The following is a 72,089-nucleotide window of genomic DNA, read 5'->3' as shown; positions in this document are numbered from 1 at the left end:
TCACCCTTTGGTGAGTATTCACATAAGACACAAATATCTTCACTTCTTTGGCCCATTCAGAGAGGGCTATCCACATACCTCTTCCCCATTACCTCCTTGTCTCCAATTTTCCAATCATGTTCCAACCAAACCATTGGCCACAGCCCATGAATCAGTATACAATCGCAATCTGGCCATTTATCCTTCCAAGAAAAGTGAACAACCAGGTGCACTGTTCAAAGTTCTGTGCATTGGAAGGATTTCCCTTCACCACTGCCCTTCAGAGAGGTCCCAGAAAAGGGCTGTAATGCTGCCGCTGTCCACTTTCGAGTGGTGCCTGCAGACCACACAGAATCATCTGTAAACCAGGCATGAGTTTTCTCTTCCTCAGTCAACTGATCATAAGGAACTCCCTGTGAGGCCATAGGTGCAGACTGGGAGATGGAAGGTAATGTGACAGGAGTGGAGACCATGGGCATTTGGGCCACTTCCTCATGCAACTAACTTGTGTCTTCAGGTCCTGCTCGGGCCCAATCTTGTATATGCCACTTCCATTTACTAATGGAGTGCTGCTGTGCACATCCAACTTTATGGCTCTGTGGATCAGACAACACCTAGAACATGATGGGCAGCTCAGGCTGCATGGTGACTTGGTGGCCTATGGTTAAGCATTCAGTCTCTACTAAGGCCCAATAATAAGCCAAAAACTGTTTCTCAAAAGTAGAGTAGTTATCTGCAGAGGATAGCAAGGCTTTGCTCCAGAATCCTAAGGGTCTGTGCTGTGATTCACCAGTAGGGGCCTGCCAAAGACTTTAAACAGTACTGATACTTCAAGCACCATTGGATCAGCCGGATCATATGGCCCAAGTGGCAGAGTCGCTTGAGTGGCAGACTGAACCTGTTGCACAGGCTTCTCTTGGTCTAGGCCCCACTCAAAACTAGCAGTTTTTCAAGTCACTTGATAAATAGGCCAGAGTAGCACACCCAAATGAGGGATATGCTGCCTCCAAAATCCAAAGAGGCCCACTAGGCATTGTGCCTCCTTTTTAGTTGTGGGAGGGGCCAGATGCAATAACATAGCCTTCACTTCAGAAGGAATATCTCAACATGCCCCACACCACTGAACACTTAGAAATTTCACTGAGGTCAAAGGCGTCTGACTTTTTGTTGGATCAATTTCCCACCCTCTAACACACAAATGTTTTACCACTAAGTCCAAAGTGACTGACACGTCTTCCTTACTAGGTCCCATCAGTATAATGTCATCAATGTAATGGACCTGTGTGACATCTTGTGGATGGGAAAGGCGATCAAGGTCCTTGTAGACTAAATTATGACATAGGGCCGGAGAGTTGATACAGCCCTGAGGTGGAACACTAAACATGTATTGCTGGCCTTCCTAGTGGAAGGCAAACTGCTTCTGGTAGTCCTTCGAAACAGGTATGGAGAAAAAGGCATTAGATAGATCAACAGCTGCATACCACGTACCAGGAGATGTATTAATTTGCTCAAGCAATGAAACCACATCTGGAACAGCAGCTGCAATTGGAGTCACTACCTAGTTAAGTTTTCAGTAATCCACTGTCTTTCTCCAAGATCCATCTGTTTTTTGCACAGGCCAGATAGGTGAGTTGAATGAGAATGTGGTGGGAATCACTGTCCCTGCATCCTTCAAGTCCTTGATGGTGGCAGTAATCTCTGCAATCCCTCCAGGAACACGGTATTGCTTTTGGTTTAGTACTTTCCTAGGTACAAGCAGTTCTAATGGCTTCCACTTGGCTTTTCCTACCATAATAGCCCTTACTCCACTTGTCAGGGATCCAGTATGGGGGTTCTGCCAGCTGCTGAATATATCTATTCCAATTATGCGTTCTGGAACTGGAAGAATCACTACAGGATAGGTTCAGAGACCCACTGGACTTACTGTTTGATGGACATGAGCTAAGACTCCATTAATAACCTGACCTCCATATACCCCCACTCTGACTGATGGGCCACCGTGATGTTTTGGGGTCTCCTGGAATTAGTGTCAGTTCAGAGCCAGTATCCATTAATCCCCAAAAAGTCTGATTATTTCCTTTTCCCCAATGAACAGTCACTCTTGTAAAAGGCCACAGATGCCTTTGGGGAAAGCTAAAAGATTAACAGTATAAAATTTTGGCAATGCAGTGAAGTCCTTCCTCAAGTGGACCCGGCCTCCCCTTCATTCAAGGGGTTATGGGTCTTTAAACTTGCTCTAGTCTGGGAATTGACTGAGGGGTTATGACTGTCTAATCTGGCAATTTGAGTTAGAGTGCTCTTCACTTGACCAAGAATTCTTCTACTTGTACAGATCAAGTAAATATCTGGTAGATTTCCTATCTGTTTCACTCCTAGGAACACAGTCTTAGTTATCTAGTGCTGCTCCAGCAAAAATACCACAAGTAGATGCCTTCAACAAAGAGAAATTTATTCTCTCACAGTCTAGGAGGCTAGAAGTCCGAATTCAGGGTGCCAACTACAGAGGAACGCTTTCTCTCTGTCATTTCTGGAGGAAGGTCCTTGTCATCAATCTTTCCCTCGTCTAGGAGCTTCTCAGTGCAGGAACCCCAGGTCCAAAGGATGCACTCTGTTCCTGGCGCTGATTTCTTGATGGTATGAGGTCCCCCTGTCTCTCTGCTCACTTCTCTCTTTTATATCTCAAAAGAGATTCACTCAAGATATTAACATAATCCTGTAGATTGAGTCCTGCCTCATTAGCATAACTGTCACTAATCTTGCCTCATTAACATCATAGAGGTAGGATTTACAACACATAGCAAAATTGTATCAGATCACAAAATGATGGAAAGTCACACGATACTGGGAATCATGGCCTAGCCAAGTTGACACATATTTGTGGGGGACACAAGTCAATCCATGAGAGACACCATGACTAAGTAGCCAATACCATAAGTCCATAAGAGTCAGACTATTCTGATTACTGTTTTGACTTTGCTGTCCATTACATAACCATGTCCACCTTGTTTTTGTTGATTGGGTGCCACCACTTGTCCCCTGCCACAACAGGGTCCAATCAATCCCATTGTATTTAGGTGTCTTAATTCAGTTAGGGCAGTTCTAACTGTCAAATCTGACTTACATGAAATAGCAATCACAGCTGTCTTCAAGGATGCTGGAGCTCCTTTCACAAATTTGTGCCTCACAGTTGTGGTAAAAGGTGCGTCCTCTGGGCATTCCATGTGTACGTCTGTGGGTCTAACCTGATAAATCCACTCAATATGCCAGTTTCCTTAAGCCTTTGGATACGTTCTATAGTATACCAAGGCAGGTCTGGCAGTTCAACTTGATTTAGTGTAGGCCATCGCATAATCCATGCTTCAGCGACCCAACCAAAAAAACTATTAAGTCCTTTCCTAACCTCTTGACCGGAAACATTGAATGAAGAATCTGTGCTTTGTGGGCGCATATCAATAAACTCAGACTGATCCATCATTATGTTCCCTGCATCATTATCCCACACCCTTAATAAACATTCCCACACATATTCCCCAGGTTTCGGTTTGTACATATTAGAAAAGTCAAGCAGTTCTTTTGGAATGTAGTGTACCTCCTCCTGAGTCACACTTTGTACTTCACCTTTTGGGACTCACTGGGACTTAAGTCTAGTTATAGGTCTAGAAGCCAAAATGGGTGGTTGAGATGGGTTTTGAGAACATTCAGCATTGTCTTGTAAGGCATCTGCCTCAGGTGATGTACCAGGAAATGACTCAAACAGAGGCTCTTCATACACAGCTAGGTTAATCTCATCATACTGAGGGGGAGAGGCTAATGGTTTTACTGGGGAGAGTGGCTTAGCAGACAAAGATGGAATAATTTCTTCAGATGGCAGTGAGAGGGCTGGTTCTTTTGGCAGGAGTGATTCAATGGATCTTAGGGGCTAGTGTCCCCAGCTCCCTGATTATCTACTCATATTTTCCCATCCCAAGTTTCAGATCCCAGTTCTTCCTAATTAATGTTCTCACTTTAACTTCAGACACCACTAGAGGTTGGGAATTCAGCTGGTGTTATAATTTCGGCTACTTTTACGGTAAGACTCTGGGTTTGGTTTTCAGCAATATCAGCTCTGTTACTATAAGAAATAAGGCTTTCAAGGCACAAATGGAAACTCTGAGGTCTTTTATGCAGTGTTTGAGCTTTGACTCTGAAGCCCTGAATTTGCCGCTTTCTTTCACCACTTTGTCTAGTGAAAGTAAGGCCACCCAAGCAGCTTCCTTATACTTCTCATTATGACAGAATTGTAGCACGGTATCAAACGTGCAATCATCCAGAACCTCACCTCTCACCAATACCTAATCTATTGGTGGTGATATTTTGCATATTTCTATTGCCACCTCATGTCATGGTTTAGCAGTGCCCTCTTTACTACTGGAAGCAAAGTCATCAACATTTAAGACTAACCAGACTTGAGAACCAATTTAGAAAACTTATCCTTACAATTTTGTTTCTCTACAACCACTCCTGGTACCAAATGTCTTAGGCTGGGTTCTCCAGAGAAGCAAAACCAGTGAAGTGTGTATATGTATATGGAGAGAGAGAGAGAAACATATATATCAAGGAAATTGCTCATATGACTGTAGAGGCTAGCAAGTCCCAAATACATCGGTCAAGCTGGAGGCTTCTCCTGACACACAGCTGCAGGGCTGGTGAACCCAAGATCCAGACTGTGGAGGCTGATGAATCTCAAGATTGGCAGGCAAGCTGCTAGCTCAAGTCCCAAGAACCAGAGGTCAGATGAACAGGAGCCAGCTGCAAGATCCAGAGCGAGCAAAGCCAGCAAGCCTTGCCAGAAAGTCCACCTATACTAGATGCAGGTCACACCCCTAAGGAAACTCCTTTCAATGGATTGGCTACTCACAGCAGATCCCATCACAGACATGATCACATTATATCAGAGCTCATCATGGAAGTATTTACATCATTATACAACTGCTAAACTACATCATAACTGCCAAACCACTAAGAAATATTGTGCAGCCAAGACAACACAAAACCTTAACCATCACACCACCTACCACCCATTCCCACCAGCCCCCAAGTCCACCTCACTGTCACCTGCCAGCTACTGCTGTGCCACACCTTTTTTCCTCTTCTCTTTCTGCCTCCCACCTAGCCCCGCAGGCCACCCCCTCTCTCGCCAGCCCCTGCCACACCACCACGGCTAGGGCATCCCTCGTGCTCAAGCCTGCCACCGCACTGGGTCCACATTTCCCCTTCCGTCCTGCCACTCTACCAGCTGCTGGACAGTGAGAAGCAAGCCCATACCACTCCCCATCCAACACCCCCACCCATCTGGCAAGGGGCTGTGAATACTCCCACACAGCTGGACCAACATTAGGAGGCAGACAGTGCCCACCAGTCCACCCTTAGCCACCTCGCTAAACCAGTGAACACTGAAGTAGGCTTGACCTTCCTGCTGCAGCCCTGCCAACCTGGACAGGTGCCCCACATAGGATTAACCCCAAAAGAAAGTCACCAATACATATCATAATCATGCTTTCCAAAACCAAACCTATCTGCCCTGACATATGAAAAACAAAGCAAAAAAGGACCAAAAAATGAACATACAATCAATAAATAAAGAAAACAATACCTTAATGTCTCAGAGACAGCAGACAATATCAACATATATAAAAAATCAGGGCAAGATGGCTCCTACAAGTAACCAAAACAAAAAATCAGATAAGCTTCTGGTAGAAGAAAAAGCAGTGGAACTACCCGATATGGAATTCAAAAGACTATTATTTAGGGGTATGCAAGAAATTATAAAAGAGGTCAAGGAAAACACAGATAAAACCAAGGAAAAAATAGACAAAATCATGAAAAACATAGACAAAACCAAGAAAAACTAGACAAAGTAATGAAAAACACAGATAAAACCAATGGAGACATGGCCAAAATCAAGGAAAGCAATAGAAGAATTTAGGAAAATAATACAAGAACAAAATTTAAAAATAAATAAACAACTGGAAATTATACAAAAACGGTTTATAAATCCAAAAGATAAACAGCAGAAATGGACAACTCAATAGGAGATTTTAGGAGCAAATTTGAAGCAATGGAAGATAGTATCATCAAGACTGAAGACAAATCCATGGATATCACTTTGAGGAAAAAATCAGAGAAAAGAATGAAGAAAACCTAAGAATGATGTGGGACACAATCAAGAGCAAAAATTTGCATGTGATCAGAGTTCCAGAACAGGGGAAGAAAATGGAAATCACAGAGAAGATTGTTGAAGATTTGCTGGCAGAAAACTGTCCAAATATCATGAAAAGACAAAAAGCTGACCATCCAAGAAGCTCAACGAACCCCACATAGGATAAACTGCAAAAGAAAGTCACCAAGACATATCATAATCATGCTTTCCAAAACCAAACATAAAGAAAGAATCCTGTGAGCAGCTCAAGAAAAACGCAAAATCACATACAAAGGGTAAACAATAAGACTAAACTCTGATTATTCATCAGGAACTATGCAAGCAAGAAGGCAATGGGATGACACATGACACATAAAACCTTGAAAGAAAAAAACTGCCATCAAAGAATAATACATGCTGCAAAACTCTCTCAAATATGATGGCAAAATTAGGACATTTCCAGGTAAATAGAAATTAAGGGACTTTGTAACAACCAAACCAAACTTATGAGAAATACTAAAGGGAGTCCTTCAGTTAGAGAATCAACAACATCAGACAACAACCCGAGTCTAGGACACAGGACAGCATCAGCCAGCTACCAACCTAGTTAAAGAGCTCTCAATAATAAAGCTAAAAGACGTAAAACAAGGAAACAGAGATGTCAATCTTTAAATGACAACGGGAAAACAACAAAAAGGGGAATAAACAGTGTAGGTATAGAACTTTCAAATGAAGAGGAAGTCAAGGTGACATCAAGTAATAAAAGACTGGCTCAAACTTAGGAAGATAAGGGAAAATTTCAAGGTAACCACAAAGAAAGTTAACAAACTTACTCATCAAAATAAAAAAGTAGAAAAACATAAAGACTCAGTAAACACAGAATCTATAATAACAAAAGAAAATCTACAAACAAAAGGAACTCGGCACAGGAAAGTAAGAGGAACAAAGAAAATGTCAGCACCACCAAAAAAAAAAAAAAAAAAGCACAACAATATGACAGCAATAAACTCATACCTATCAATAATCACACTGAATGTAATGGCTTAAATGCACCCATAAAGTGACAGAGAATGGCAGAATGGGTAAAACAGCACAACCGATCAAAATGCTGTCTGTAAGAAACATACACTAGACATGAAGACATAAATATATTAAATATCAAAGGATGAAAAAAATATATCAAGCAAACAGTAACCAAAAAAGAACAGGAGTGGCAATACTAATCTCAGACAAAATAGACTTTAAGACACAATCAACCATAAAAGACAAGGAAGAACATTACATAATGATTAAAGGGACAATCCACCAAGAAGACATAACCCTGATAAATATTTATGCACCCACTGACAGGGCTCCAAAACACATTTAAAAACAACAACAACAACAACAACAACTCTAAAAGCACTGAAAAGAGAAATAGTTCCACAATAATAGTAGGAGATTTCAACACACCATTCTCGGTAAACTCAACAAAGATACAGAAGACCTAAAGGCCAAAATCAACCAACTTGACTTCACAGACATATATAGAACACACCACCCAACAGCAGAAAAGTATACATTTTTTTCCCAACACACATGAAACATTCTCCAGAATGGATCACATTTTAGGTCACAAAGCAAACCTCAATAAAATCCAAAACATCAGAATAATACAAAGCATTCTCTCCGATCACAACGCCCTAACAGTAGAAATTAATAACAGGAAAAGAAAGGAAAAAAAAAATCAAATACATGGAAACTGAATAACGCCTTGCTTAAAAACAACTGGGTAATAGAAGAAATCAAAGAGGGAATAAAAAATTCCCGGAATCAAATGAGAATGAAAACCCATCATACCAAAACCTTTGGGACACAGCAAAAGCCATGCTCAGAGGGCAATTTATAGCAATAAACGCACACATCAAAAAAGATTGGGCCAAGATCAAACTGTTAGCACTACAACTCGAACAAATAGAAAGAGAGCAGCAAAAGAGGCCCAGCAGAAGAAAGGAAATAATAAATATTAGAAAAGAAATAAATGAAACAGAGAACAGAAAAACAATAGAAAGGATCAACGACACCAAAAGTTGGTTCTTTGAAAAGATCAACAAAATCGACAAACCATTGGCCCAACTGACAAAAGAAAGACAAGAGAGAAAGCAAATAACCCAAATAAGAAATGAGATGGGGGACATTACAACAGACCCAAGTGAAATAAAAAAGGATCATAACAGAATACTATGAAAAATTTACTCCAACAAATTTGAGAACCTAGAGGAAATGGACAAATTTCTAGAAACATACTACCTACCTAAACTAACACAAACTGAGATAGAAAATCTGAACAGACCCATAACAAGAGAAGAGACTGAAGAGGTAATAAAAAAAAAACTTCCAACAACAACAACAAAACAAAAAGCCCTGGCCCAGACAGCCTCACTGGAGAATTCTACCAAACACTGAGAAAAAAGCTCACATCAGAACTTCTCAAACTATTTCAGAGCATAGAAAATGAAAGAATACTCCCATATTCACTCTATGAAGCCGGCATAACCCTGATACCAAAGTCAGGCAAAGACACCATTTATGATAAACCTCTCATCAAACTAGGAAGAGTAAAACATCCTCAATATGATAAAGGGCATCTTTGAAGAAACAACAACCGCTAACATCATACTTAATGGTGAAAGAATGAATGCTTTCTGTCGGAGATTGGTAACAAGGCAAGGATGTCACTTTCACCACCTCTAGTCAGTGCAATAAGGCAAGGAAAAAAAATTAAAGGCATCCACATTGGCTAGGAAGAGTAAAACTGCCTTTATTCACAGATAGCATGACTGTATGTAGAAAATGGCAAAGAATCCATTAAAAAAACTGAAATGAATAAACGAGTTTCATAAGCTCAGAGGATACAAGATCAATATACAAAATTCAACTGTATTTCTATATACTAGCAGCCAACAATCTAAAAAAATTAAGAAAACAATTCCATTTTCAATAGTATCAAAAAGCCTCCTTTGCCATGAGACCAGAACTGGATGGTGCCCGGCTACCATTACTGAACATTGTGACCAAAGATTCTATAGAAGAATCCTGATCAAAAGGAGCAAAATACAGAATTTCATATTTTAATGGACTCCAGACTTTCTGGAGCCATGGAGGCTGGATTAACCCCCAAAACTATTGCCCTAAGATAATATTTAAACTTTAAAAATATCTCCTGAAATCTTCTTTAAACCACATAGTTTAGCTTAACTAGTAAAGTCTACCTTGAGCATTATGCTCTTTTCAGATCCAAATGGAATCAAATTGACAACAGCAACTCAAAAGATTAGATAGAAACCTTAGAGGGCAATGAGTTCCTGTTAATGGTGGAGGAACAACTCAGAAAAGTGGGGTAAGAATGGTTGCACAACTCAAAGAATGTAATCAATGTCACTGAATTGTCCATGTAGAAACTGCTGAATTGGTGTGTGTTTTGTTGTGTCTATTCTCAACAACAAAAACAAAATAAATTAAAAACTTTTAAATGCAATTTTAAAAACTAAAAAAGAAAAGAAAGATTAGATAGGAAACTTAGAGGGCAGTGATTTTATGTTAATGGGGGAGGAGCAACTCAGAAGAGTAAGAATCGTTGCACAATTTGAAGAATGCAGAAATAAATTTAATGAAAGAAGTGTGAGTCTTACACACTGAAAACTATAAAACATTGGTGACAGAAATTAAAGATCTGAATAAATGGAGAGATATGCTATGTCCATTGATTTGAAGACTCAGTATTGTCAAGATGGCAGTTCTCCCCAAACTGATCTATAAATTTAACACTGTATCTATATCTATCAAAAACCTGCAGACTTTTTTGTAGAAATTGAAAGGCTTATCTTAAAATTTATATGGAAATTCAAAGGTCCTACAATAGTCACATGGGGAACCTACATGTAGACCAAGAGGCAGTCGTTCTAATAGACTCCATCGTTCAAAATTAGAAAAGGTCAGGGCTGTATCCTTTCACCATACTTACTCAATCTGTATGCTGAGCAAATAATCAGAGAAGCTGGACTATATGAAGAAGAATGTGGCATCAGGATTGGAGGAAGACACATTAATAATGTAATCAATGTTACTGAATTGTATATACAGAAATCTGAATTGGTGTATGTTTTTGCTGTGTATGTTCTCAACACAACAACAAATCAATTATTTTTTAAGTTAAAAAAATAGTATTAAAAAGAATAAATTAAGTGCCCTGGAATTCCCATTCTTGGCAACGTTATCCATAATTTGTTATGATCCACACAGTTGAATACCTTTGCATAGTCAATAAAACATACATAAACATCTTTCTGGTATTCTCTGATTTTGGCCAAGATCCATCTGACATGAGCAGTGATATCCCTTGTTCAATGTCCTCTTCTGAATCCAACTTGAATTTCTGGCAGTTCCTTGTTGATGTACTGCTGCAACTGCTTTTGAATGATCTTCAGCAAAATTTTACCTATGTGTCATATTAATGATATTGTTCAATAATTTCCACATTCTGTTGGATTACCTTTTTTTGTAATGGGCAGAAATATGGCTCTCTTCCAGTCAGCTGGCCAGGTAGCTGTCTTCCAAATTTCTTGGCATAGATAAGTGAGCACCTCCAGTGCTGCATCGGTTTGTTGAAACATCTCAATTGGTATTCAGTCAATTCCTGGAGACTTGTTTTTTGCCAGTGCCTTCAGTACAGCTTGGACTTCTTCCTTCAGTACCATCAGTTCTTGATCATATGCTATCTCCTGAAATGGCTGAACGTCAACCAATTCTTTTTGGTACAGTGACTCTTGTATTCCTTCCATCTTCTTTTGATGCTTCCTATGTCGTTCAGTATTTTCCCCATAGAATCCTTCAATATTGCAACTTGAGGCTTGAATTTTTTTTTCAGTTCTTTCAGCTTGAGAAATGATGAGTGTGTTCCCTTTTGGTTTTCTAACTCCAGGTCTTTGCACATTTCATTATAATACTTCACTTTGTCGTCTTGAGCTGCCCTTTGAAATATTCTGTTCAGCTCTTTTACTTCATCACGTCTTCCATTTGCTGTAGCTATTCTACATTCAAGAGCATGTTTCGGAGTCTCTTCTGACATCCATTTTGGTCTTGTCTTTCTTTCCTGTCTTTTTAATGACCCTTTGCTTTCTTTACTTATGATGTCCTTGAACAACTCATCTGGTCTTTGGTCATTAGTGTTCAATGCATCAAATCTGTTCTTGAGATGGCCTCTAAATTTAGGTGAGATATACTCAGTGTTGTACTTTGGCTCTCGTGGACTTGAAAGCCCAGAAATAAACCCACATATCTATGGTCAAGTGAATTTTTTAAAAGGGTGCTAAGTCCATTTGATGGAAAAAGAAGAGTCTCTTCAATAAATGGTGCTGGGAAAATTGGATTTCCACATGCAGAAAAAATGTAATAGGATACATGCCTCACACTATACACAAATCAAATTCAAAATGGATTAAAGGCCTAAAATTCATAGAAGAAAATACAGAGGCAATGCTGTCGCACCTAGCTTTTAACAATGAATTCTCTAATAACAAAAGCACAAACAACAAAAGACAAAATAAATAAATGGAACCTCAAAGAAATAAAAAACTTTTATTAATCAAAAGACTTTATAAAAAAATGGAAGACAAGCTACCAACTTTAAGAATTTCTTCAGAAACCATATATCTGATAAGAATCTAATAACCAAAATATATATAAAACATCGCCAACTTAACAAAAAGACAAATAACCCAATCACAAAATGGGCAAAGAACTTGAACAAACATTTCACCAAAGAGGCCATTCAAATGACCACCAAATACATGAAAAGATGCTCAATGTCATTAGCCATCAGAGAGATGTAAATCAAAACTACAATGAGATACTATTTCATTCCCACTAGAATGGCTATGATAAAAATAAAAATTAAAAAAAAGCAGAAAATAACAAATGTTGGTGAGGCTATGGGGACATTGGAACCCATATCCATTGCTCGTGGGAATGCAAAACAGTACAGCCATTGTGGTAAACAGTGCAGTGGTTTCTCAAAAAAACTAAATATAGAACTACCATATGACCCAGCAATTCCACTCCTAGCTAAAAGACTTGAAAGCAGAGACTCAAACAAATACTTGTACACCAGTATTCGTTGCAGTACTATTCACAGTAGTCAAAAGGTGGAAACAACCTAAATGCCCATCAACAGATGAATGGATAAACAAAATTTGGTACATACATACAATAAAATACTACTCAGCCAGTAAGAGAAATGAAGTCTTGATACAAGCCACAACGAAGAATGAGCTTGAAGACATTACGCTGATTGAAATAAGTCAATCACAAAAGAACAAATATTGTATGACCTCACTTATTTAAAAAAGACAAGAACAGGCAAATGTATACAGACCAAAATTTCTTAGTGGTTACAAGGGGCAGGAGGGAGAGGTAAAGGGAGGGTTATTGCTTATACAGTACTGAGTTTTGATTTACAGCAATGGAAAAATTACACTCATTAATGATAGGGTTGCACAGCCAATTAATGTAACTATTGTCAATAAGTTGTACACCTGCAAAAAGTTGAATTGGCAAGAGTTGTGTGATAGATGTATTTACAACAACAAAAAATAATAGTAATAAAATGTAGCTGCTGAGGCTGCTTATGTACAAACACTTTGTGAGATTTGGGTCCTTGGTTTGGAGGTTTAGGGTCATGGTTTCATGGGATATCCCAGTTAATTGGCCTAATATGGTGTTTAGTGCTTCTGTTCTACCTCCTAGTTCACTGCATAGTACCTGGGGTCCTAAAAGCTTGCAAGCAACCATCCAAGGTACAACAATTGGTCTCCATTAGCCTGGAGCAACAGAAGAAAGAGTCAGGAATAGGAGGAGGAAATGGAATGTATGGCTAATTGCCTCCATGAATAACTGCCGCCTTTGCCATGAGTCCAGAAGAACTGGATGGTGCCCGGCTATCATTACTGAACATTTTGATCAAAGATTCTATAGAAGAATCCTTATCAAAAGGGGGAAAATGAAGAATAGAATTTCAAATTCTCATGGAATCTAGACTTTCTGAATCCATGGAGGCGGGATGAACCCCTAAAACTGTTGCCCTGAGATAATCTTTAAACCTTAAACCAAAGTCTTCTTAAAATCAAGCAATAGTTTAGCTTAACTAGTAAAGAATGTCTGCCTTGAGCATTGTACTCTTTTAAGATCTATCTATATGGGATAAAATTGACAACAGTAAATCAAAAGATTACATAGGAAACTTAGAGGGCAGTGAGTTTATGTTAATTGGGACAGAAATACGTGGAAAAGGAGAATGAGGAAGGTTACACAACTCAAAGAAGGTAATCAATGTCACTGAACTGTACGTGTAGAAATTGTTGAATTGGTGTACGTTCTGCTGCATATATTCTCAACAACAAAAAAATGAAATAAATTATGTTTTTAAAAAAGAGTCCTAAGGCCCAGCCCACTTACCTCAATTGGAGACATCTTTAAATGGCTATCCCAGCTTCAGAGCTCCCCATTAGATTGGCTGAGGTCATCATTGCAACTGTATCACCATTGAACTTCTTCTGCCCTATTCTGCTGCTTTTTCTCCCTCACAGGTGTTGTTCCCTGTGAGCACTCTCCAATAAACCTCTGCATGCAAATCTCAGACTCAAGAGTCTGTTTTCTGAGGAACTCAAGTTGCAAAATATGGAGGAAACTGCCCCCCTGTTTGTAACTTCTTAATTTTCCAATCTGTTGCATCTCTGCATAGGCCAAGCTTGAAAAAAAAAAAGTATACTAAATAAAGGACATATTCTATATGTCCTACACAAGGCAAAGATAACATTTTACTAGAAATATTTAATAGCTTCCTCCCATTCTGTTTTCAGGCCCTTTCTATTGAGTTGCACCCTGAAGTGCAAACATTAACTGTGAGGCTTTTTTGTCTGGAGATATTAAACACATGTGCTTATGTACACTGAGGATTTTACATGAACTTTCAACAAGAGACTTGTGAGTTTTCAAAATGAAAGTTTTTCTAAAAGCGTGAAATGTGATTTATAAAAATCATTAAACAATCACCATAATACTTAGTAAAAATGTAACAAATCAACTGTTGCACAAACCTGATGTATACTGGTAGAAGTGTGAAAGTGGTAAACATAAAGGAGCAGGCAAATAACCAGTATAGGTCCTACTTGCAATGTTTGAAATGACTGAAGGAGTAAACCACATATAGTGTTGTTTACAGTGTGTAGGATTTTAATTCTGTATGATACTAAAAATATACAAGTATTGTGCTGAGTATTTTGGCATCTAATCTCTCTAAATTTCTTGTATACCGTTTCTGACATGGGAATAGATTTGAAGAATACTTACAACTCAATACTGCATGATTTCAGAAAGGTCAATTGATGGTTAAAGCATATTTAAAATGCTGAACACCAAGAATCTTCTGCTATGTGTCCAAGTTGGTAGTAACCCAAACACAGAGGCTGCAATTCTGTCAAGCTTGTGGCTTTTCAATATTCCTATGGAAGCTTCATAAGACTTACCATTCACAAAGTCTTCCTGGGAAACTCTGGTGGTGTAGTGGTTAACAGCTCTGGCTGCTAACAATGAGGTTAGCAGTTCAAATCCACCAGTGGCTCCTTGGGAACCTTATGGGGCAGTTCTACCCTGTCCTATAGGCTCACTATGAGTCAGAATCAACTGATGGCTGAGTTTTTTTTTTTTTAAGTCCACCTGTTGGCTAATATGTACGATAAAGTAGCTTCTGTATCAAGTTCCACTTCTAAGGCAATAGCATCAGGTAGCCAAGTTTTATTGAATGCAAAAGTTGTTTCTATGACCACTGGAGTCTATGAAGCACAGTCGCATTTTAGAACAGTATTTCTCCAAATAAAAAAGTTGCTTGCTGTTAAAAGCTCCATGCTGCTTTTGTCTTATAAATTGTACTGCATTTTCATTTTTCATTCCACCTGCAATTAATGCCAAGGCAACAAGCACTGGAGTACTCCCAAGACCCACAACACAGTGAACAGCAATACAACAACCAGCTTCTTCACGAAATTTAATGTTTACGAAACTTAACCAGTCATCAACAATCTGGCTGGACTGTGAGGAGCCATCATCAAAACGCCAATCCAGAACCTGGATGCCTTTTTTCTCCATAAGAGCAGTGTCATAAATTGCTTCACACACTTTTACTGTTGTGCTAACTCCATACTTCTAAAGTTCCTCTATAACTTTAAGGTTGCATTGGTTGGATTGTGTGTAATAAGAACTCTCATGTTCCTGTACGCAACTTCTACAGGGGGAGGGCGGTTCATTGGAGCCATATTAATTTAGTTAAAAAACACTCAATAGGCTTATGAAAGAATTTAAAATTTAAATACAGAAATGATGAAAAACACTGAACGCTACCCTAATATTCTCCACTTGAAATTCTCAGTGCTTTGAATATTAAGTTGAGAGTAATAGAAAATGGAATTAAAAAGCAGCAATTCTTCAATTCAGTAACAATGAGTCAATACAAAGTGCACCGAGGATTACCCCGTCCAGGTTAGAACTCTTGTAAAATGTTGTGATGATTTCAGTTCAATACTGTGTCCCGGTTAACCGCTCTTATGGGGGTTTCCTGGTGGAGTAGTAATGAATTTCCACAGTTCACTTGCCTTCATAAAGGTCGTGCTGTGCCTGACAGTAATTTCCGCGGCCCTTCAGGAACTCCATAAATGTGTGACCAGGAACACCTCAGAAAGGAGTATGTTTGCTCATTAAAGATTGTGGTTTAATCATACAGCCGCGGCGGGGACACAGGTGGCGGTGCTGGCAGCAGCTGCAGAGCAGGGGGCGGTAGGGTCGTCGCGGGGCGGGTCACCAAGCGCCACAGCGCAGGAAGGGCTCAGAAGAAACCGCTCCTAGCAAAGTCAATGCGCACTCGCCAAAGTGCCTGTGCTACGCAAGCCCTCTCTTTTATAACCAGCTTGAAGTCGGCCATCCCACCACCCCTCCGCCTCCCACACCCTGCTTCACCAATCGCGGCTGGAGGCGAGCCAATAGCCAACGAGCGATGGTGGGAGCCCCGCCCCCCATTCACGTCACCACGCGGCGCAGCGGGGCCGGTGTGAAAAAAATCCTCGGAGAAATGATGGCGCCAGAGAGCGTATCATAGGCTTCTCACCCAGAGAGCGTATCATCGGCTTCTCACCAGGAAGGAAGGGGGCTGAGGAGGGACATGGGGTGCACGAAGCCTGGAAAAGGCTGAAGAGGATTATGGGGTTGGCAGGGCAGGGAAGGAAGCAGAAGAAGATTCCCATCCAGTGATTCTGACTGGCATAGCTTTTTCCATCTGCATCTGTGTCCTCCTGTTTTAGTTATGTCCTTTGAGAACAACGTAGGGCAAGTTTTTTTTTTCAATCCAGTCTGTTTTAACTGAAGAATTTAGTCCATTTTCGTCTACTGTACTTATTGTTTTATTTAAATATAATGTTGTCGTCTTATTTTGTGCTGTTTGACCATATTTCTGTATTTCCTTTTTATGTTGATTTCTTTTGGATTAATGCCCCCCACCCCCCACCCCCATATTTTCTCTCTCCTGTTTTGGAAGTTGTTATTGTGGTTAACACGCCTTAGCACTTAACTATTAGGTTAGGCACTGTTCTAAATCTAAATGGGTTTAAATAAACTCATTTAATACAGCTCTGTGAATTAGAAACGAGTACTGTTCTTTGGAGCCCCTGGATGATGGAAAAAATTGTTAAGAGCTCAACTACAATCCGAAAGGTTGGCTGTTTGAACCCACCCAGAAAAAGACCTGGCGATCTGCTTCTGGAAGGTCACAGCCTTGAAACCCCTGTGGAGTGCAGTTCTACTCTGAAACAGATAGGGTCACCATGAGATGGAATCGGCAGCAACTGGTTTGTCTTTTAACTCCTTTTTTCCTGAAAAAGTGAGGCACAGAAAGGCTAAATAATTTACCCAAGGTCACCCAACTAGTAGAAAGCAGGACTGAAATCTGAATCCAGGAATTCTGGCTCTGGAGTCTACTTCTCTACAATACATGATTATACACCCTATTACTATTCTTTTGGTTGTTAAATAACTTAGAAAAACATCGAGCGTTACTAAAAATCTTTATCCACCTCTTGAAGAAAACAAGGAACTCAGCATGCTTTAACTACTATTATTTATGTAACTATTAAATAACTCTGAATTCTTTTAGCCTCACAAATTGATGTTTAAATTTACTCAACATATTATTGATTTCTTTGCTCACTATTCCTTCTTGCATCTCCACACTTCCTTCAGAGATTTTCCATTACCCAAAAGCAGAAACATCTCTTGGCATGTCCTTTAGTTCTAGTATATGATCAGCTTTGATAAATGTTTTATGTATGCTTGAAACTATGCATGCTGTCACTGTTGAATGCATTTCCCTTATTATTGGTGTATTATCTAATGCTACTATAACAGAAATATCACAAGTGGGTGGCTTTAACAAATTTATTTTCTTACAGTGTAGGAAGCTAGAAATCTGAATTCAGAGTGCTGGCTCTAGGGGAAGGCTTTCTCTGTTGGCTTGGAGGAAGTTCCTTGTTTCTTAGAGCTTTTGCTCCTGGTTGATCTTCATATGGCTTGGCATCTCTCTTCCCCCATCTCTGCTCTTTAGCTTGCTTGTTTAATCTCTTTTATATCTCAAAAGGGAGCCCTGGTGGCACAGTGGTGAAGAACTCAGCTGCTAACCAAAAAGTCAGCAGTTTGAATCTATCAGCCAGAAACCATCCTAGAGTCCCTATTAGTCAGAATAGACTAGACGACAACAGGTTTTTTTTTTAATATCTCAAAAGAAATTGACTCAAGATACATCCTAATCCTGCCTCATTAACATAACACAACCCATTCACAAACGGGATTATAACCACAGGCAGAGGTTAGGATTTACAACACATATTTTGGGGAAACACAATTCAATCCATAACAATTGGTAAACTGGATTTTTGTTTTTGTTTTCAATAAGCTTTTTTACTTATTTTATTTTGCCTTCATTCCTAACAATTTTGCTGGTTATACAATTCAACATTGACATTTATTTCCTCTCACCCTTTGGAGATATTATTTCTTGTCTTCAGGTTTCCTCTCTCTTTCAGAAATTTCTAAAATGTCTAGGCTTTGTTTTCTGTGCATGGTCCTTAATAATAAATTCCTATTCCTTCCTCCTCCTTTTCCTGCCTTCCTTACTCTTCCTTCATTGCTCTTCTTCCTTCCTTCCTTTCTTCTTTAATAATTCACTCCATTAGATGGGGCCAAGCAAAGTAGTTGTCTGTGCAGGAGATGGGGAAAGGAAGACAGCATAATAGGATATTGGAGACTGAAGAGGCTTAGAAGGGGTGGTAGCAGCAGCCTGGGGCAGGCTGTCAGAACTCAAGCAGAGTGGAGAGGGCACGAGGGGACAGCAGTGATGATCAGAGATTATGTAAAGGTTTATCCAGTAATACCACTGAAGATAATGGAAGTCAGTTTTCTTGCAGTCAAAAACAGGAGCAGGGACAGATTATCTAATATGCAAGGTATGCACAGGCTTTTGTTTACTTACTAATCTGTACTGCACATTAAATGTGAAATAGTGCACTTCAGATTAGTAAGCACAATTAAGGCTGTGCATACCTTACTGTAAGCTGATGCATACTGTGCTTACTGGTTAATCTACTCTGGATAGGAGTTACAAATATAGAAAGGGAAAAAATTAGAATAAACTGTAGGATTTAGGATTAGAATTGGTGGTATCAGTATGAACTTAATATATAGTGTTATGGATTGAATTGTATCCCCAAAAAATGTGTGTCAACTAGGTCATGATTCTCAGTATTGTGTGATTGTGTACCATTTTGTCATCTGATGTGATTTTCCTCTATGTTGTAAATCCTACCTCTATGATGTTAATGAGGCAGGATTAGAGGCAGTTATGTTAATAAGGCAGGACTCAATCTACAAGATTAGGTTGTATCTTGAGTCAATCTCTTGAGATATAAGAGACTTGAACAGAGAGACATGGGGACCTCATACCATCAAGAAATGAGCCAGGAGCAGAGCATGTCCTTTGGACTCGGGGTCCCTGCACTGAGAAGCTCCTAGACCAGAGGAAGATTGATGACAAGGACCTTCCCCTAGAGCTGACAGAGAGAGAAAGCCTTCCCCAGGAGGTGGCACCCTGGATTTGGACTTCTAGTCTCCTAAACTGAGAGAGAATAAACTTCTGTTTTGTAATCCATCAATTTATAGTATTTCTGTTATAGCCACGCTAGATGACTAAGACATATAGTTATATAAATATAGATGCAAATATGTATGTGTGTCTGAGAGAGACCACTAGCTCCATCTACAGAGAGCAGAGGGAGGGCCTGAAACAATGACACCCCAATAGTAATGAGCACACAAAGAGCCCAGATCATGGTTGCCTAATACCATTCTCTATTAAAAGGAACCAAGGCTCCTAGAAGAAATGGATGATTCCAAGGCTGGGGCAGGGAAAGCACAAGAGCAGCCTGGAAATCTTGTTATGTCAGAAAGTAAGGAGGTGTTCAAAGAATGATTGGAATATGTCAAAAGGGCATAGAACACAGAACAGAGGTGGCTAAGGAGACATGACAACTAAACGTAATGTGGTATCCTGAACAGAATTCGGAAATTATCAAACAATATCACTAACATCACACTCAAGCAAAATTTTGCTGAAGATCATTCAAAAACGGCTCCAGCAGTATACGGGAAACTGCCGGAAATTCAAGCTGGATTCAGAAGAGGACATGGAACCAGAGATATCATTGCTGATGTCAGATGGATCTCGGCTGAAAGCAGAGAATACCAAAAAGATGTTTACCTATGTTTTATTGACTATGCAAAGGAATTCGACTGTGTGGATCATAGCAAATTATGGATAATATTGCAAAGAATGGGAATTCCAGAACACTTCATTGTGCTCATGAGGAACCTGTACATAGGTCAAAAGGCAGTCATTCAAAAAGAACAAGGGGATACTGCATGGTTTAAAATCAGTAAAGGTGTGTGTCATGGTTGTATCCTTTTGTATGCTGAGCAAATAATCTGAGAAGCTGGACTATATGAACAACAGGGCAGCAGGACTGGAGGAAACAACCTGCAATATGCAGATGACACAACCTTCCCTACTGAAAGCAAAGAGGACTTGAAGCACTTACTGATTGTCTTAGTCATCTGGTGCTGCTATAACAGAAATACTGCAAGTGGATGGCTTTAACAAAGAAAAATTTATTTCTTCACAGTAAAGTAGGCTAGAAGTCCAAATCCAGGGTGTCAGCTCCAGGGAAAGGCTTTCTCCCTCTGTTGGCCTTCTCATCAATGTTCCCCTGGACTAGGAGCTTCTCTGCCCAGGAACTGCAGGCCCAAAGGATGCGCTCTGCTCCTGGCACTGCTTTCTTGGTGGTATGAGGTTCCCCTTCTCTGCTTGCTTCCCTTTCCTTTTATCTCTTGTAAGGTAAAAGGTGGTGCAGGCCACACCCTAGGGAAACTCCCTTTACATTGGATCAAGGATGTGACCTGGGAAAGGGTGGTGTTACAATCCCACCCTAATCCTCTTTAACATAAAATTACAATCATAAAATGGAGGCTAACCACAAATTCTGGGAATCATGGCCCTGCCAAATTGATACACACATTTTTGGGGGGACATAATTCAAACCATGACAGTGATGAAGATCAAAGACTACAGCCTTCAGTACGGACTATATCTCAACATAAAGAAAACATCCTCACAACTGGACCAGTAAGCAACATCATAATAAATGGAGAAAAGACTGAAGTTGTCAAGGATATCATTCTACTTGGATCCACAATCAACACCCATGGAAGCAGCAATCAAGAAATCGAACTACACGTTGCCTTTGGACAAATCTGCTGCAAAAGACCTCTTTAAAGTATTAAAAAGCAAAGATGTCACTCTGAGGACTAAAGTGCCCCTGACCCAAGCCATGGTATTTTCAATCGCCTCATATGCATGTGAAAGTTGGACAATGAATAAGGAAGACCAAAGAAGAATTGATGCCTTTGAATTATGGTGTTGGCAAAGAATACTGAATATACCATGGACTGCCAGAAGAACAAATAAATCTCTCTTGGAAGAAGTACAGCCAGAATGCTCCTTAGAAGTGAGGATGGCGAGACTTCATCTTATATATTTTAGATATGTTATCAGGAGGGACCAGTCCCTGGAGAAGGACATCTTGCTTGGTAAAGTAGAGGGTCAGTGAAAAAGAGGAAGACCCTCAACAAGATGGCACAGGACCGGGCAGTGTTTTGTTCTGCTGTACACAGGGTCACTATGAGTCGGAACTGACTCATCAGCACCTAACATCATCCTGGATGAGATCTTGGAGCAGAAAAAACGACATTAGGGGAAAACTAGTGCAATCTGAATAAAATGTGGAGTTTGGTTAATAGTAAAGTACCAATGTTGTGCGAAGTCCTTAGTTGTGACAAATGTATCATAGTAATGTAAGATGTTTACAATAGAGAAGACTGGGTTAGGAGTATACAGAAACTCTGCACTTCATTTGCTGTTTTTGTGTAAATTTAACACTATTCTAAGATTAAAAGTTTATTTAAAACAAAACAAAAGTAAGGACATAGAAGCCAGCTTGAAGGGCTCCCACTGGCCAAACCTAAAACAATTTCTGTATCAAAATAATGATACGAGTGTATTATAACTCGTGAATAGAAAGCATACTGATATATATATAAATGAATAAATGGGAAAAAACACTTAGCAGGAATGGTGGAATTAGAAACATCTCTATTTGACAACCATCATCACTATTCATTTGGTGAAAAACATCAAATGACACTAAAATTAGTGGGTGAAAGTTAATAAGGATGGGATACTTATTAACTTTCAAAGTACCTCCCTCAAAAATCTTATTAATTACAAAGGAAAAAACACACTAGCTTTACAGTGGAGAAACCAGCCAGACATCACCTTACTCAAATGATCAAAGTCAACATGACCAGTAATGGGACAAACTGAATCAGGTACCGCCTGATAAGATGGGCTGTAAAGAACATAGCATCACAGATGTGATGTTCCTGCAAAAAAATACATTACTAGAATTTGATCATGAGGAAATACCAGACATATCCAAATTGATTTGTAATCTTCAAAAGTGTCAGTCATGAAAGTAAAGACTAAGGAACTGTTCCAGGTTGAAAGAGATTAAAGAGATATGACAACTAAATATTCCTGGATTGGATCCTTTTCCTAAAAAGGACATTACTGGAACAACTGGAAAAATTTGAATGGAATCTGTGGATTATATGGTAGTAATGAGTCAATGTTAATTTCTGATTTTGACTTTGTATTGTGGTTTTATGGAGCCCTGGTGTCACAGTGGTTAAGCATTCGGCTACTAACCAAAAGGCTGGCAGTTTGAAACCACCAGCCACTCCTTGGAAACCCTACGAGGCAGTTCTACTCTGTCCTATAGGGTTGCTATGAGTTGGTATCAACTCGAAGGCACACAACAACTACTTTATATCAGCAACTAGTATTTTACCAAACAACTGGGCACCATAGGCTACCAAGTTGACACATAAGATTAACCATCACAACTCTGTAGAAGGAATACATTTTCTAATACATCACAGAACCCATGCCCTCACATATAACTGAAACAAAAGGTTTTACAAACATATACCTCCCTTATTCATTTGAACTGCACTCTGATATTTTCTATTTTGTTATAAAATTCTACTTAGACTGAACAAAATTGATTTAACAATCTGCTAATCTTCTGTTCCTAACCTATGGTCCTGGAGGTCTAGGAATGCTCTAACTGTATTCACAATGTTGTATATGAATATGCATATTTTTCTAGGAAAAGGCTCCATGTTCTTCATTAGATTTTCAAAAGCATATATGACTGTCCAAAACATTAAAAACCACTGAAATAATAGGGAGTCCTCTGATATATTAGGCTGGTCTGGCAGTGCCATAATTCTGGGAATGACCAAACTTGATGTTCCTGTTGTTACCTGTCATCGAGCAGGTTCCAACTCATAGCGAGTCTATGTACAACAGAATGAAACACTGCCTGGTCCTGCGCCATCTTCACAATCATTGCTATGTTTGAGCCCATTGTTACAGCCACTGTGTCAATCCAACTTCTTCAGGTCTTCCTCTTTTTTGCTGACCCTTTACTTTACCAAGCATGATGTCCTTCTCCAGGAACTGGTGTCTCCTGATAACATGTCCAAAGAAGTGTCACCATCCTCGCATCCAAGGAGGACTCTGGCTGTACTTCTTCCAAGACAGACTTGTTCATTCTTCTGGCAGTCCATGGTATATTCAATATTCTTTGCCAACATCATAATTCAAAGGTATCAATTCTTCTTTGGTCTTCCTTATTATCCAGTTTTGCTGCATATGACGCGAGTGAAAATACCATGGCTTGGGTCAGGCACATCTTAATCCTCAAAGTGGCATTTTTGCTTTTCAACACTTTAAAGAGGTCTTTTGCAGCAGATTTGCCCAATGCAATACATTATTTGATTTCTTGACTGCTGCTTCCATGAGCGTTGATTGTGGATCCAAGTAAAATGAAATCCTTGAAAACATCGATCTGTTCTCCATTTATCATGATGTTGCTTACTGGTCCAGTTGTGAGGATTTCTGTTTTCTTTATGTTGAGGTGTAATCCATACACCATGTAGTCTTTCTTTTATTTTCATCAGTTAAGTGTTTCAAGTCCTCTTCACTGTCAGCAAGCAAGGTTGTGTCATCTGCATATCACAGGCTGCTAATGAGTCTTCCTCCAATCCTGATGCCCTGTTCTTTTCCAAATAGTCCAGCTTCTCAGATTATTTGCTCAACATAGAAATTTAATAAGTATGGTGAAAGGATACAACCCTGACGCACACCTTTCCTGACTTTAAATCATGTAGTATCCCCTTGTTCTGTTCAAACGACTGCCTCTTGGTCTATGTACAAGTTCTGCATGAGCACAATTAAGTGTTCTGGAATTCCCAGTCTTCGCAATAAACTTGATGATAGTAATTCAAATTGATTTAGGAGAAGACATTCTAGTTGAGTCTGGGCTAATAATAGGGTTGGATTAACAGAAGGTTAACAGCTAACAGTCAAGATCAGTGAGGAAGATACCAATTATAAAGATTTGCTTAAAAAATTTGTTAGAAATCAGCTGTTTTAACAAAGAATTATAATAAAATTTGATTCTTAAAATGGGGAGTGAAAAAATATATTAGGTTTCATCTATCTAACCAGCTAACCACGCCTCCATCTTAGTCTTGATAGAGTAAAGCACAAGGTCTTGACATCTGTGGCCATGACCCCTGTCACTCTTCACCTGGCTATCTCCCATTTACCCTTAAAAGTTCAGCTTGGGCCTCATTTCCTCCAAAAGCCTTCCTCCCTCCATGCCAGGCTAAACTCACTACAAGGACTCTCCCTCGCTCTTCTGTAACATCCAATGCACAGTGCTATTAGATATTTATCTTGTTATAATGAGATTTTCTTGTCACATCCCATCTTTCCATTAGACTATAAGCTCCCTGAAGGTAGGCTGAACTACTGAGGTCTTAATCCAGATCACCAAAAATTAACATAATGCCTGGTACGCAGTAAGAGTGTCAGTACCGCTACTGATAGAGTAAATTATGTCAAATTCCTTCAGTAAAAAACTTCAATGAAGTTAAATCTGTTCACTGGACACATCAAAATTATCTAAAGTCCTTTTTCTTTAAAAACGCAGTCTATACTTCAAAAAAATATTAGTACTTTACTATTATAGGAACTTGTTATATATTAGAGGTAGAAAAATACTCCAAGAATGCAACAGTGTGGACCTCAGGCAGGTTAGGAGTCCTGGTGAATGGCTATTGTTTTAAATATTGGTTGATGATGATTGGACCCGCATAGAGTGATCTTTTGAAGGAACTGAAGGCGGTGGTAGTGTAGGAAGGTTGGGGGAAAGGTTCCAGAAAATTCCAGTAGTTTCTTCTATAAAAAAAGTATCATTAATAAAATTCACCCAATATCAATTTGAGTGCATATATTCCCCTTTTCAAGGATCAACACATTCCTATTTTATACTTTTGGTACAAAATAAAGCATATTTTTGAATACCAAAAATTTTGGTAGGGTAAAAAAAAAGTTTAAATATTCATAAATGCCTCCCCCATATATGCTTTTATTTTTTAAAGGAGAGATATGGCAGACAGAAAGAAAATAGTCTGAGACTTTCTTCCAGCTTTTATGTTTCAAAAGTTGAGGTTTCACTCTACTTTGGTAATTTTTTTTCAACCTGACGTGGTAGGACAGGGCAGGGAGAGGAAAGATAAAAGGATGAAGATAAATGAAAGGTTTTGGTTGAGAAAAGACATACCTTAACTGAAAATCAGTCCTTTAACAAGAAGGTAGCAACAGCACATACTTAAGAATGAATGCAAATGAGACAATGAGAGAAGAAGGTGGCACCTGCCAAGCCAGCCAGATACCCCTCAGCATATACACTTGAATAAACATGGGATCAGGCTGTAGGAATGTCTGGACAACAGAATGAATGAATGAGAGGTCACCAAGGGAATGATATCCGCTGGGGCCCCAACAACACCCAGGTGTGTCATCAACTGGAAAGCTCAAGACATTCTGTTCTGACCACTTGAGGCAAATAGCCTAACCTACCTCAATGATGTCACAGATACAGCCTTCTAGAAAAGTCTGGGGTTGGGGAGGGGTGGTAAAACCATTACGAATTGTCATGCACACTCAGGCACTTAGAAAATATTTACTTAGACAGTATTCCTTATAGGTGAAAAAAGATAAGGTTTCTTATACAAAGTCACAGAAGGAGTGGCAGGGCTGGGCCAGCATCACCTCAGCCTGGGACCCCAGCATCCAGAAGCCAGAATGAAACCAGGTCCATTACCAGCTCCTATGGCAGCAGGGTTCTAGCCCTCAGTACCATTCAGACACCTTCACTGCCATCTGAGACAAGTATGGGGAATTAATGAGGGTGGGAGGAAAGCAGGAGGGGAGAACCTGCCTGCATGAATTCAATAAGGGGTTAAAACACAATCTACTCCTGAAAGCTCCAAACCTAGATAATCTTTTTTTTTCCCCTCTGAGCTACAAAAATGCTGTTTCACAATCATCTCAAATATCTAAAAGATAAAAACTTTCCCCAGGATACCCAGGTCCAAACTGTGAGTTTTACACAAACAACCGAGAGCCATACAGGTGCTTGTTCAGGGGCCACAGGTTGCTCTGGCCCACATTGGAGGTGCGCCTCTGGCACTGCTTGCAGCGCCGATAATTCTCACATTGGTCCAGGAGGAACAGCTTGTCGGAAGCCCTGAGGAGAAGAGAGGGAAAGCAGCCATCAGCAGGTGTTCCCTGAGTCGTTGCTGAGGGACCAGCTTTGAAGCAGTGTAGTGGGAAAAATACAAAAGAAAAGTAAGATTTGCTCCCTGCCCTTGAAAAGCTTACAATCCACCTGTGGTTTCTTACCTGTGGTCTCTCCCCCTCCATGCCACTACCTGCAACTCACCTCAACCTGGCATCCCTTGCTTGCAAACCCCTGCTATCTCCCTGATCTTCAGTAAATAAAGGACCCCGATGGGGGTGTCTTCCCAACAGTCTCACCCCAGCCCACCTTCCCAGCCACACTGACCCAAACCTACAGAAAACAGATAATTTGCCCAAGGTCACACAACCATGAATGGTAGCTCCAAATATTGTGTTTGCTGCTTTGCCATATGGCTGCACGTCTATACCTTTCTGACACAGTGGCTGAGAGCAAGCTGATGATTAACAGTCAACATCCCAGGAGAGAGATGAAAGTAGACTTGCAATAAAAATCCAGAATGCCAGGGGCCTCTAGAAAGTTAAGGGCAAGGGAGGGAGTAGAGACAGAGAAGGAGGAGGAGAACAAAAGCTTCTCACAGCAGAGATGAGGGGACAGCAGTGACTGATTTTCCACTTCGACAATTTTGCTACATTATGCTGGACCATCCCTAGCATGCTCCCTACCCCATCGAACTTTCTATATGGGTAGAATTTTGGAAAAAGGAATTCAAAGGCAGCCTTAAAAGGGAAATGAACAAACAACCTTGAAAGACCTACCTGGCTTGCCTTGGTAATGGGAGGGAGTATCACGTGCTAACTGCATACATGTGAGTCTTATTTTTACTCGTTTTGTTTTCTTTTAATACCAACCAATTCCTTCTTCCTATCTGCTGCCTGAGGAGCCCTGGTGGTGCTATGGTTAAGTGCTCTGCTACTAACCAAAAGGTCGTGGTTCAAACCCACCAACCACTCCATGGAAGAAAAGGTGTGACAGTCTGCTTCCGTAAAAATTACAGCCTTGGAAACCCTATGGGGCAGTTCTACTCTGTCCTACAGGGTCGCTATGAGTTGAAATCGATCCGATGGCAGTGGGTGCCTGCTGCCTGCTTGAGTCCCTGTCCAGCAACTCGGCCTCAGTCCTCAGGTAATAGATCTGATCTGCAATATTCCTGGAGCAGCCTTGTTAGCCTGCCACTCAAGATCATTTCCTGTGTCCTCTCTGTCCTTTAACACCATGTTGTCCAAGCATTCTTCCTAAACCCAGCTAAATGCTCCTGGTATTAATCTCACTGCCTTTTACTCATTTTCCCAGAACATTGAGAAAATGGCTTGGAACTTCCAACCCCACCTTTCCCTTCCCCTTCTCTAAGCCAAACAACTCACTTCTTTAAAATCTATTTTCCACATCTTCCCTCGTCCTTTCATTGTCACAATATATGGGTTCTACACTTGGAAAGACAGGTGAGAAATGCCTTAAAGAAAATCTAAAAAGAAAAGGAGAGTTACAGATCAAGATCCATTATTCCAAATATTATGCATGATAAAAATTAGTTGATAATTGGCAATTTAAAATATTCTGGCACATTCAGGTTTTAACAACAGTTGATCGTATAGACTTGACTATTTCATCAAATATTTAACATTCTATATCATGGCTTACATTTGTATAATATTTTAATTTTTTTCAAGTGTAACACTCTCTCAACTCTTTACTTGATCCCTAAAATCCCTGTTAGCTAGTCAGGCAACTATTTACTATCTCCATTTACAAATAAGAAAAAAAGACAAAAATACGAGCTGTCTCTCCAACACATTGCCACTGAGTCAATTCCAACTCATTGCAACCCTACAGGACAGAGTAGAGATGCCCCATAGAGTTTCCAAGGTTGTAATCTTTACAGAGGTAGACTGTCACATCTTTCTCCTGCAGACCAGCTGGTAGATTCAAACTGCTGACCTATCAGATTAGCAGCCAAGTGCCTAACCACTGTACCACCAGGGCTTCTCTGCCTCTCCAAAGGTAGTGTTAATTATCAGAGTCAAGACTAGAACCCAGATTTCCTGACTCTAAATTGTAAATACATAGCTGGAAAGAGGGTGCAGGGATGTAATAATAAATTTCAGAAAGATGCTCTTGGTTGGTTCCATAATGGGCATCTCACTTGCCCAATTTTCAGTCTTACAACCCCTTGACTCAGCTCTTAAATGGCCATTCTATAAACCTTGAAAGTGTTCAGATGGAAAACTCACTCTCACTACTTCCAGCTATTTCCGAAGAGAAACCCCACCCTCATCCCTCCCACCTCCCACCCTCTACACTCCCACTCACCACCTCCCCGCCCCACCCAAAAAGAAAATAAAGCTACTCTGAGCAGAGGCCAAGACTAAGACAGCATAGGCAAATATATAGCATACAACACAGCACTCTCCAATCCCATGTCCACAACAGACATTTCTAATCAATCACAGCAATATTTCCAACTGAACCCGGACTTGGTTTCTCCATAAAGTTCTCTAGGTAGCCACAACTAATCAACTGGAGTTGCCATGTGAAATGAAACCTATCTACCATCCCAGGATTAGAATGAAGTAAACAACGAGCAGAGGAGATTTTCTTTGCAAACAAAGAACTTCTGGATCCAGTCAGATATTACCTCTCAAAAGCCCTCTCCTCCAGGTCCCGCTGCCTCTTCATTGCAACACTCCTTTCCCAGTCTTCCTGTAAGCATTGGTTGATTCTGTTCACTCGCTCCAGTTCAGCAGCTCTGTCTGCCAAGTGTCTAGAAAGAACATAACAATCTGACTCCACTCACAATATCTGTAAGAGCATGCACCAATCTTAGGAGCCCCATTCCTTTTATGTTAAATTAAGCAGAAAACCTTCTGGTTTTGTTCAATACTCTTAGAAATACACTAAACAGCATGAACACTGTAAAAACATGGTGTAACTCCTAGCTCTGAAATAATTTACTGCCTAGGTCCTCTCATCTTCAGTCCTAGTTTAACTTAGCAGGATTGAAACCTTTTCCCAATCAACAACTTCTGCTTTTAAAGCCACTAATTTCCTTTCAGGCTAATGTAACTCATCTGAGGAATCATCCAAATGGATTTCCTATACAATGTGCTTCTTTCTTTACACTCCAACCTCTCAGCTGTCAGTACTCAGCCTACAAGCAGTTTACAGCTCGTATTTTTGTCTTTTTTTCTTATTTGTAAATGGAGATAGTAAATAGTTGCCTGACTAGCTAACAGGGATTTTAGGGATCAAGTAAAGAGTTGAGAGAGTGTTACACTTGAAAAAAAATAAAAGATAGGCATACAAATGATTAGCTAGGAAGGGGAAAAGAAACAGAAGTGACTAGGTAAGAAAATCAAAGAAACCAACATTGTGAAGAAGGAAAAAAATAGGAGTGTCAGGTGAAGGTCATGTCATCCAAGAAGTGACTGCAGTATAATAGCTGTCTTCAAATACAAGGTCTCTGTATTCCTGGTGTGTTTCTGTCACTGGTCTCCAAGCACCCAGTCACTGCTGTTGATAATCACCCTAAGCCTGGTTCAAATTATTTATTTCCTACCAAGTAAACTCTTCCCATCAGTTCCCATTAAAGTCTAGAAGGTAATTCCCTAAATGTGACTTGAGTTAGCCTGCTCTGAAGGGCTTTCAAGGAGCTCTGGTGGTACAGTAGTTAGGCACTTGGCTGCTAACCAAAAGGTCAGCGGTTCAAACCCAGTAGCCGCTTCACAGCAGAAAGATGTGGCAGTCTGCTTCTGTAAAGCTTACAGCCTTGGGAAACCCTATGGGGAAGTTCTACTCTGTCCTATCGTCGCTACGCGTTGGGGTAAACACAGCAGTGGGTTTGGTTTGGGTTTGGAGGGGCTTTATGTTACAGGCAGCAACAGGTACTAGGTGTCAGTATCCGCAGACAAAAATCAGTCACGTTCTCTGTATTGGTTCACTTTTACTAAAATATCATGGCCACCTTTCCATCTAACAAGCATTGACTCAACAGCTACTGCGTGGTTGTTATAAACATTAAATGAGATAATGTAGAGGGGAAAAATTGCCAGTGCCTGTCACATAATAAGGAGCTCAATGACTGAACTGTAGCTATCATTTAATTAGTTTCAAAAGGATGGGTAAAATCATCTTAGTTTAAATACCTAGAGAGTTAGTAAGAGAATGAAGAGGGCAACTAGCATTCTCATACACTGCTAGTGGAAGCAAATGGCTATCCTTTTTAGAAAGTGAACTATCAGTCTCTGGTAAAATTTTAAATTTGCCATATCCTTGACTCGGCAACCCCATTTTTAGGAATTTATCCTACAGGAACAAGAGAATCAGTATAAGGGTATATATTCAAGAATGTTTATTTCAGAATTGTTGTAATAGTAAAGCATCTGGAAACAAAGTAAATACTCATAAATAGGGAAAAGTTAAATTATAGTACATCCATATTATAGATATTATGCTGCTATTAAAGAAGAATGAATTTGGCATATATGTACTGACCTAGAAATAAATTAATGACACATTAAGTTTTAAAAAGTTGGGTTGCACAGTAATATATAAGATCCTGTGGATCTCCTTTTCATTTACAAAAAAGAAGGTATGTACATATATATATACAGTTATTTGCATATATTTGTAAGAATAGGAAAAAATGTAGAAATCTACATATCAACATTCACATTGGCTACTTTGGCTACTTGATGAGGGAGATTATTAACCTTTTTTTTTAATTCTCTCTAATTTTAATAAGCATGAATTGTTATAATCTTTTAACAAAAGCAGAAAAAGTTAAAGAAAAAAACAGAAAAACAAGTATTAATAGTTTAGCAGGCCTGTCTGGATCCCACTGATTAAATTATACCCTCTGAAAGAAAGTGGCCTCCTATGTGCCACAGGGGGAGACCTAAGATCACATCTTGAGATGGACCAGAGAAGGGCAGGAAGCTGAAAATGTTAAGGAAAGAGAGAGAATCTGGGATAATCGGTAAAGGATATAAAAGCGGAAGACAAGGATCTGACCATACAGCAAAGGGGATCTACAAGTGGAGCTCTAACAGGAAATAACCAAGTCAAGGCCACAGGTAAAATTTGTTCAGAGCTTTATAGTTTCTAAAAGTACTCTCACATAATATTACTCAGCCATAAAGAGAAATGACGTCCAGATACATGCTACAACATGGATGAACTCTGAAAAAATGCTGAGTGAAATAAATCAGTCACAAAAGGATAAACACTGTATGATCCCACTTATATGACATAGGCACATGTGTAGAGACCAAAGCTTATTAGGAGAAAGAAAGGGAGAGTCATTGCTTAGGGGCACTAAATTTCTGTTAATGGTAGTAGAATAATTTGGAAAGGGATAATGGTAATGGTTGCACAACAGGATGAACATAATTAATGTCACTGAATCGTACATGTAAAAATTGTTGAACTGGCAATGTTTTGTTTTATATATTTTTACCACAATAAAAAATCTATATAGAAAGGCAAAGTAACTAGAATAGTCAAAATAATTCTGAAAAAGAACAAATTCACAATACCTGATTTTGAGACTTACAAAGCTACAGTAATCAAGTAATCAAGACAGTGCAGTAATGGCAAAAGGACAGATGTATCAATAAATGGAAAACAACAAAGACTCTAGAAATAAACTCACAAATATATGGTCAAATGATTTTCAAAAAAAGTGCAAAGGAAATTCAATGGAGAAAAGATAGTCCTTTCAAAAAATGGGGCTAGAACAATTGGATATCCATATGTAAAATAATTAATCTTGAGCCATTCCTCACACTAGATACAAAAGTTAACTCAAAATGGGTCACAGGCCTAAACGTAAAACCTAAAACTATAAAACTTAAAAAAAAAAAAAAGTATTGGAGAAAATCTTTGTGATTTTGGTTAGGCAAAGATTTCTAAGATACAACAACAATAGGATTATCCACAAAATAAAAAACTGATAAATTGAATTTCATAAAATTAAGAACTTCTCCTCAAAATACACTACTGAAAGAGTGAAAGCAAGTCACAGACTGAGAAAATATTTGCAAATCACATATCTGATAAAAATTTCTATCCAGAATATATGAAGAACCCTTGCAATTGAATAGCAACAAAACAAAACAAAAATTTTAATGGGCAAAATATTTCAACAAGCACTTTATCAAAGAAAATATATGGATAACAAATAACTACATGAAAAGATGCTCAACATTATTAGGCATTAAGGAAATGCAAATTAAGACCACAATGAGATACCACTACACACCTAGTAAAACAGCAAAAAAAAAATTTTTTTAATATGAAAATGCCAAGTTCAGGAAAGGATGCAGACCAACTGGAACTCATATATATTGCTGATGGGAATGGAATGCAAACTGTTATAGTGACTTTGAAAAACAGTTTGTGTTTTCTTATAAAGCTAACTACACTTATCATTAACCTCAAAATCCCATTCCTAAGAATTTACCCAAGTGAAATGAAAACTTACATACACACACAAGTCTGTAGATGAATGTTCATAATGGTTTTATTTGTAATCACAAAAACTGGAAAAAAACCAGATGCCCTTCAACTAATGAACGGATAAACAAATTGTGGCTCATCCATACAATGAAATACTAGTCAGTAATAAAATTAACCAGCTTCTGATACATGTGACAACATAGATGAATCTCAAATTCACTGTGCCAAGTGAAAGAAGCCAGATTCAAAAGGTTACGTGCTATATGATTCCATTTACATGACATTCTCTAAAAGGCAAAACTATAAGGTTAGAAAACAGATTAGTGGTTGTCAGGGACCAAGGTGGGGGAGAAAATGACTACAAAGGGGCAAGAGGGAATCTGATGGGTGATAGAACTACTCTAAATCTTCATTGTAATGGTGGTCTACATGTTTATATACATTTGTCAAAACTCACAGAACTGTATACCAAGACGGGTACATCTTATTATGTGTGAATTATAACCTAATTAAAAAAAAAAAAATCCAGTCCTCTCTCTCCCTCTCTATTTCTCTCTTACACACACACATATACACACACACAGAATGACCCCAAGTTTTTGGCCTGAGCAATCAAACTGAGATGTTATCAACTAAGATAAGGAAAGCTTCAAGAGAAATAGTTTGGGAAGTAAGATTAGGAGATCAGTTTTGGACGTATTAAGTTTTAAGAATCTATTAAATATCTTGATATTAATATCTTGATATCCAGGTACAGATGTCAAGTAGGTAGTTGAACATATGAATCTGGCATTCACTGGAGACACCCACAGTAGAGAGATAAATTTGGGTGTCACTGCCATATAAATGACATTTTAAGCTTGAGACTAGATAAGATTACCAAAGAAGTGAGTGGCCATAGAAAAGAGAAGGGGTCCAAGGACTAAGGCCTCGGGTACTCCAATACTCAGAAGTTACAGAAATGAGAATGAAAAGAAATACTAGTGAGGTATGGTGACTTGGAAGCCAAAAGTGATTCAAGATGGCAGGTGGTACTGACTGTGTCAAATGGTGCTGATAGGTCACGTATGATGATGACAGAGAATTGACCATTGGAATTAGCAACACAGAGGTTATGAATGACCTTGATGGAACAGTTCTGGTGAAGTGGCAGAGGTGAAAGATTAAGAGTGGGTTTGAAAGAGAATAAAGGAGAAATTAGAGTATAAAGCTTTGTTTAACTATATGGTAGCCATTAGCCACATAAGGCTCTGAGCACTTGGCACGTGGCTAGTCCAAACTGAGATGTGCTGTTACTATAAAACATACACTGGATTTCAAAACACAGTATGAATAAAAAATATGTAAAATATCTCATAATAATTTTATATTGATTCCATGTTCAAATGATAACATTTTAGGTATTTCGGTTAAATAAAATATATTATTAAAATTAATTTTATCTGCTGTTTGTTTTTCTTAATGTGGCTACTAGAAAATTTAAAATTACATGTGTGGCTCACATTTGTGACTCACGTTGTATTTCTATTGGGTAGTGCCTGGTATGGAAAACTCTTTCAAGAAGTTGTGCTGAAAAGGGGAGGAAATATGGGGAAATAACCAGAAGGAGAAATGGGGTCAAGAGAGTTTAAGCTGTGTGTGTTTTTAAATAACTTTTTCATAGGGTGAACTGTGAGGACGAAACAAGATGAAGCATGTAATGAGCTCAGAATAACGTCTTGGACATAATAACTCCTCAACGTGCTACTATGAAAGAGACAGAGGGAAGGAGAAAGGGAAAGGGAGAAGGGGAAAGAGGGCAGGAGGGAGGGGAGAAAGACAGGAGAAGGAAAGATCAGAGGTCTCCTTACTCTTTGTGTGTCCTCTCCAACATTTGCAAATCCTGCCTCTGATCCACCAGTTGGTTCAGAATCGCTCTCCTCTTGTGGCTAGCAGCTGCCTCCAGCTGGTGCTTCATATAACTCTGTTCTCGATTGAATCTTTCCATTGCCAGCTCGCTGCCGTTCTTACCAAAGATGGGTTCTGAAGAGTCTGGCTCAAACACAGGTAGTTGGACGGGTTTGTTCTTTATCTGAAACAGGGACACCCATAATGCAAATTACAATTATACCAGGGAATGAAGTTTATGCATAAGTCTGTAGTATAGTAAAATACCAATAGCTTACAAGGAAAGAGTGACTCAAATCACCAAATGGGTAACATATGATGTTATTCATAACATTACAGTATTTATATGTATTTTTAGAATGTGATTGAAGTACTACATAATTTAAAAACAATAACTTTCTCCTACCTGGGCATCCAAAGCTCTCTTGTAACACTGGGATTCTTCCATTTTATCTTTCAAATATCGGGCTCTTTGTGCAGCAAGTCTAGCAGTTGAAAATAGGAGAAGGAGGATGCACAGTTTTACAGAGTTTTAGTGATACAGATTAACATCATCAAAACATGTTTAATAAGTATTCATAGGAATGAAAGCCTGGTCAATATAAATTGATATTTCCTTCTGGGAGATTTCATTTTAAAAAAGAATAGAGTAATTCAAATCCATAGGGCATCAGGGGAAGGGGAAAGGGATGCATAGGTGGAGCACAGGGCATTTTTAGGGCAGTGAAACTATGCAGGATGATACTATAACACATGAAATTATACATTTGTCGAAACCCATAGAACTGTACAACACAAAGAGTGAACCCTAATGTAAACTATGGACTTTATTCAATAATGTTCTTGTTGTTGTCAGCTGCCATTGAGTCAGGCCCCGACCCATGGTAACTCAATGAACAACAGGATCAGACCGTTGTGATCCACAGAGTTTTCACTGGCTGATTTTCGGAAGTAGATAACCAGGTCTTTCTCCCTATTCTGCCATGGTGTGGAAGCTCTACTGAAACCTGTTCAGTATCACAGCAACACACAAGCCTCCACTGACAGATGAGCGGTGGCTGCGTATGAGGTGCACTGGCCGGAATCAAACCTGGTCTCTGCAAGGAAAGCGAGTATTCTACCACTGAACCACCAATGCCCTCTTAGTCGATAATAATGTATCAATACATGTTCAACAATTGTAACAAAATGTACCACGGGATGCAAGATATTTATAGCAGAAACAGTGCGCAGAGGGGAGAGGAAGTATATAGGAACTCTCTGTATTTTCTGCACAATTTTTCTGTAAACTCCAAAAAATAAAGTCTATTTAAAGAAAAAAAGTGGATAACAAATTCATAGGCTAGTGGACAATGTGTTAAACACATGACTGATAAGACACGTATATGCACGTGACCAACCAAATTGTCCAAAAGCACTACTACTAAGACAGGCACGCACCTCTCAACACACATGCTTTACGAAAATCTGGAAGGCAGGAAATGACCATTCATTCTAGAAAATGATTCATTAGTAAGGCTCCTTTTTAATAAAAGTGATCTCTCCTATCATATATAAATTATGATTCTATTACATGTAACCGTCAGGGAACCCATGTGATCTGTAAAGGGAATATAATAGAACGTATAAATTTATAGTGATATAATTCTTTGGTCACAGAAAAGCTTATTATTTGTTTTAGGAGTTTCTGCTCATACTACAATAACTTCCTTAGTTGCTCTCCTGATCCAGAAGTGTGGGCCCCCTTAGACACACAAGAATTCTGTGACCCTGACCCTATCCCAGGCCTCAGATGACCCAAGCAGACCAATCAGAATGTCTTTCCTGGGAATCTGGAATTGAGACTAACGTTTATGTAAATCTGGACTGGAATAAAGGCAATGTCAACTAGGGAGCTGTGGGTGTGAGCAGAGGGAAATCCACTCTACATGGCTTTTTAGTCTCTGGTTCCAGTCACCCCTGGGTCTTTAGTACTTTCCTTCCCTCGGGTTCCATGGGACACGCATAGTATACATAATGAAACCTTACCATACGAGCATTAGTAAAACAATGTAAAATGATACTCAAAAAATACAGTAAAGATTAGCAATCACTATTATAAAGATAATTATAATGATGGATTTTTAATTTTTCTAATTAACGTTATGTTCTGGTACTGGCTGCTCTCTGGGTTACAGCGGCATCACTAGGGGTTGCGAACCACACTGGGTGACACTGTCAGAGGGGGTGACACCAAAATGTCTATAAAAATATCCCTGTAGTTAGTTATAAAACAAAAACATTTTTCATAAACCCAGTTTACATGTATCAATATACCTACAAGGCAAAAATTCTATGCTAATTTATTTTTTGAACCTTCTAACACGCTCCGGTCAGAGCTGTCACTATTAGTCAATTACAATGACGCTTTGAATCATGTCGTTTCATCTGCACGCGCTACAAGCACATGCTGTTTTTGTTGCTGTTGGTGTTTTTATAGTCACTGATTTTGTCAAATTTTCTGGTGCTTTAGCTACAATATTGTGGTAATTAGTACTAGTGACCCTATATCGATGACTTTTCTGAGAATGAAGTAGTAATTAAAGGGAAAGAAGGAATGATATACAGGAATTATGATTTATGGGTAACATTAGAATAAAAAACATGACTAAGGATTCTGTATGGTCTGGTACAGGAGGAGGTCCCTGGGTGGGGGGCGGGGGGAGGTCGCACCACTGCTGGGTTAGTTTGCTCAGTTGCTAAGGTGGTGCTAATGAAAGTACCAACGCTGAGTCAATCCCACGTGGAAATTAACTTCACATGAAAATTCTGAATCCATTTTTCAGAGCATGTCTAGCTGGACTCACTCCTCTGTGAGTTGCACTTGTTCTAGGCGGTCCATCAATTCCCTGTTTTGTCTTTGCTTTCTTTCTTTTTCCCTTCTGTTATCTATTTGTTTCAGGAGACTCTGGGAATATTCCTCTTGCTTAAGAGCATTAATCTCAGGACTGAGTGGTCGCTTATCAAATATACAGGATTTCTAGAATAAAAGGGAAGCAGTTTATTAATGCTAGAATACCAAAAAGCAACAAAGAATAAAGTTAGTAATTCAAAAGACTAAACTCCATCAGGGTATATTTATTCATTTCTAATATTTGCCCAGCCCTCAACACACTGAACAGTTAACATTAAGGTGAAAAAGTCCATTGCCATCGAGCAGATTCCAACTCACAGCAACCCTACAGGACAGAGCAGAACCGCCCCATAGGGTTTCCAAGACGATACTCTTTATGGCAGACCGCTGCATCTTTCTCCCATGAAGCGGTTGGTAGGTTCAAGCCACTGACCTTTCAGTTAGCTGCCCAGCCCTTAACCACTGTGCCACCAGGGCTCCTTCAGAGTTTAGGTGAACCACAGGATAATATGAGAGTGCTTAAGGATGAAGCTGAGCTGAAATGACCAAAGGCCCATTTCTGAGAAAGAGATAAAGAAGGACTACAAGGAGTTGGTTCTGAGTTAGCACCTAGGACACCCAGATGGAAGGAAGAAACAATCTGAATGCATGCAAAAGCGTAAGCAAGAACGGGGAGGTGGTGCAAAGAGGGAAAATTGAGCACCTAGCCTGGGCCTGGCCATTCTAGGCACTGGTGATCCAACAGTGAACAAGAACAGACACCTTGCTCTCATCAAGACTGCATTCTGGTGCATGAAACAGACAATTGAAAAGTAGACGAATTGAAAAACGCAGCTGCCATCAAGTCAACTCTGCCTCATGGTGATGCCATGTTTTTCAGAGTAATAGGGTTTTCAATGGCCTATTTTTTGGAATTAGATAACTTTCTTCTGAAGTGCCTCTGGGTAGACTCAATCCACCAACCTTTCGGTTAGCATGTTAATGGTTTGCACCACTTAGGGACTCCAAAGTAAATGAATACATCAGATAATTTAAGGTAGTGATAAGTGCTATGAAGGACTTATCATAGCCCATCACTATGTGGGAGTAAATTCCCTCCACTGAAAATATCAGAGGGAAGAGCCCAAGCTGAAGGAACAGCCATGCAGAAGGAACAGCTAGTGCAAAGACACAAGATGGAAGCAAGCTTGGCATGTTCAACAAACAGAAGGTCTATGAGGCTGAGGCATAGTGAATAAGGGGAAAGCAGAAGTAGATAAGCTCAGAGAGGAAGGCAGGGGCCAAATCCTGTTCAGCCTAACAGGCAAAGGAAGGAGGTTAGACTTTATCTTAATTCAATGGAAGGCCATTAGAGGTTTTAAACAGGAGAATAATACAGTCAGTTAACATTTTTAAAAGATCACTTTGGCTGTTGTGTGGATAATAGATTGCAGGAGATGTAAGAGTAAATACAAATCCAAAAAAGAAAAAATTCAAAAAACTGAATTTTCCCTGGTGCAAAAAAGGAAAGAGGACTCCACACATACTTTTCTTAGGGCATTTACTTTAGAAAACTTGTAATTGTGAATTCTTTCTCTGCCCCTTGTATGTATATATGTATGTAACTCTTTTTTAAAAAAGCTAAATGAGCCTTTTGTCAGTTTTACAACCCAGGAATCTTTTTCTCAAGGACCTAGGACCCTTCTCTCTGAAACGTAATCATCAAGAAAGACAGGGACCCTATCTAACTTTAGCAAGCACTTGACTCCTGTCATAAAGATATGAGAAATCTGATTTTCCTTTGGATAAAGGCAATTAGCAAACACAAGTGGTTACCCCAATTACCAGCCAATTTAAGATGAACTATGTGTGACAAATGCTGCTGTCAAGTCCTCTTACATGAGATCATGCATATAATGGGTTGTATCTGCTTGGCTATACATGTGTGTCAGAGTAGAACTGTGCTCCATAGGGTTTTCAATATTTGATTTTTTGGAAGTAGATCACCAGGCCTTTCTTCCAAGGCACCTCTGGGTGGACTTGAATTTCCAACCTTTTGGTTAGCAGCCAAGCACATTATCATTTGCACCACCCAGGAACTCCTGGCTATATAAAAGGGTAAGATTTCTTTCTGACTTTACAATTTCTTTAGTGGATTGCCTGTGATGCTCATCACATCTGGCTCAATCCTTATGCAATATTAAAACTGCTTTCTTTTCTCGTCTACTTTTTTGGAGAGGTTTCCTGAGTTGGTAGGAGATTTGGTTTTAATTTTATTTCCCCAACAGAGGAAGAGAACGCAAGCAACAAATTTAATTGGGGAGGTATTGCAAAAGTTCAGTCTTATAATGTGGTTTGGACTAGGGTGGTAACATTGAAGATGAAGAGATGTGAACAGATACTAGATATATTTTGGAGGTTAAAACAAATAGATGTGCTTATCATTGGGTGTGGGGGAAGCAGAAAGAGAGGAATCTAGGTTGACTCCTAGGTTTGGGATTTGTTCAGTTGGATGGTCGGTAATGCCACTTACTAAAATGGGAAAACTGGAAGAAGAACAGGCTGGGGAGGAGAATCAAAAGTTCTGTTTTGGTCTCTTTAAGATGTCTACAGATATATTAAAGAGGGGATTCAAAGTGGGCAGTAATATATATAATCTGGAACTCAAAGGAGAGAGAGTTCATGCCTAAACCTCACTTCAAAAGAATCTCTCTCTTAAAAAAAAAAAAAAAAAAACCTCTCTCTTTCTCCTGCCCCTGCTGCCTGGAAAGCTCTTCCTCCATTCTCTTCTTTACCTAACTCCTGTTTACCAGAAAGTCTTTCTGTATCTCTGGTCTGAGTCAATTGACTCTCTTCTTTGCTCACATTGTGTCCTGTTCAAAGCTTTATCATAGCATTTATCATACTGCACTGTTTATCTGTGTGTCTGTCTCCCCCACTAGACTGAGACCTCTTTAGAAGAGGATTCTTGTCTTATCCATCCTTCTAGTCCTAGCCATCAGCACCAGAAAAAGTTCAATAAATTTTTGTTGATGAATAAAGAAAATGCATTTTATTAGATTTATGTCCAAAATGTCAGGCCACCTAGATAGTGGTGTAAGAGGAGAAAGATTCAGGCAGAATAAAGGTAGGCATATAATGGAGGAAAATGCTAAAATAAATGGTGAAGTAGGTGGCTCACCTTCATCTGAAAAAGGGCTTCTCAAACTTCAATGTGCACATAAATCACCTAGAGATCTTATTAAAATGCAGATTCCCATCTAAGAGTCTATGGTGGGGCCCTCGATTCTGCATTTCTAGCAAGCTCCCAGGGGATGCCAAGGCTGCAGGTCCACAAACCACACTTTCAAGGTTCTTCAGCTCCTCTCTTTAGATCACTGTTCTGTTGGGGCAGGGTTTTAGTATGCTGCCCTCCGCCCACCTGCCCCGGTTCCTGGTTGAGAATTACTATAAATAACAAGAGCTATGGTGACTAATAGGCTCTGTGCTGTGAATGTGAACGGTGGAGGCAAACACTAGACAGAAAACCCTTGCCTTAGAAGGAAGCTTCAACCCTACACAACCATACACAACCTACTTTTCAGTTCTGCCACTTAATAAAATGGCATAAATTGCAGTACAGGGAACAAATACAAATGCTCACAGATGGGGCAGTCATTAACAACAGAAATTTTCAAAATGCTCTTACATAAAACTCAGGTTTTTCATTCTTGTGGTTTCTTATAGCTTCAGCAACTCCAAGATTATAGGCAGCATTTTTCTGATTCTGTTCTCTAGTAGCCAGACTTTTCATCTATTGCCAAAAAAAAAAGGGGGGGTGTTTATTAATGGTGAAAACTTGGACATAACCTAAATTTTAGTCCAGCTAAGTAAATGACTAAATATGTTGTAGTACAGTCAAATGATAGAACATTTTAAACGGACATTGTATAATCATCACGTTCTGCTTTCTCACATTAAGCACTCTTTAATCACAGTGTTGGAATACCTGCTGTTTGAAGACAGCCTCCTGTTCTTTCAACAGCTGATACTGCTGTATGAGTCGTTCATCTTCTCTCTCTCTCCTTTTCCTCTCCTCACTATAGTACAATGGGGAGTTGCGCTGTGCTCGTTGCAGACATACATAGCACATTTCCTAAATCAAATTAATTGATTAATCAAATTAAAAATTAATTTAGGACAAATTAATTCTTACCTTTTACTTTTTTGCCTTCACATTCCCTCACCAGCTCTCCAAAGGCAGGATACCAAGAAATATACTTTATAAGAGGATGTAACCCATCTGTTGTCAATTTACAAACAATAATTATTAAAACTTAACAATTACCAAAACGAGATTTTGCAGAAGGGGCTGCACAAATATTCAGTATTTACTCAACTCTCACTTGATCAGAGTGTTTATAGCAACTGAAAATTAGAAACGGATTTCCCAATTCTACTTCTGTTAACTAGTAGATCTTGACTAGTAGACAAATTTATCACAGGTCGGTTTTGGGTCCCGAGTACTTGAGCCATACTCATATATTAAAATTAAGAAAGACGTCTTATTCCCAGAACTGTCTTTGAAAAACAGAAGTCAGAGGAAGATTCTGATTGGGTTTTGTTTGGATACTATACCTGTCCTGCCTTACTATGATCCTGACAAGCAGCAGGAGCTGGAGAAGTTTTGGACTTCATTTCATTGTCAGATTTAAGAAAACCTGAAGATGTTAAGCTGTAAGAACAATGCAATGCTAGTTAATGTTTAACGGTCTCACCTCCAGAACAACTGTAATTTTTAGAGGCCAGTATAAATATGAGAGAAAGAGAAATATCTCAGTGATTTCCTTCAGAGCAGCTGTATGCATAGGGATTAAGAACCTGTGCTTTGCATCAGATAAGCCTGGATTTGAACGCCAACTTTGTTACTTACAAGCTGACTGACATCAGACAAGCTGTATAATCTTGCAAAGTCTCAGTTACCAACTCTGAGAAATGGGGATAAAATTAATTTATTCATTCCACAAAAACATACTGAGTGCATACCATGTGCACACTAGGCACAGAAGATGTAGTAAAGAAAAAAACATGAGAAAAAAAAAGTCCCTACCTTCATGGAACTTTCATTCTGATTGGGAAAGATAGCCTATAAACAAGATAAATAAGTGAACTCTATAGTATGTTACATGGTGATAAATGTCATGTAGTGCTGAAGGAATAGGGTATTAAAGAGAGGCCAAGAAAGTTCTCACCAAAACGGTGACATTTGGGTGAATACCTGAAGGAAGTCAGAGAGCAAAAATATAGATATCTGATGGAAAAGGCACCCTGGCCAGAGTGAGTAAGTGCAAAGTCCTTGAGGTGAGAGCACGCCTGTGCGTTCAATCTGGCTGGAGGGAAATGAGTTAGGGGAGAACAGGAGAGAGGTTAGAGATCACACAGGAGTTTGCAGGCCATGATAAGGACTTTGGCTTTCTTTTTGCGTGAGATGGGAACGCACTGGAGGGTTCTGAGCAGAGGATGAGATCATCTGACTTACATTTTAGTAGGGTCATTCTGGCTGCAGTGTTGAGAATAAACTTAAGGAGGGCAATGTCAGGAGCAGAAAGAACAATTAGGAGACTAGTCCAATAATTCAGGAAAGAGAGTGGAGAGTGGTAGCAGTAGGGGTGGTGAGAAGTGGCTGGATTCTGGATCTACATCTAAGGTGGACTGGACATAATTTTCTGACTGGGTACAACTGCTTTTACCACTGGCCCACCACCAGCATGGAGTATGTTTTCAGCCACAATCCCCTGATCAAGGGTGGGAAGCACAGGTCCATTCTCTAGGCTGTACACAGGTTCTGGCCCCTTGCCAGAGACCAGGAAATGAGTCCATACCAGCTGTGGATATGGTTTCCAGAACTGCACAGGGGCTCAGGGCAAGAACTTTTAAATACTATTATAAAACAAGGTTTGTAGCTATACAATCCAGACATGAAAACTACATAACAGAAAGAGACACGCTCAGGAAAAACTTCTAACAAAACGAATTGTGATTTCTCTATGTCCAGCTCTCCTACTAGATTGTGGGCCTGGTTATCTCTATTATCCACATCATCTAGCACATGGAATATACTCAAGAATACTGGATGAATGAATGAATAGTTATTTAAACTCACTACATCAAGAAATGACTCAAAAATGTATTTATTAACTGCAACAGAAAAAATGTCAATGCATTACCTCTCAGGGGTCACATTCCTCCCACCACTCCCACTCCGCTCAAGCTTGTCCAGCAAGTTAACACTTGTCGCTTTGGCAGGAGAGATATCCTGTCTATCTCTAAGTCTTTTGGGTGACAGGATCTCTATAAAGAATGAATAGAAATCAGTTTCCTTTCAATGTTAACTGAGTTGTTTCTTCTTAATGCAGATAAATAAACTCTGATAATTTTACCTGGGAAAATTTTCACATAAGATAGACTCGTTTATCTTTAAATGATTATCCCTTGCCCTAATGAGGTTTAAAAATTTGTTTCTGCTGTATACTTATTATGTGCAAAGCACTGTGCTGCATACTTTAGAGGATACAAAGAAAAACGTCTTTGCCCTTAAAGACCTTTTAATATATACAACTGGAGGAGGAAATAAGATATAAACAATAATAGTGAGAACTTCCATATCTGAAGGTTTTATTATGTGCCAACATTGCTATACATTGTGTAAATACAACTCAGGACAATGATGCGAAAATGTCTAAATCCCAAATGAATGGTGCCATCTTTGAGGGTCTGACATGTTCTGAGGACAGAGAAGCGACTTTGGGAACGCAGGGATGAGAGAAGTTTTCCTGGAGGAAGCAAGATGTGAAAAGGTGAGTAGGATTGGGATAGACTGAAAGAAAAGGAAGAGCATTCCAGGCAAGAGAAAAAGAGTGAATAAAGGCATGGAGTGAAGGAAGGGTGAAGCATGTTAGAACATGCACAGATAATTCTGCCCAAAGAAGAAGTCTGTGTACGGGAACAGTAGAGATGAGGTCAGAGAGATGAAAGCATGTGAACGTTAGGCTAAAAGTCAATGTGAAATGTTTTGTGTGGCTCAGTTAGCATTTTTGTTTTTATATCAATTAGTTACCAACCTTTAACAGTCAACAGATTTCACATAAAACTCAGGATCTCTGCTTCTCTTGAAAAATCACAAGACCTGATGTCACTTGGTTCATATTTCCACAAATCAATAATCTACTAGAGAACAGTCTACAGGGTCCCTAGGACCCTTTCAAAAGGTTTTCAAGGGCCTAGGATTTTTTTCATCTACTTCAACCAAAACAACGTATTAAATGAAGACCATGATATGAGAATTCAGTTACCTTCTATTAAGCCAGACATCAAAGAGACTCAAAAAAATGTAAAACTGCCACTATTCATTTTTTGTAACAAATTATTTATGCTAACATGTAATGGAATTATTATTGTCTTTAAATGAATAAATGAATATTTGTAAATTTTCTCAGTCTTCATTTCAATATGAGAAATATCAATAGATATAACTACCATAAAGCAAAGTTCTTTGGGGTACTCCAGTGTAAAGGGGTCCAGAGACCCAAAGTTTGAGAAACACTGTGCTAGAGCAACAGCTGCTCCTCATAAGAGGGTACGCTCTCTCCACTTCACCACGGTCCCCTACACTCCTGTAGTCTTATATCCAGTCCACTTAACGCCGTTATGTTACCTGCCTGGACCCTGTAGACACCTGAGTTTTGGCTCTTGTAAGCAATGGGGAGCCATTGAAGAGTCATAGTCTAAGAGCTTGACAGTCACAGAGTCTAAGCATACAGTAGTTAAGAAGAGATATAGGATTTCAGGAACAAAACCTGTTAGAAGAAATCCAGTGATTATCATAAATCTAACTTTATTTATTTTGAACATACGAGTTGCTAAGCAATATGGCTGGGTTCATAAGCAGTAAAAAGTGACAGACTATACCCAGAAACTACTGGCCTACCTCTGATGCCTTCTTCTTTGTCTGACTGGTCTTTAACCTTGAACTTCCTTTCTCTATTCTCTCCATTTCCTTCTACAATGGTCTGTATAGATGTTTTGTTTTCTGTCTCCTTGAGATCAATCCTAGGAACAAGTCAAGATGTTTATTTACTGTACTGGACCTGAAGGGGTGACTGTGAACTCTCAGTTCCAGGAAGCAACTCAGCCAGCTCACTGATTCTGAAATAAGGCCCACTTCCCTCAAGGGCGGAGTCCCTGAGTGGTGAAAATGGTTACTGTGCACAGCTGCTAACCAAAAGTTTGGAGATGCAAGTCCACTCCGAGGGTCCCTAAGAAGAAGGACCTGGTGATCTATTTCTGAAAAATCAACCACTGAAAACCCTGTGGAGCACAGTTCTCTTCTGACACACATAGGGCGGCATAAAAAGAAGTCAACTCACACCAACTAGTTTCCATCAAGGAGCAAGTGCTTTGGTTTGCTAAGCACACGTTATGGGCTCACTCCTTTGAGGTTAAGTCTGGGAGCCACCGAAACCTTCCCTCCTCTAGTCTGTGGCCTCAAATCAACTTGTATATAGAGAAATTACTTTGAAGACCTGGATTTAAGGTTTTTACTTTAGTTTCAGTTTGATTTTTTTCTATGTCTTTTCTAGTTTTATAACCAGATGCCATGGGGGTGATATAGTGAAAGTTGATTCAAGTATGAAGGCTAGGACTCCCAAGGATTCACAACCTGGTAGAGACAGTATGCCCGAAAATAACTATTTCACTCTTCCCTCCTACTCCTCCCCATCTCCTCATCCTCTCCCAAGCAAAAGTGAGGGCCTTATAAAGGTAGATTGGGGCTGGCGGGCCCAACTGGTGTGTGTAGTTAGTAGGTTTTCTTTGTTCTCAGGAATAGGGTGCTGGGTTGGAGTAGGAGGGTACCTCCAGTAAATTCAGGGACCAAACTTTACATAAATAAAACTCCTACCATTGTTTCAAGTGTTTGAGTCCACATGTCCATTTCTAGGTGTTCTAACTTCCAGGATTCTTCATCTGTTCCTTAACCCACTGCAATTATTTGCCTCCTTGAATGCTTCAGCCAAAATGTATCAAATGGTATAACCAAATTTGCCCTCCATCCAAGACACAATCAAAATAAAATAATTTTGAAACTTTATTTATTTATTTATTTTAAATGAGTAAGGCAACATGATGCAATGGAAAGAACACTGGAACAGCCGAGAGACATGGTTTTATTTCTAGCTTGGTCACTCATTAGTTGTGTCACCATTTTATCTGCAAAATGAGGACTAGCGAATCTCTGAAGGTTTATTCTAGTTTTAGCACTGATATAGCTCAGGTATATGTTATACAGCTCTTCCAGAAGCGGGCTGTTCAAAACCAACAAACACAAGAGGATGCCACAGACTCAAAAAAGATGAGAAAATAATACTCTGGGAAGCTGACTGTTAGGCCCCAAACTTCCTCCACTTGAAATACACAGTTGTTAATGGCACAGCAATTAAGATGAAGAAGATGACTAAGAGCACACAATGAATGAGTGATGGCCAAACTGGAAATAAAACCCATGTCACCTGACTCCTATTCCAATACTCTTAATACTGTACCATGTTGTCTCACTCATTAAAAAAGTAATAATAATGAATTAAATTTAAAATGAATGTGCTAGCTCTATAAAACAGAGAAAATTATGATACAGATTTCATAGGGTTGTTAAGAAGATTAAATAGAATAATATTGAGAAGTGCTTAACAGAACCTGGCATCTAGTAAGTATTCCATAGACGATAGCCAGTAATATTATTATTATTATTATTACTGTTGTTGTTGCTATCATTATCACTATTATCATCATTGTCAGCAGCAGCCACCAGTAATATTCACTGTGCCCTCTCCTACTTTTTGTGCAATTCCACTATTCTTCGAGAGAAGGGTTTGGGATAAAGCCTGTTTCCTTATCCTACCTTGTTTTTTTAACATCTTCAGTGGTGAGAATCAAGGCTCCGACAGGAGGTGGGCTGGACTGCAAGAACAGGAAAAAGCTAGGACAGTGGAAGTGGTGGAAAGTAAACTCCAGCAGGTGAGAGAAATTTTACTAATATTGCAAGGACAAAAGGTTGATGGAAGGAGCACTGGTGGCACAATGGTTAAGGACTTGGCTGCTAACCAAAAGGTCCAAGGTTAGAGCCCACTAGTGGCTCCAAGAAAGAAAAGACCTAGTGATGTGCCCCCTAAAGATTCCCACCCACTGCCATCAAGTCGATTCTGACTCATACCAACCCTACAGGGCAGAGGAGAACTGACCCATAGGGTTTCCAAGGCTGTAAAATCTTTACAGAAGCAGACCGCCACATCTTTCTCCCAAGGAGCGGCTGGTGGGTTCAAACCTCAGACCTTTTGGTTAGCAGCTGAGTGCTTTAACCACTGCACCACCAGGGCTCTTTCCTATAAAGATTACAGCCTAGGAAACCCTATGGGGCATTCTACTCTGTCACATAGGGCCACTGTGAGTCGGAATTGACTCCATGGCACACGACAACAAGGTTGCTGGGAAGGAGCCCTGGTGGCGCAATGGTTAAGCGATTGGCTGCTAACTAGCTCCACAGGAGTAAGCCCTGGTGATCTACTCCCATAAAGACTGCAGTCTAAAAAACCCTATCAGCAGTTCTATTCTGTCAACACTGGATCACTATCAGTTGAAAATCGATTCGATGGTACCTAACAACAACAACAAGGTTGGTGAGAGGTGGTATCAGAATTTCCAGGGAGACAAGAATAGTTTAAAAACAAATGCTCTAAATGCCCGCTGTTTTTTAATTCAACACAGAGAGTGCATGCAATAAACTCTTCTTCCCTAGTGAATTGAGAGAGAGAGAAAAACTGCAGTAAAAGAAGCATAAGCTACAAAAGATCGAGTGAGAAACACTGCTGTATCAGAGCAATAGATGAACAAGGACAACCGATGCCTGGAGGAACCCACGGAGCAAAGCACTCACCTTGGAAATGCAAGCACGCTGCAGGGTCGCTTCCCAAGGTCGTCTCTGCTAGACAACACTGAGTCCACAGTGCCAGGCCTCTGGAAGACAGGGACAGTGAAAGGTTACACCTGGGTTGTGGTCCAGGACACAGACAAACTAGATGCTACAGGCTGTCTCAAAGGCAAAACTACCACTATATTTTTTTTTTTTTCCATGCTTAAAGTTCAGAACTTACACTCCAATGAGAAATGTCTCATTCCTCAAAGTAGTCACCCTAGTAGCTGCTTACTAATTCCATTGATCCTGCCTTTTCTCAAACCATTTCCTCTTTGGAAATTATCTTCAGAGTTCTCAACTTTTTTTAGATATCTTTAGGAGAGGACCGGACATATAGAAGCTATCAGGAAAATGAGCAAGCTAGCTAATTTCATCCTTGACCCAAATAATTCTAAAATTGAGTAGTTACAGGACAGCCTTCTAAGTTAGGTAGATTCAAGTTCAAATCCCCATACTGCTATTAGCCTCAGGCCCTGGCTATATGAGAATAATAATAGGATACAATTAATAGGATTTTTATGAGATACTGTATATAAGTGGCTAGCACATAGTAAGCACTCAACAAATGACAGCTACTATTACATTATATAAAAATCACATTATTCTATTATATTAGTATATAATAATAATATATATAAATTATTATTTTGGGACTAACGATTTGCCTCACAAATGGCTTTGAAGGGAACTCTCAGGAAGAAGTTTTAAAAATGTTTTGAGCAAAAGCAGCATCACTGAAATAAGCACATTATCTTCCCAAGAGGACTACTCTGTGGAGCGGTACTCAGGTTTACATTAGGGTATGTCTGGGGAAAAACAATCACTGTCACCACTTTACAGCAGCTTCCCAGAATGTGTTTTGTAGCTGTTAATGAGATATTAATGAGTATTGGATTTACATAAGGTTCTGTAATGAAATACATTTGGGCAGTTAAACGGCTTCTTAACAGACTTCCACAGATCCTTTAAAATGCTCATGTGCTTTGTGCCCCTGTCCATGAGGGTGATATAAGCAGCAGTGTTCAATCTTCTTTGGCCTCCAAAATCTCTTTCTTAGAATATCTCTCAGGATTAATTTGTTTGAAAAATGCTCTTTAAAAGTTCTGCCTTGGAGTGCAGCAGGCCAAGTAAAACACTATCTTCTCCTTTAGATACACATGAAGCTACAAAGGTCAGCAGTCTCCCTGGGGCTTAGAGATGGACCAGTCACTCTGGCCTTGCTTCTGGTTTTGCAAATCTTGCCTTGTGTTCTCACAGAAAAGAGAAAGTTATGCCTGTGTGTGTTTCCACTTTTCCACATACAGGGTTGGCATCCCCTTAGCAATCCTCTATGATGCCAGATTGTGTAGAAAACACCAACGGCCTCATTATGTACAACTCCATCTCCTAAATCCCCAACCTAGAGCTCCATGACAGGAGAAATGGATAGAATTAGACCTTATTCATAACTTTTCCATTTAGAAGTCAGGCACTTGCTCTATGGGACACAAAATTATACACCATTCCGTGACAATCCAATGCATTCATGTCAACGTTGTGAGCTCTCAAAGATATAACTAAGGCATATCAAGTGTTCAGTAAATCCTTGTTGACTGTTTCATTGCCTCCTTAAACCCTGCTATGTCCAACTTGGGAGTTACTGGTTAATGTAAAACGGTTTAGCGCTTGACTACTAGACAAAAGGCTGGTGGTTCAAACCCACCCAGAGGCGTTTCAGAAGACAGGCCTGCTGATCTGCTTCCAAAAGGTCAGAGCCTTGAAAACCTCATGGAGCAGTTCTACTGTGCACGCATGGGATTGGCATGAATTGGAAATGACTCAACAGCAACTAACAACAATATGTCCAACTTAGCATGAAGGTCACTCAAGTCCAGACCAGCTACTTAATGGTTAATAACAGTGTCAATTATGAAAGTTCTTCCACTACATGGTAAATTAAAAGCTAAAGATGGATTTCGGTAACTTGAATTAGATTTTTTTGGTAGACCTTCATTGAAATATAATAGTAGAAACAGCAAAAAAATGTGTGGTTAGGAAGTCTGGGCTTGAATCCCAGTTCTACCACTTCACACTCTGATTTCACGCTTCCCACATAAGCTCTCTGAGCCTCCACTTTTCTCATTTGTAAAATCAGGGTAATAATTTATAATGTTTTATAATGCCAAATTTATAATGTTTTGAGCCTCAAATGAAGTAATATAGATAAAACTTTGTAAACTATAACCCATCCATTGCCATCAAGTCAATTCCGACTCATAGTGACCCTAGAGGACAGAACAGAACTGCTCCATAGGATTTCCAAGGCTATAATCTTTACGGAAGCAGACTGCCACATCTTTCTCCTGCAGAGCAGCTGGTAGGTGCAAAGTGCTAACCTTTTGGTTGGCAGTCAAGTGCTTAACCACTGTGCAATGAGGGCTCCTTTTGTAAACTATAAGATACTATAAAATGTTCAGAATTATGATCCTTCTATGACTATTTATAGTCATCAGTAGTACTGACTCAAAACTTATTTTGAAGTTCTTTTTACCCTTCTAGAAACTCTTTTTTGTCTAAGAATCTATAAATAAGCACGTCCGTGCACTTGGGGAAACTGTCCTTTAAAATATGTAAACCTGAGTTTTTCTTAATGATGACACACCTAGAGCTTATTTACAGGTATAATTTGAGAGAAGGGTTAGGAAAAGAAAAACATTAATTTACATTTGTTAGGGCTTTCACCAAAGTCCCCTTTCCATCCATGGCACAAAGAAAGTCCTTATAAAATTTCATCTTCACTTTGCTGTTTCTGATCACAAGAACCCCAATTCCTTTGAATGTAAACTCCACATTTTGTTTGGTAGAAATGGATCGCGATAAAAAAAGCAACGTCTCCTTCACACATCCTTCCACTATATCCCTGTTAAATGGACCCTCCAGAGATATCATGACAAAATTAAGTGGAATAATTGGGATGTCACCTAGAAGAGAAAAAAAAAGTTGGGGTGGGGGAATGAAAGTGGATATTTACAATAAGGACAGATCAGATACACTCACAAATAATTATCTGATTGTCACTTAATACTCAAAAACAGAGCTGTTCATAAGAAGACTTATACTCACTGTAACATATGTTACACAAAATAACACAAATGGTAATTAACAGATATTAATCAGTACAATTTTCACTAAAAATATGTCTTATGTACCAAAAAATTAGTTTTCTAAGCAAGACTCTATACATACTTTCTGGTGTTCCCTTAGAGACGTAGTAATAACTAACCACTTCTCTTCAGCGGATTTTCTGAACTTTTCAGCCCCCTTATTTTTCAAGACATGCTGTAGCAATATTGCCTATCTCCTCCAATATCACAGCATTTTTAAACAATTACAAATATCTATGAATGTTGTTTTGAAAAGACTGTATTTTTCACTAGATGTTATCTTTCAAATGAAATTGGGTTTTATACAAGGGTATCAGAATGGATGACTTCCAGAATGCTTTTCCTTTCTAATGATTTCATGCATGAATTACACTGCAAAAGAATATGCTTATATCTAGCTTGAAGGAAGTATAGGCTCCATTCAACTAGAACAGAATGTAGGAGCTGTACAAGGTCTACAAGTCAGGAAAGGGGTAAATAGCAAAGAAGCTCAACATAAAAAATCCACAGAGAGACAATAAGTAAGTCCACAGATAAAGGAACAGGATAGAGAAAACACAAGAACATTTTAAACATTCATTTGCAAGCATGAATTGATAGCCTTTCAAATGTCCAATACTGTTGGAAGATGAGGGTTAGCAGTTCTACAAAACACAATCATCCCCTTACCAGCCCACTGTCTTCTGCATAATTTGACAGTGATTCTACACCACCTCCCTCCTCTTCATTTTTTAATAAATTTCTTAAAATAGATGGCTATATTCCCTGCCTCTGCATTCTTTCCTCCCATTCTCCCATTGCCGCTCTACAATCTGTCTACCGGTCCACTCATTGAAATAGGGACGCCATCATCTCATGATGGATAAGCCAATGGATACTTTGCAGATCTTGTTTCTCATAACTCTGTGTACCTTCTTCTGTCCATACCCTCTTTTCTGTTGTATGCATGGCCCCATTCTTCATTCTCCTATTTCCTCCTTGGTCTCCATTGCTGATTCCCTTCCTCTTCTGACTCCCTAAAGAAGCTGATTTTTCACAGGATTCTGTCCTTGTCTGTCTCTTCTTCTTACCTTATATTTTCTCTCTGGGCAATCATATCTATTGTAATGGTTTCAGTAACAATATGCTGGTGACTCTTCTACCTTGATCTCTAATCTCCTCCATCTCTCTCCTGAGCTCTGGAATCACTTTTACCTAGATATCCTTACGGGAATATCAAGCTCAATATGTCCTCCCAAAAAAAATCATTATTTTATCCCTCACCAGAATCTGCCTTTCTCCTTCATCCTTTATGTTAGTAGCATAGATGAGCAACTATCTATTATCCAATGAAGAAATCTAATCTACCTACCACTCTCAGTTGGTAACTGAATCCTGTCAGTTCTACATCTGATATGTCTCATGGACAGATGCCTTCATTTAAGTCTTTACCATTTTTTACCAAATGACTCTAATTGAAAGAGCTAGCTTCCTGAACTAAAAGCTAGACCAGTACAGACAACCCCTTGCTTAATTCCCTCCTCAATGCCTACAGGATGAATTTGAAAGCCCTTATCAGACCTTATAAGGACCCTCACAATTTGGCCTCTACCTACCACTTTTGCCTTACCTCCCTCTACTTGCCCCAATAATCAATATGCACTGACCACACAGAACTATCCCTTACTCCCTTAACAGCCTTCACTATTTTCCTTTTTCTAGACTTTGTTCATACTGTTCCTGAAGTATTTTCCCACAGCGTCCTATCATCCTTTAAGCTCTCCTGAAACTCTCAAAGCAAAGATAGGCAAGCTCTCCTCTGGGCTCCCATAGCATTTAATCCAGCTCCTGAGCAATGCTGCTTTTATAGCATTTAATCATGTCATATCATTTGCTTACACAGTAAATTCTCATTATTCATGGTAGCTATGTTCTATAAAGTTGCCACAAACACTGAATTAGCAAATACGGAACAATTCTCCTAGGGAAAATACAAGCCTAGGTTCCTGTGAGGCTCTGGTTACAACATTTTCATCAACTGATCAATACATAACCTTGTCTTATGTGTGTTTCTATTTAAAAGATACCTTATTTAATATATACTGTTGATTAATTCACAATGAATTCACAGCCAACAGCACTATAACTTACATTTGAATGAAGCTTATCTAACATATGTATTTTCTCTGTAAGGCAAATGACAACCTTCTTACGCTTACAAACACTAGAGAGCACTTCAGCACTATGGCTGGGGACCATTTTAACCAGCAAAATCACTAACAAAAAGCAAAAAAATGCAAAAGCATGGAACTAAACCCATTGCCATAGAGTCAATTCCAACTCATAGTGACCCTACAGGACAGAGTAGAACTGCCCCAAAGGGTTTCCAAGGGACCTGGCGGATTGAACTGCTGACCTTTTGGTTTGCAGCTGTAGCTCTTAGCCACTATGCCACTAGGGTTTCCATGGAACTAAACAGACCACAAAAAGGACACAGCTACAGAATGAGAGGTGAAATAAGAAGACTAAGGATGACCTTGCTTGACCTTAGCTGGGAATCTGCATATCAGGTGACTCATATTTTTCACCCCTCTGCACATGTCCTTGGATGACCACAAAAGCACCACAAATATTGATTTTGGGTTTACAAATAAATTTTAGGGAGTAGGCAAATTCAAAAATATGAAAAGTGAGAATTAACTGCATATTTAACTCCCATACTAGATTCTGAATTCTTCAAAAGCAACGACCATGTGTTACTAGTCTTTAAAAGCCACAAGCTAGCAGAGTGCCTGGACACAAGAGGATCAGTGTAATGTTAGATTGTTGTTGTTATGTGCCGTTGACTCACAGCAACCCTATATGATAGAGTAGAACTGCTCCGTAGGGTTTCCTAGGCTGCAATCTTTACTGAAGCAGATCGCCAGGTCTTTTCTCCCATGGAGTGGCTGGTGGGTTCGAACCACCGATCTTTCGGTTAGCAGCCGAGCGCTTAACTATTGCACCAGGGCCCCATAATGTTTGATTTTAGTTACCTAGTTATCTAATAATGAAGAATCATAGCCCCATAGTTAAACTGTAGATAAAACTGTTCTTGTGAACTAATTCAGTCATATATGTTTAATTTTGAAATTTCCTTACCCTGTAAAAAAAATTAACTGTATATATAAACTACTTTTGTAAGCTACACTGCAAGACCTAAGATGAAAAATATGCTCTAATTCTAAGGTACAAATGTGTTTGGGGAAAAGCTGGCTTTATTTTCATTTCCTTCAGTAGGTTTTTGATAAATTATGATATTATATTTCTTCTGTCATAAAACGCTAGGTAAAAATGGTTGAAAATTTCTATTAAATTCACCATAATGAATATATGCATAATGAATTCTAAGTACAGTTTGTTGATATTTGTTTTTCTAATACATCCTTTTTATCATGGAAATTTACTCTAAAAATTAATTTTCAGGAAAGTTAACTTAAAGGCAAGTTAGAGCCTTTTCGCCTGCTGGCATTAGGGTGGACTGTCTCTCTTCATCAAGGTATGAGTCTGATGCAGGGGGAGAGAATAAGGAAGGTCAAAAAGAATACAACCAGGCATCAGGAAGTAAGCCCTCAAAGGCATCTCAGTAACCAATGCAGATATCACAAAATGCACCTACTAAAGCTGGGATGTGAGTGTCCTTCATCAGGGATTAAGTCTGTTTATCATTAAATCTCAAGCACCTGGAACAGGCCTGACATATAGTTGGCCCTCACTAAACGTATGCGGAAGGAAGGAGTGAGGGAGGGAGGGAGGGAGGTTGGTTTGAGGGTATGAGAAAGATATACAAGGTATTCATTAAGTCTTTACGGAGTTTTTAAACTTCTAACTTTTAAATTTTAATAATTTAGACTATATATGTGATAGAAATATACTGAATGATCTTTTTCACAGTTGATACTGATTGTAATTCTCCCAAACAGGTACCCTAGCTAACATTTTTTGCTTTATAACCACTTTTAGTTTCTTAGGACCTGAAATATGAATTAAGTATATTATAACTCTGTGATGTGGCTTTTCTGTGAATTTGCCTTGATATCATATCAGGTCTTCTCATAAGTTACCGAGGTTGAAAAATGACCTACAGGGAGACTCCGTATTATTTTCCTCAGTCCCTCACCTCAGCAGCTGCCTCTGACAAAGGTACCCAGTGAAAAGTGATAGCCTCAAATCAGAAACTTAATAAAGCAGCACTTGGCCAAGCTTTGCCCTTTCATCTTCATCCCCAGGCCAGTAATCTTCAGTGAAAGTTTTAAATCTTAAAGCGATTTACCAGGAGTATGTACTTTGTTTTGTTTGAGTCCATGGAGCTGTACTAACTTCTCCGCCACGATAAATATGGGCCTTTGAATTAGAAGAAATTTGTTGTTTCCCACCTCAAGCTTTTGTCTTGTGAAAGTGAAAATTCCAAGTCCTGGAATCTGAACCCCCTGAAAGGAAAAAGAGGAGGAAAAAAAAATAACAGAGTTCACTGAAGGGGTGAAGAAAAATGATCCTTTGCATAATTATCCAAAGAATGTGATGAGAATTAGGCTTAGGTCTTCAAAATTCAATGATCTCTATGATCCCTTAAAGCTATAACATTTTATGATTCTAAGCTTTTGATAAATTTAGTATACAATGTAATGCATCAGAAAATACCAACCCACAATGCTCATGTCATTAGAAGGCTATAGAGAAATAAGAAAACTTATAGGGATGCCATAGCTTCTCTTAATCTATATCTGTATCTTAGGTTTACTATTAGAGGGAGAGAATTTAAAAGGGCATGAGACTCTTTGCTTTCTTGTTCCTTCTTTTAGATTGTATGTCTCTGACTTACAATCAGGCGCCCCAGCATCCCAGGCATATGCTACAGTGTGGTGGTCTTGGCTAATGAGTAGAAGCAAATGCTTTTGGCTCTCACATTGGTTCTCCATCTCCCTGGAGACATTCTACATCAAGGGTTACAAACTCAAATGCCTACAGGGGCCAAAAAAGAATAGAAGGGAGTGAGACAGCCCATAGACGAATGTAATGGCTAGAGGGTACATGCCCCATCTACAAGGGAGAGCCTACTGTCAGCTCCAGTTACGTGTCACCACACAGGAATGGAAGACCAGTCTTGTTAGATCTGCTGATTCTTCAAGAAAAGGCAGAAAAAATCCGAAATTTTATACAAAAACGTTCCCAATTTTAAGTGGTAAATACTAATTCAAATTCTCAGGCCAAACAAAACAAGTTTGGAGGATGAATTCCACCCAAGGGCTATCATATTGGGTCCTCTGGTAGGGTATAAAAGTTCCACAAACTCCCAGCTTCCTCCAGTCTCCTCCCAAACTCTCTCTCTAGTTCTATGGCATCGCAACCCAAAACTTGACAGGAGGAAATAGGTCATCCTGGACTTGTTTCCCATTTTTGACAGGTTGAGTTTAGTCCCTGACTGTCTTCTTATATTCCAATTAAAATCCATTCCCTGCAATGAAACAAGACAAGGAGCATTATATCCTTCTAGAGCCATACCTGAAACTATCCGACTGCAGATAAACAGAACTCCTCTAGTTCCTCTATATATACTCAGGCTGATCAACACTACTTTCCATGTCACTAGAAGAATAAAACTTACAAATTCATTACTTAACTCTTTCATGCTCGGCAGTACATATAGCAACCATGAAGTTTTTCAGCCTCTGGGGTTTATTGGGAAGCTGGTACACTACTGACAGTGCATGCTGCTGCAAGGCAGGGGCCTTTATGATAGTTTGAAGCCAAAGAAACAGGCATGTGCTACAAACTACTGAGGTGTCCGAATTTTTGGTAGGAAAAATAGAAATTTTGAAAATATTTATTTGTTACACATATGTACCAATAGACCTCAGTGGGGACAGTGGGGTATAACTAGTGGTACTTCATATATACCACTAAACACTTAGGGTAGGCTTGTGGGAGGGGGCAAGAAAAAAAATCCACAGTACCTACCAAAAATTCAGACACACTCAATGATTCAGCATGCTTCCATTAATGAAAACACATGGTATCAACAAAAAATTCAAAGCAGAAAATATTTGGGTCACCAAAGGATTACAGATAAAATCTGTGTTTGTTAAATCTGCTATCCCTAAGTCCTAAGTGTGAGCATCATAAAATCACAGGGCTGAAAGTTAAACTGGATGGCTCTGAAGTCTATTTTCTGCTCCCAGCAAAACTATACAAGACTATGGAAGAAATATCCTTTGGATTCCTACACTAAAATTAAAGTATAATCCTACCTTGTGCAGAGTTAACTGCCGTTCCACAAATTCTGCCACATTCCCCCAAATCATAGAGACTTCTGAAATTCAAAGAAAACCAAAAATAATTTAATTTATATAAGCACCTATGTGATATATTAGGTTCTAATAAATAAAAACGTAAATATGAAATGCAGACTTAAATGACAGTAATTTCCACTGTAAAATAAATACTGTTATCTAGTATAAACAGAGTTTAAAACATGGTTTAAAATCAGGAAAGTGTGCATCAGGGTTGTATCACTTCACCATACCTATTCAATCTGTGTGCTGAGCAAATAATCCAAGAAGCTGGACTTTATGACGAAGAATGCAGCATCAGGATTGGAGGAAAATTAATTAACAACCTGCGATTTGCAGATAATACAACCTTGCTTGCTGAAAGTGAAGAGTACTTGAAGTACTTACTGATGAAAATCAAAGACTACAGCCTTCAGTATGTATTATACCTCAACATAAAGAAAACAAAAATCCTCACAACTGGACCAATAAGCAACATCATGATAAACAAAGAAAAGATTGAAGTTGTCAAGGATTTCATTTTACTTGGATCCACAGTTAACACCCACGGAAGCAGCAGTCAAGAAATCAAACGATGTACTGCATTGGGCAAATCTGCTGCAAAAGACCTCTTTAAAAAGCAAAGATGTCACCTTGAAGACTAAAATGTGCCTGACCCAAGCCACGGTATTTTCAATAGCCTCATATGCATGCGAACGTTGGACAATAAATAAGGAAGACCAAAGGAGAATTGATGCCTTTGAATTATAGTGTTGGTGGAGAATACTGAATATACCATGAACTGCCAGAACAAACAAATTTGTCTTAGAAGAAGTACTGCCAGAACATTTCTTAGAAACGAGGACAGTAAGACTTTGTCTCACATACTTTGGACATGTTATCAGGAGGGACCAGTCCCTGGAGAAAGACATCATTCTTGGTAAAGTAGAGGGACAGTGAAAAAGAAGAGGACACTCAACGAGATGGACTGACACAGTGGATGCCACAAAGCACCCCAACATAGCAATGATTGTGAGGATGGCGCAGGACAGAGCAGTGTTTCATTCTATTGAACACAGGGTTGCTATGAATCAGAACTGATTTGAAGGCACCTAACAACAACAGTATAAACAGAAAATAAAGTCATTCTCAAAAGTTAATTTTCCTGGAAACTGAAGCTTACCTCTTTATGTTCCAAAGATGTTACTAAAAATAGTAAAAATTAAAAATAGATTAATACTGTTTTCAAAGGAAATATTTTTAAAAATATATTACATTTCTCTTTAGTCTGTAAACAGAGAAAAACAATATAATCTAGTCTCTTCTTAATCACTCATTCAGCAAGCATTTATTGTCTACTCTGTGCCACGTAATTAACATTCACTACTGTAACAATGGCATGAAGACGGCATGTGACCTCCTTTAACTTCACAAGAGAAAGAGAATCGAGATCAACAGCCCAAGGCTGATTCCAATGAGGCAGAAGTCAGACATGCCTCCTCTCTCCACCATCTTTTCCAATTCTGACACCAACCATCCCTGCCTTGGCACTCTCTACTTCTCTGCTGGGTTCGATAATTCATTGTAATGGTCACACAGAACTCAGACAATACTCACAATTATGGGGCCTATTAGGGAAGTAACAGGTTACAATTCAGGCTCAGGAACACACAGGATACAGTTCTTCCATCAGGACAGCGTCTTTTCAGTTGTGCTCACAGGCACATCTCTCTCTGGCCCTAGGCCTCTGCCCTACTCAGGCAAGTGTTACAAAGCTCTTTTAGCCCCTGCCAATAAGTCCCCGGAGGCACCCCAGGCACTCAGCTTTCTTGCCTCATGGGCCAGAAAGCCCACTGTGAGGTCTCCTGCTGGTGTCTCCTGCCACTGCTTCTTGAGCTCGAGCTCTCTCTGTCTCCTGGTTCCAGGAGCTTCTCAGTGCAGGGATCCTGGGCCCAAAGGATGCGCTCTCCATTCCTGTCTATTCTTCCTTGGTGGTGGTGGGATTTTCTCTCTCCTGCCTCTGAGATGGCTCCTTTTAAGCCCAGTGGGATGGCAATACTGACCAATCCCCTTGCAATCCCTATCTGCACAGTCCTGCCCAATCACCTGGGTGGGAGCTACAAGACCATGGCGAGAAAGGCCACACAAAAGTGATTCATTGCACCACACTATTTTACCATACTATAACACAGGTAAGAGCCCTGGTGGCACAGTGGTTAAGAGTTGGGCTGCCAACCAAAAGGTCAGTAGTTCGAATTCACCAGCTGCTCCTTGGAAACCCTATGGGGGCAGCTCTACTCTGTCCTATAGGGTTGATATGAGTAGGAATCGACTTGACGGCAACGGGTTTGGGTTTTTGGTTTATAACACAGGAATAAGGCCAAGGGCCTTTGAGGTGTGAAAAGATTGTTTGTCTATACATTAAATGGCCCCACACTTCTCTTTTTGCTAAATTCTTGAAACTGCTTCTCATTCTCATTTTTCACTGTTAAACAATCTGCTATCACTCTTGTCCTCTGTTAATTCTCTGCAGTCTCCCCTCATTCCTAATTCACTGTTTCTGATCTGATATGTTCTTGATATCATAAATGTACTAATATTATATTTAAAATAATGAATTTTTAAAACATACCCTTGGGTTTATTTTGAATTAGTGTATCAACTTTTCACTGTCTACTTTGACCAATCAGAGGTTTTCTGTGTTTATCTCCTTGTTCTGAGCTATGTTCCAAAAAACTGCGGCAGCAGAATAAGTAGCTGCCGTTAACCAAAATGTTAATGTGTGATATGAACGTATACTGTAGGTGTGACTAATATTTTTAAACACAGAAAATTATGCCTGTGTTGACATCTCTGTCCTCAAACTAATTGTGTGTTACTGAAGATGTTCTCCAACTAGGAGTGCTTTACAAATTAAAAGATTGTTGAATTTTAATTTTCAAAATAAAAGATCAACAACAGTGATGTTTACCAGATTGCCACTTTAGGACACAGATGCAGTCAGTGACAAAAGATCAATGTGTCCCTCACTTTGGAAACTGCTGGCTTAACTGGTATAACTTCTTTTTCTAACGGATTAAATCACTAACTAAATCAGGGGCTTGCAATCTTTTAGTTACGGTATATAAAAACGAAACCAAACCCAGTGTGGTCAAGTTGATTCTGACTCATAGCGACACTACAGGACAAAGTAGAACTGCCTTACAGGGTTTCCAATGAGCAGCTGGTAGCTCTGAACTGCTGACGTTTTGGTTAGCAGCTGAACTCTTAACCACTGTGCCATCAGGGCTCCATGGTATATAAGAATCATAAATACGTTTATTAATATGCTGGGGAAGGGGCAGTTTTGGCAGATGAGAAGTAGCAGTGGCTCTCACCAGCATCTGGAAACAAGTTTGGTGATGGAAACTCATTCACCCACCATAAGCATGAGTGCCCAGATCCTGCCCTTCACTCTATAAATCATGGTGTACAGTTTACTACAGTCAGGTGTTTCCCCTACTTTGCCTCATCTTACTGCATTCTCCACTGCCTCCCCCACCCCCACAGCCAAAAGAATTATACTGCTGCTAAGAACTAAGAAGGTCTTTCAACAAATCTCACTTGTATATTGAACTAAAAATTTTCAGCATGACCAAGGGTCATTAATTTACTAATAATTCAGAATCTCAATACCCACATTTACATGGGCACTTTTCAAAGAGTTTTAAGTAAAGACTGTTAAGTTTGTATGACTCCAAGTCTTTCACCTAGACTTATGATATGCAGCTCAGATTTCACGAAAAAAATCTGCCCCAAAGAGGAAATGATTTAATTAGTGCCAGGAGAAACTGTATAGCTTGTAACCAAATCCTAGTGAAAAGACTTGACTGAGCTTAATTGTAAATTTGAGAATCATCTTTCTTCATTTGGATGATACGCTCAAGCACATGGTGTTGTTTTGTTCTACAAAATCTGATCAATTAATTATTATTAATTAATGATTATTCCAAACTGAAATTTGCTATTTCTCACTGAAGAAAAAGAAAAGCAGGCATATAATTCCCCTTAGGAAACTTTAGAGCCCTGAATTCAATTGGAAAAGATTTGGGCATTTTACACATTTTGATTTCTAATTTTGATTAGTCTGGCATCCCAAAGTGTCAGAGAGATAACTCTGGTTTCTCTTCATATCACATAAATCTTTTGCCTTTTACCAAAGCATAAAAGAGAGGCTATTCTACCTTTCAAAATAAAAATAATTTTAACCAGCTGCCATCGAGTTGACTCCGACTCATGCCGACCTCTTTGCGTCAGAGTAGAACTGTGTTCCATAGGATTTTCAATGGCTGACTTTTCGTAAGTAAATCACTAGGCTTTTTTCGAAGGCACCTCTGGATGGACTCAAACCTCCAACCTTTCAGTTAGCAGCCGAGCATGTTAACCATTTGCACCACCCAGGGACTCCAAAAATAAATTTAATCTACTCTAAAAAAAAAACAAATCAAAGTTTATGCTGTTTTCATATTTTAATGAAAGCTGAGGTTACTTATTTATTGTTTGTTTATTCATCTATCCACTCATTCATTCATTCATTTATTTACCAAACACCAAAACATCAAGAACCACTATTATAAAGAAATAATCCCGGGACATACCTTCTATATTCAGTACAAATTCCATTTGATTTCATATTCTAAACATTTGCTACACTGAAAACCATATTTTGAAACACAATGCCAAGTAGCAGGAATACAGTATCTTATATATGATCATTATAATGAAGAACTAAGGTGGTTCAGTAGTTAAGAGATTGTCTGCTAACCAAAAGGTCAGCAGTTTGAATCCACCAACTCCTCCTTGGAAACCCGATGCGGCAGTTCTACCCTGTCCTATAGGGTTGCTATGAGTAAGAAGTGACTCAACAGCAATGGGTTGATATCGTTTGGTAAGTGCTCGTTATACAAATTATAGAATAAATATGCTTAAAATAGACATTGATATAAAAAATAAAAGGTTCTCTGCTTTTATGAAACATATTTTCTAAAACTATAACACTGATATACCAGCAGAGCAGAATATTAAGGGTGATTTGAACAAAGAAACATATTCCCAGAGTACAATATAATAAAAAGAGCAGTGTGCTGCATGTCGGAAGACCTGTGGCCCCCTGCCTCTAAGAATTATTAGCTACATAGCCTTCTACGGGTTACTCAGTTCCCGTTTATAAAAAGATGATGGACTTTCTAAGCACTATAATTGCATAATATTAAACTTTGGTAAAACATAAGAAAGCATCAGGACTTAACATATACAATGATGAAGAATTAATGTATGTGTTTTGCTGAGGTTTGGAGTTTATCCTTATCCCTTTTACAATGGGTCATTTGTGAGAGCTGATAAAATAGTAATTTGGATTCTGCTTCTGTCACTCAACCAATAAAGCTCTTGCCAAAGTCACCAATGATTTCCTTGTCAATAAATTCAATGGGCACATTTAGTTCTCATCTCTTCTGACCCCTCAGTCATATCTGACACTATGCACCACTCCCTTCTCTCTTAAACACCTCTTCTTTTGGCTTTTAGGACACTATTCTCCTAGATTATCGTCCTACCTCTCTGGTCATTTCTTCTCAGTCTCCTTCTCAGGCTTATCCTCCTCAGCCCAGTCATTAGATGTTGGAGTTCTTCAATGAGTTCTAGGATACCTTCTGTTTTAACTCTACACTCTCTGTTAGGCAGTCACATTCATGCCCAGAGCTTTAATTATCACCTATATGCAGCTGACTCTCAAATGTTTATTTACAAGCCCAGACTTCCCCTTTGAGGTTCTGAACCTGTGTATCCAACTGCCTACTTGGATATCTCACAAACGCTTTTCAACTTGTCTAAAACCAGGATCTACCATCCTTTAATTCTTGTCCTTTATCCAGGGTTTCTCTCTCAATGAATGGTATATCATCATCCATTCAATTATATAAGCCAGGAACTTAGGAGTCATCCTTGAGATTTCTCTTCTCCCTCACCCCTTCCCGCTGCCCCATATCCAGTCCATCACCATAATCTGTGGATTTTATTCCAAATAGCCCTTCAGTCTGTCCATTTCTCCCCATTTCTACTGCTACAAATTTAGACCAATAAAGCCTTAATATAACTTAAAAGGCTTTGCACAACCTGACCCCTCCCTTTTCTCCTGCCTCATTTAGACCCTCCCAGTAACTACAGAGCAGCGGCCTTCTTTCAATTTCTCAATCATACCATGCTCCCTCCCACCACAGAACTTCTGCACTTGCCATTTCCTCTGCCAAGAACACTCTCACCTCCTCACCATACCCCGCCTTTTTTCCATTTCACCTACTAAACTGGAATTCCATTCTTCACATCTCAGCTCAACTCATCCCTTCTTCAGCCAATCTTGACAAACATACCTATCCTCAACCCCTATTAAATGTTGTCAGGGAAAAGGGACAGTCATAACAGGGCACTGAGTTTCTGTTAAGAGTGGTGGAGCAGTTTGGAAACAGCTAGTGGTGATAGATGCACAACATGATGAAAAAAAAAACACATGGGAAAAAAAAGTTGCAGGAAAGGGGGAGCCATCGCTTAGGGGCACTGAGTTTCTGTTAAGGGTGATGGAAAAATTTGGAAATGGATAGTGATGATGGTTGTACAACATGAACCTAATTAATGTCACTGAATTGTACACATAAAAAATGTTGAAATGGCAAATATTTTGTTTTTTTTTTAATCACAGTTTTTAAAAAGTTTCCATTGTACCATATACCTCCTCCTTGGTAGCACTTACCACAAATATAATTTTACATTTATTTGTGTGATCATTTGATTAATGTGTATATTCCTCCACTAGATTGTAAATCTCAAGGATTTTCTCACCATCAGTTCTCTAGTCCCTAGCACATAGCAGGTTCTCAGTATTATTTTAATGAATAAATTATTTATAAATACAGCAATTATTTTTTAATCCATACAACTATTATGTTTAGTGCTTCTTTCAGAATTATTTTGAAAAGGAAAAAATAAAAGTAATGCTGGGAAAGGAAAAGAAGAGGCATTCACTTCTACTTATTTTGCCTTCTAAAATCATTTGGTGAAAGCCTAAATTACAACGGCTTAGTAAGAATAATAGCTTCCATTTCTTGAGCACTTTCCTTCCCAAGGATTCTACAGCTTGCAGGCAGACCTCAGCATCACTTTGGGGTGATTCTTTTAAGAAGCTATGCTAAAACAGACTGAGGGTCTTACTAGGAACCAGGCCTAGCAAGTTTTCTATGACAAGCTACCAGGTCCTTTTCCAAACACTTCCAAACAGTATCTTTTTATGATCATCTCACTCTTAACACAACCACAAGATGTCATGGTCAGAAAAGCAGCCATGTCTTTACATGAACTCTGAGAAGGAGCTATATGGGGTTCCTGTAAAACAGCTTTTCTTTGGGGCTGTTTCTCTGGATAGGCACAAGGGTTTCTGATCCATCCCCGTGGGAAGGAGGGGGCTAGCTATCATTTATTGAGCTGCAATTTGTTCTAGTCCCTGAGCTAAATCCTGAACATGCACTATCTCATTTAATCAAAACCTTCAACTGGCCCCTTTCCCTCATTAAAGCAGCCAATAAAGAAACCGTCCCTCTAAGGGCATTCAACGTGGGCCTGGAGTAATTACTAGCTGGTTGTCAAGGCAGCCACTCCAGGCCAGTCCTGAGCCAGGGAATATGGAAGCAGGACTTCTGCCTCACCTCCCAAGCAGGTGAAGTTTCAGACCACGGTTCCCCGCAGCCCCAGTCCCAGGGGCCCCCAACCCATGTCGCTTACCCTCTTGGGTCAGCGAGGGCAGCGTGGGCAGCATCTGCCTGCCCAGCTCCTGCAGGGCGGGGTCGATATTGTCCAACATCTCCAGTCCCCAATGGGCTCCAGCAGCTGCTAGGCTCCGCGACTACCGGCCTCTGTACTGGGTCCTCGATGGGTGTCTTTTCTTCCTTCCTTATATGAAATTGGTACAAAAGTGATTTTCCCTCCCTCCAGGTCCCTCTCCCCGTTAGCTTTGCGTGTGCCTTAAAAATAAAAATTACAAAAGTCTTGATTTCTTTCTTAAATAAATGTTCTTTCTCGCCCTCCCTCCACCCTGCTCTGGCTCTTGGACGGCTCCCGCCAATATAGTTGTCCTGATAGCGGCCCGGCCTCTGAGTCAGAGGGTGCAAGTGCAGCCCCTCCAGACCTGGCAGAGGCCCCGCGGGTCAAGTGGAAGCAGGGTGGGCGGGAGATACCAAGAGGGGAGGAGGGCAAAGGGAAAGTAGGCCCAGCCGAGGAGGCGGTGGGACGCGTTGCTGTGACGCAACAAACGCTCGCCCTGTTGCTAGGGCGTAAATGTAGGGACTAGGCCCCGCCCCCAAGAATGATGGATCTGGCCCCAGGCTGATCTGGTGGTTGGGAGCTGGAAGCAAAGGTTGGGAAGTAGTTTTTATTGTTGTTATTTTCTTTCTGCTCACATCCTGGGCGGCGAAGGGACTTGGTGGTTAGGTTGGACCCTTCTGTAATCAATTTGGATAAATCTGGGAATGACTTTTGCCCAGAATGGTGGACAGTTGAGTTTCCGGATCTGAGGATTTGAGTTTGAACTGTAATTTGTTTCTTGGTTTTGGTTTTACCTGGGCTCCCCGCCTAAGAAATGTAAGGCTGGAGGACTGATGAGGAGGGGATCGACTTTTTTTAAATTACTGTTTTTTGTTTTCTTTCTTTCCCTATACACTTTACTCATCTCGCTGTTCGGAATTGTGTTCGTGCTCTCCCCTCTACCGATAATGAATTAACACAAATTGAACACCCATATAAACCCTACCCAAGTCAAGATATAGACTCTACCAGTACTACAGAAGAACATCTCATTACCCCTTCGTCACCGTCATTATCCCTCCAAATGTTGTAGATCAGTTTTGCCTGTTTCTGAACTTTTGGAATCAAATAGTATGTATTCTTTTATGTCAGGCTTCGGTCACTCAATATTATGTTTGTGAGATTGATCCACGGTTTGTGTAGTAGCAATTTCTCCATTTTCGTTGTTGTATGCTATTCCTTTATTTTTCCATTCCACTGTTGAGGGGATTTGAGTTGTTTCCAGTTTGGGGCTATTAGGAATAACGTTGCTTTGAACATTCCAGTACAAACTTTTGATGTACATATGTACTCATCTCTGTTGTGTATGTGAGAAGTGGATTCCTGGGTTATGGCAAATGCGTATGGTCAATTTTAACGGATAATGCCCAACAGATTCCCAAAGTGGATGTCACAGTGATGGCAGGTGGGAGGAACTTCTGGCACATAGTGTGGACGGAGACCAGGGATGCTAGATAGCCTGCAATGTGCAGGACATTCCTGCACAATGAAGAATTGTTCCACACTCTGCACCTTCTTTGAATATACCATCAGACTTTCATATAAGGGGGGGGAAACTGCTTATGAGCCTAGAAAAAAAATCCCATTTTCATGTAAATGCAAAAGTGTTTTTTGCTTAATTTTAACATCACTTAATTTTCCAGGAATTCAAAATCCAAGTAAATTTGGAGAAGATTCTGCTGTTTGTTTTTTTTTTGGTCAGGATTTAAGAATTGCTCTTCATCATTTTGGAAAACTGTATCATTACCATCAACAAGGCTGGTGGTTGCTGAGTAATCAACACTCCTGAATTAGTCTGCATTGGCAGCTACATTCACAGTGAGTCTTCCTATAGGTGAAAGCTTGTTGTAACTTTATTATTTCTTCTAGTAGTCATGCCTGAACATATACATGTTGAAATATGTATTATTTTGTACATTACTTACCTTTTATTTATCCATTATACTAAAGGTATGGCTTTACATTAATGTTTAAATTAATGGGTATGGGTACATAAATTATATTACCAATAAACTTCATTTCAGGATACTAACAAGACATTACAAAATATTTATTTAAAAGAATCAGCTGGAACAACTAGATAGCCACATGCAAAATAATAAAATTGGACTCCTACCTCACACCATTCACAAAGATTAACTCAAAATGGATCAAAGACCTAAATGTAAGAGTTAAAACTATAAAACTCTTAGAAAAGAACATAGGTATAAATCTGTGTAACCTTGGATTAGTAATGATCTCTTAGATATGACATCAAAAGCACAAGCAAGTGAAGAAAAATAGATAAATTGCACTTCATCAAAATTTAAAACTTTGTAAATGAAGAGCGTGCAAAGACACCTCAGACAACTGGAGAAAGTATTTGCAAATCATATTTGATTTGTACCTAGTGGTATTTGGTGTCGTATCTAGTGTATTTAGCCTAGTGTCTAGAATATATAAAGAACACTTACAACTCAATGATAAAAGACTTATAACCCAATTTAAAAAACACGCAAAGGATTTCTCTAAACAAGATATACAAATGGCCAATAAGCACATGAAAAGATTAAATATCGTTGATCATTAGGAAAATGGAAATCAAAACTACAATAAGGTATCACCTCACACCCACTAGAATGGCTATAATCAAAAAGACAATAACAAGTATTGTCAAGGATGTGGAAAAACTGGAACCTTCATACATTACTGGTGGGAATATAAAATGGTTTCGTAAGCTTTGTGGCAAAAGGCACCAGCTCATCCTGTAGGTCACTCATATCACTGAGGTTAGATGTACTGAGAGGCAGACACAAGTTTGTCTTCACAGGTCCTAGTTGGTCCCTGTGGATTCCAGTTTTTACTTACTTTTCCCGCATTTCATGGCCATATTTCTTTCCTGACTGCTGACCCTGCTGACCTTAGGCCCAACACCAGAGATGGACTGCTTAACCAGCTCCTACAATTATGTGAAGGCTAATGCCTATAATAAATCCCTTATTCTCTATCACTCAGAGCGGTTTTGCTTCTCTTATTGAACCCTAACTGATATAGGACTGGTGGTTAAAACTCAGGTATTTAAATTTACTCGTTCAGCTTTACTTAGACTTGAATTCACATAAATTAAGTGCCTGTGCACCAAAACTCCACTGTAAAGATATATAAAGTGTCATGTTAGAAGTATGAAGACTGTAATGGAGTACAGGGGAGCAAGATTACTTCTAACCGGAATGGTTCTTGAAGGAAGGTGGTATTTGAGCCCAGCCTTGGATGTATAGGTAGTATTTCAACAAGGAGAGATTGGGGAAGGCCATTTCAAGCAGATTAAAGTCAGGGAACAGCAAATAATCTGGTGTAGTTCTTCTGTTTGGGACAAGGCCAGATTACAAAAGGTCTTGAATGCTAAACACAGGGTTCTAGACTTTATTTGGAAAGTATGGGTGCTTCCTAAATTTCTTGGAATAAGACAATGACCTAATCACTCACAAACCGTTATATTCTTTAGTACTGCATTAAAGTGAAATTTGTATTTTAATAGATATTACAAGGAAGCTATATGTCAGATGGCAACTAATCAGAGAATTTCTGAGAGACCTGGGCAGCAGCAACCAAATAACTAAAAAGATAAGTGGTAGTCATGGGAAGGCTGACCACAGGATGATTTATGTGGTTGAGTGACAGCTGTTTATAAATTTTTGACCAATGAAACTGCAAAGATGCATTAATTTTCTTGCAATATAGTTGAACAAAGATAAATTACTTAATGTGACAAATGAGATTACCTTGAGACTAAGCTACAGAATGATCTCCCAAAGAAGAAATATAGAAAAACTCATCAAGTCAGACTGTTTAAAAATAGACCATTTTAAATAATAAAAGCACACTATCACCATTCTGCCTGGACTCTGCAGGATAAAAGTTATATAATAGCACTTCCCCATGTTTAATAGAGATGGCCTGTATGAATAATCAATAAATGTAATTACATTATTTATGAATAGAAGTGAAAGCTAACATTTAAGACTGACTCATCTGACCTGCTCCTCTAAAAAACATTTTGTACCTTTCTTTCATTTCACATAAGCTTAAGTAAGGAATTTGGCATTTGAAGACATGATACTTCAAGCCTGTTATTAGCATAAGTAATTTGTGACTGAAGAAAATATTAATGTTTCTGAGCCTCAATTTTTCATTGATAAAATAAAAATAATGATGATGAAAACTAATAGAGAAAATCCCAGTATATCTAAAGAAACAATAGGGGAAAATTAAAAACAAGAAGAATTTTTTTGGCTTCCAAAAATTTTAAACCTGCAGTTACTTGCCCCACTTCACCGTAAGATTATACTACCCTGCAGAGGCAAAACAAAATGTGCATTCTAGAGACAAAGGAATGCTTTTCAACCATTTTTTTAAATGAGGACTACTGATGAATAAACTGATTCTCTGAAAAGAATTGAAATGTAAGTCATTTTAGGCATCGTGTGATGAGTTGGTCAGTAAACTCACCTCACACAACACACAAAAATTAACTTAAAAGGGATCACATACGTAAATCTAAAAGTAAAACATATAAAACTTCTAGATTAAAACGTAAGACAAAAATCTTGGTGATCTTGTGGTTAAGCAAAAATTTCTTAGGACACAAAAATCATGAATCATAAAAGTTAAAAACTTGATAATTTGGACTTAATAAAAATTAAAAATGTTTGCTCTTCAAAAGATACCATTAAGAAATGAAAAGGAAGCCACAGAACACAGAAAATATTCACAATACATATGTTTAACAACTGCTATAGAGAATATATATTTTTTAATCCCCTAAAACTCAAAAATAAGAATGCTCAATTTTAAAAAATGGGCAAAATATTTGAACATACATTTTATAAAAGCAGATATTCAAATGGCCAAGGAGCACATGAAACGATTCCCCACAATACTGGTCATTCAGGAAACACATATGGAAACCACAAAGAGATACCACTACAACATTAGGACAGCTACAATTAAAAAGACTGATAATACCAAGTGTTAGTGAGGCTGTGGAGTAATCAGAACTCATATACTGCAGGTGGAAATGTAAAGTGGTTAAATTCACTTTGAAAAACTGTTGGACAGTTCAGTTTCTTATAAAGTTAAACATACCATCCAGCCATTCCAGTTCTAAGTAGTCAACCTAAAGAAATAAAAGCATATATTCACAACATTGTTACACACAAATATTCAAAACAGCTTTATTCACAGTAGCCAAAACTTGAAATGACCCATGTATCCATCAAATAGTAAATGGATAAACAACAGTATTCAGTAATTGAAAGGAATGAACCATTGATACAGGCAACAACATGGATGAACCTCAAAATCATGCTGTCTTAGGCTGGGTTCTCTAGAGAAACAAAGCCAATGGAACATATATATGTGTGTGTAAATATATATATAAATATAAAGAGAGATTTATCTCAAGGAAATGGCTCATGCTGGTAAGCCGCAAATCCGTGGGTCAGGCATCAGGCTGAAGGCTTCTCCTGACTCACGTGGTTGCAGGGGCTGCTGAATCTACAATCGGCAGGTCAGATGGCAGGCTATTGGCTCACAGGGCTGCAGAAGCAGGAGAATCCCAGGATCAGCAGGTCAAAGTGGAGGTAAGATGATGACAAGCTGGATGCAGGATCCAGAGCAAGACAGAGCTTTGCTAGAGTGTCCAGATAGATTGGGTTCAGGCCACACCCTCAAGGAAACTCCCCTTGCATCAAATAAGGTGGTGACTTGAGTAAGGGTGTGACTTGAATAAAGGCAATGACTTTAGTAAGGCTATGGCTTGAGTCACACCCCTTAGTAAGGCTGTGACTCAAGATATACCCCATACCAATCCAGCCTCATTAGCATATAGAGGTTTAGGATTTACAACACATAAAATGGAGGATAATTATACAACACCACAAAATGGAGGACAATTAGATCACAAAATGGAGGACGATTAGATCACAAAGTGGAGG

General features: G+C 39.2%; 1 protein-coding gene and 1 pseudogene across 2 annotated transcripts; both read right to left on the bottom strand.

Moving 5' to 3' along the window:
• Window positions 1-14,918: 14,918 nt before the first annotated feature.
• LOC101358615 (protein tyrosine phosphatase type IVA 1 pseudogene) lies at window positions 14,919-15,724 on the bottom strand (annotated as a pseudogene).
• Window positions 15,725-26,423: 10,699 nt separating this feature from the next.
• On the bottom strand, window positions 26,424-66,115 carry CCDC81 (coiled-coil domain containing 81). 2 transcript variants are annotated; one of them, XM_004385538.1, is made up of 15 exons: window positions 66,037-66,115; window positions 58,207-58,268; window positions 56,232-56,388; window positions 51,501-51,757; window positions 48,759-48,838; window positions 45,759-45,880; window positions 43,999-44,122; window positions 42,410-42,506; window positions 41,781-41,927; window positions 41,481-41,585; window positions 37,767-37,939; window positions 35,327-35,405; window positions 34,884-35,104; window positions 29,213-29,338; window positions 26,424-26,565 (listed from the first exon to the last, which is right to left on the bottom strand). In XM_004385538.1, the coding sequence occupies exons 1-15, from the start codon at window positions 66,113-66,115 to the stop codon at window positions 26,424-26,426; spliced, it is 1,971 nt and encodes a 656-aa protein (XP_004385595.1). The 2 variants fall into 2 exon arrangements, with proteins under 2 accessions (XP_004385595.1, XP_023595579.1); XM_023739811.1 differs by lacking the exon at window positions 51,501-51,757 and having other exon boundaries at window positions 56,245-56,388.
• Between the last annotated feature and the right edge of the window lie 5,974 nt (window positions 66,116-72,089).

This window comes from Trichechus manatus, unplaced genomic scaffold, assembly GCF_000243295.1.
Source record: "Trichechus manatus latirostris isolate Lorelei unplaced genomic scaffold, TriManLat1.0 scaffold00140, whole genome shotgun sequence".
In the NCBI taxonomy this organism is placed as follows: Eukaryota; Metazoa; Chordata; class Mammalia; order Sirenia; family Trichechidae; genus Trichechus; species Trichechus manatus.
The sequence above is the reverse complement of the archived record's forward strand: the minus strand, read 5'-3'. Positions and strand labels throughout refer to the sequence as shown.

Excerpts from the sequence above, each read along its gene's own strand:
- CCDC81 (XM_004385538.1), bottom strand. The coding sequence starts at position 66,115 with ATGTTGGACAATATCGACCCCGCCCTGCAGGAGCTGGGCAGGCAGATG. Across the intron at positions 35,406-37,766 it reads CAAGTGCAACTCACAGAGGA|ACTTGCTGCACAAAGAGCCC; the intron begins GTGAGTCCAGCT and ends TTCAACTGCTAG. Across the intron at positions 26,566-29,212 it reads GAGGAGAGGGCTTTTGAGAG|GGCTTCCGACAAGCTGTTCC; the intron begins GTAATATCTGAC and ends TCTTCTCCTCAG.